At 37.0% G+C, this 72,089-nt stretch overlaps 5 protein-coding genes and 1 long non-coding RNA gene across 13 annotated transcripts in view; 4 read left to right on the top strand and 2 right to left on the bottom strand.

The window, feature by feature from the left end:
- Positions 1 to 2,382, top strand: part of LOC112769195 (probable hexosyltransferase MUCI70) — a 6,216-nt gene extending 3,834 nt beyond the window's left edge. For both annotated transcript variants that reach the window (XM_025813645.3, XM_025813646.3), the window contains 3 exons: positions 941 to 1,131; positions 1,264 to 1,463; positions 2,037 to 2,382. In XM_025813645.3, the coding sequence (XP_025669430.1) occupies positions 941 to 1,131; positions 1,264 to 1,463; positions 2,037 to 2,264 (619 nt within the window). In that variant the 3' untranslated portion in view covers positions 2,265 to 2,382. The remainder of the gene's footprint in view (positions 1 to 940; positions 1,132 to 1,263; positions 1,464 to 2,036) is intronic.
- Positions 2,383 to 4,345: 1,963 nt separating this feature from the next.
- On the top strand, positions 4,346 to 5,791 carry LOC112769197 (uncharacterized). Of its 5 annotated transcripts, none has more exons than XM_025813647.3 (3): positions 4,346 to 4,627; positions 4,958 to 5,017; positions 5,270 to 5,791. In XM_025813647.3, the coding sequence occupies exons 1-3, from the start codon at positions 4,615 to 4,617 to the stop codon at positions 5,653 to 5,655; spliced, it is 459 nt and encodes a 152-aa protein (XP_025669432.1). In that variant the 5' UTR covers positions 4,346 to 4,614; the 3' UTR covers positions 5,656 to 5,791. The 5 variants fall into 5 exon arrangements, with proteins under 5 accessions (XP_025669432.1, XP_025669433.1, XP_025669438.1 ...); XM_025813648.3 differs by having other exon boundaries at positions 4,352 to 4,627; positions 4,958 to 5,014; XM_025813649.3 differs by lacking the exon at positions 4,346 to 4,627 and adding an exon at positions 4,630 to 4,832.
- Positions 5,792 to 37,886: 32,095 nt separating this feature from the next.
- Positions 37,887 to 38,633, bottom strand: LOC112769790 (uncharacterized). The gene has a single exon (XM_025814257.1). The coding sequence runs from the start codon at positions 38,631 to 38,633 to the stop codon at positions 37,887 to 37,889; it is 747 nt and encodes a 248-aa protein (XP_025670042.1).
- A 10,711-nt stretch (positions 38,634 to 49,344) lies between these two features.
- On the top strand, positions 49,345 to 52,140 carry LOC112771536 (ABC transporter G family member 1). The gene is made up of 6 exons (XM_025816303.3): positions 49,345 to 49,413; positions 49,747 to 50,217; positions 50,298 to 50,384; positions 50,468 to 50,599; positions 50,682 to 50,966; positions 51,115 to 52,140. Exons 2-6 carry the CDS (start codon positions 49,837 to 49,839, stop codon positions 51,796 to 51,798), a joined length of 1,569 nt encoding a protein of 522 aa, XP_025672088.1. The 5' UTR covers positions 49,345 to 49,413; positions 49,747 to 49,836; the 3' UTR covers positions 51,799 to 52,140.
- Positions 52,044 to 58,553, bottom strand: LOC112771535 (pentatricopeptide repeat-containing protein At4g13650). 3 transcript variants are annotated; one of them, XR_011876327.1, is made up of 5 exons: positions 58,277 to 58,520; positions 54,347 to 56,607; positions 53,642 to 53,768; positions 53,363 to 53,560; positions 52,044 to 52,653 (listed from the first exon to the last, which is right to left on the bottom strand). XR_011876327.1 is itself a non-coding variant. In XM_072225438.1 (2 exons), the coding sequence occupies exon 2, from the start codon at positions 56,506 to 56,508 to the stop codon at positions 54,679 to 54,681; it is 1,830 nt and encodes a 609-aa protein (XP_072081539.1). In that variant the 5' UTR covers positions 56,509 to 56,607; positions 58,277 to 58,553; the 3' UTR covers positions 54,280 to 54,678. The 3 variants fall into 3 exon arrangements, 1 of the variants encoding a protein (XP_072081539.1); XR_011876326.1 differs by lacking the exon at positions 52,044 to 52,653 and having other exon boundaries at positions 53,209 to 53,768; XM_072225438.1 differs by lacking the exons at positions 52,044 to 52,653; positions 53,363 to 53,560; positions 53,642 to 53,768 and having other exon boundaries at positions 54,280 to 56,607; positions 58,277 to 58,553.
- An 854-nt stretch (positions 58,554 to 59,407) lies between these two features.
- LOC112771533 (uncharacterized) lies at positions 59,408 to 60,191 on the top strand. The gene is made up of 2 exons (XR_003187106.3): positions 59,408 to 59,649; positions 59,737 to 60,191. It is a non-coding gene; the product is annotated as an uncharacterized lncRNA (long non-coding RNA).
- Positions 60,192 to 72,089: the final 11,898 nt, after the last annotated feature.

Genomic DNA, 72,089 nt, shown 5'->3' with positions numbered 1-72,089 from the left:
TGATTTACTTGTTTTTTTATAGTTTCACTAAAAATTATGATGATCTAATGACACTTGCAAGTAGGGGTGGAAGTGGGCTGAGCTACCCGACCGGGGCTCATGGCTCGGTTTGTTTTAGACCCAGCTCGGCTCGGCTTGTTTTATTAAACAGGTCAGGCTTGGGCTTTTTCTAAAACTTATTAGTAAAAAAGGCCAGGCCATAGGCTTTTAGGAAAGCCTATAAAAATCGTTAAGCTGACTCGTCAAAATATTTTTAAAAAAATAAATGATTCTTAATTTGAACTTTCAACTATTCACTCGTAATAAATCTAAAGCAAAACTTAAAAAAAAAAGTAGTAGTCAAGACTAGCTAAGATTCTAGCTTGTTTTTGTTCAAAGAAAAAGTTTATGCTTATGGATTGTAAGTATGGTTATGATATGTTATTAACAATTGATATATAAACGAATTGTGACTTACAAATTATGAATTATAAATTATAGAATGCATTTAACGTTAATTTAGATTTTTTAAATTTTTTGTTTTGAGTTATAATTCACGAAATAGGCTTTTCAGATAGGTTCGTGGGCTTGTCAAGCTTTTAAGCAGGCCGGGCTCGATCTTGAAAAAAGCCTGGGAAAGATAACATGCTTAGGCTTGGGCTTTATATTTACAATATAGGACAGGATCAGCTCATTTCCACCCCTACTTGCAAGTTTACACTTGGTGCACTACATGTAAAAGTTGCTTACCTAACCGAGAAGACCTTGGAGTGCCATAGGGCACTTTTATATGATGGCTTTTGCACATTCTGCTTTCTAGAGAAATGTGAATTTATTTTGTTTCACGGGTAGTTTTTCTGTTGATTTTAACAATTTTCATGCATGTATAAAATATAATGTTTTAATCATTTGGCTTTATATCTGTAGTATATTCACTATGATTTCCTTTTGTACCATTCAGGTTCTTGTGGCGCCCAAACGCCACTTTCGCAATTTCAAGACACTATAGACGCTTTGATGTCTTTGTTGAAGCTGAGGCTAATAAAGCTGCTGGGAAATATGAAAATTCTTCCATTGATCATCAGGTTCAATTTTACAAATACCACGACGGACTAACCCATTATTCGAAGGATAAGCTTCCTATAACTAGTGGTAGGAACAATGTTGATATACCTTAGCCTACATGTGTAAATTCGACTATATGCGCACCTTTTTTTTTCTTGGTGTTTGCGTGTGATTCCTTGTTAACATTTGAAGTATTTCTTGTGGCTGAGTTTTCTGCAGATGTTCCAGAAGGTTGTGTTATCATAAGAGAACACATTCCAATTACAAATTTATTTACCTGCTTATGGTTCAATGAGGTTGATCGCTTTACTTCCAGGGACCAGATAAGCTTTTCTACTGTCAGAGACAAAATCATGGCAAAAGTTGACTGGAGTATTAATATGTTCTTGGATTGCGAAAGGCGCAACTTTGTGATACAGGTCAGTATTTTCACGTTTCCATGTTTGTGTCTAGATTTTAAAACCAATATGATCCTAGTGACTTAGAGCTACAAGTTTTTGAATTCAATATTTGCCTCCCAAAATCTCAGTTTAGTAATTTGCTCAAGACAAAAAAATAAAGAATAAAAACCAACTTGGGTTGGGTTAGTTGAGTGGTAGGTCATTCGTTTTGCTTAAGCAAGTGTTGGGGGATTTGGATCCTGTCTTGTACATGCAGCAATCTATTGTCAGCAACAAATCTTTAAACAAAACTCAAATCCGTGATGGATTAGTCGTTGGCCTATCGGATTGGGAGATAATGTGAGAATGAGAAAAAATACATGGACATTGGGAAACACAAATTTGTTTGGAGAAAAAATAGGAAAAATATGTGTCTAGTGACAATTTGCTCCATTTTCTGTTGACTCAAAAACCAGTGTGAACAACATAAACATTCTTTCTATCTTGATATATTGTTTGTGGAAAGTTGTTGAATTTGAGTAATTATGTGGAACTAACAATGATTCTGGTTCTTGTTCTTGTGTGACAAACAATGATGATGGTGATGATCAGGGTTACCACAGAGACATATTAGAGCACATGCCTCCACCAGTTGTAAGAAGAAATCCACCCGTTGTTGCCATTGCTAGAAATAGTAATAGTAATAACAATAATAATAATAACAATAATAATAATAACAACAACAACAATAATAGGCCTCAGATTAAGAAGAACCCTAGGCGTGGCAGAGATAGGAAATCAGGTTCAAGGCGTCATCATAAAGTAGGCACCGTAATTTGAGGTTTAATTTGAGGTTTTTCAGTTTTTCTTTTTTCTTTTTCTTAACCAAAGTTTTGTCAATTGTAAATGCATTCTTTCTTGCAAGGTAATATATATACATCACAAGAGCTTTGATGAACTGAATTATGCTTCCTTTTCTTATTTTAGTTATAAATTAGGATGGATATTTTTAATAAAAAGGATTTTAACTAGGCACCGTAATTTTGTTAAATTTTTAGTTAGGTTATTGCAATTTAAATATTTATAATTAGATAAAAAAAATGTAATTAGGTTTTTACTAATGATTATCTTTTACGTATATACAAAAAAAATTCATTTTAATACACTGATAGTATAAAGTAATTTTATATGTGCATTCAATTAAATAATGTCGTGTTAGCAAAAATATTTTTTTTTATATTGACGGTGTGAATAATCTTTTAAAAGAATGGATCTGATTGAACGATAATGTATATATTTATGTTAAAAAAATAGCTATTAAGTTAATAACTGTATATTTGTGTATTAACGTATTTTTATAATAAGTCGCTTGATTCCAAAGACAAATCTATGCCAAAAACAATTGATTATTATCAATTGAAATTAATAAACAACAACTTTAGTTTACCATAATGCCAAAATATAAATTCTTTTTTGTGAGGATTATATATAGCCCTATTATATGTTAATTTTTTTATAATAAATCAAAGAACAAACTGTTAAAAATGCTCTTGAATTATTAAATTGCTAATATAAACATTTTAAATTTATTAATGACTAAAATATTTTTATAACATTTTAAAATACTCTAAAATAACAAAAAATATATTTTTTATGCGGCAAATGGTTTTTATAGTGGGTAAATTGTTTATTTATTTGATCCGAAATTTTGTAGAAATAGTTGAATAATTATTTAAAAAGTGTATATTAAAAATGAAATTAAAATTCAATTTTTAAATTTTTTATTTTTAAAAATATTTTTGCTCATTTACTAATAACATCAGAAAAAATATGTAATTAATATAATATCACCAAATTTTAATAATAAAAATCTTATTCTTTTAATTATATTTAAAAAAATATTAAATTTTAATTTCTAAAGTCTTCTTGAAATATTTTTAATGATTGTGTACTTTTAACACGAATAAATTTTAAGCATATTTTTATGAACGACTCAATAATTTGGAGATATTTATAGTGATATACTCTAATAAATGTTTTTATTGGTCTTGATAGATAGTAAAAATCATGTGATATTTTGAATGAGACTGTATTCTCTTCATACACATGTCAACTTATGATACTCTGAAGCGCACCAATCTGCCAAAGGAATTTCTCAAAGTGGATGGTTAGCTATCTATGAATTCCTATACCGAAATTTGAAAAGAGAGTCAGATTTTGATTTTCTCAATAATGAATAAATACAAATATCCATGATATTAACAATTTGGGTGGTGGATAATGTCTTTTCTCCTATGCTTATCCAAACGTCAAATAAACACAAATTTATCATCTGATTGAGACACAAAAGGATCTTTTTAATCTTGCTAAAGAGCGTATAAAAAAAATGAAAAAAGAAAAAAAAATATCAATCAAGTGCAAGATGGAACTCCAAATTCCAAATCAGGCCCCACACGCTTCACACGACAAATGGGAAATATCAAATATGTGTTGATAAGTCTTTTTACTCAACCAAAAATTGTAGCTCTTAATTAAGAATAAATTCAGATTTAGTAAAAAAAGTTGAACCTATCATATGAAATAGAATATTAAATTCATCAAATTCTGAGAGAGAAACTGATTAAATCAAACGGAGCCAATAGAATATTTGTATAATGTGTACAATAGAAGTTTAGAAAAGTATTAGAGATTAACTATTAGTGTTATTTTTTTTATCAGGTGAAACTTTTGGGATGAGTGATATCATGATATGGTATTAGAACTCTAGATCCGAAAGATTAAGAGTTCGATCCTTAGTGAACTCCAAAATCAATTTAAGCTTCTCATATAACCCGTTATACACATTGTACAAATATTCTATTGATTTCCTAACAGGACTCTTAAATTTATATTGATAAGCTAATTTGAATTTTTTTTTAAGTCTCGTGCATTATTAATTACTAGACTATTTTTTAATCTATTTATATTTTGATAAAACCTTTTTTTTTCAAACTTGCTCAAACAAATTTTTGTAATTTTTGAACAATAAAGGTCCTCTAAGTTTTTCTATTCAATCTAGCCGACAATATGATTTCACAATTTTTTAAATAATTTTACATAAATCCATTTCCATGGCCCACAAATCCTTCAATTTCTTGCTTGAATAAGAAAGGAAGAAGCCAGAAAAGGCATGCCATCTTCTGCATAGGGTATGGATGCTACAGGTATGGAAGCAATTTATAAACTATTTATGGCATAACCACTATCCACCTTTGTTCAGTAAATTATATGCAATATTCAATAATTCAATATATAAGCAAGAGGTTCTTTTGAGGCAAAAATAGAACTACCCATTCTTTTTTTTATGTCACTATTTCAATTTGCTCAATCTTATTGGATAATCACATCTTCTGTGTATATATATGTCAAGTAATTATCTACTCATTTTCTTGTGTTGAACTATATAGTTTATCTTTTACTACTTACTTGAATTAGGAGATAGGATTTTACAGAGTTAATATCATTTGACCTCTTAGTTTTTGTGTGAGAATCAGGACACAAATTTGCTGTGACTTATCAGTGGTGGAAGATAGTTACCAGAATTTCTAAGGGTTGTAAGACTTTTATGATCAATTTCTGCTTCTAAACTCTAATTTGTAGATACTATAAAAAAGTTCAACTCTTAATCATGCTTCAAACTAGAATGAAGGTTGATCATGAGTTTTTCATCATTTTTCTACTACTACAAAGTAAAAGTTTCAAACTTTGAGTACAGTATCATTGGTAAAGAACCTTTGTTGTTTTTGAATCAATAATGGGCTGTTATTCTTGTTTTTTCTTGATCTGTGTTCTTCACTCTGCAATAGCACTTACCAGTGGGGCCTTAATGGTATTCTACACCAAAGAGATATTTATCATTGGGCATGGAATTGAAACAGCAAGCAAGCTTCAAGGGTCAACACCCCATGATCAGCTTCTGATTCAAACCTCAGATTCATTCTCAGGGTTGCTGCTGTTCACAATTGGGTTCCTTGTGTTCATGGTTTCTAGTGTGAAGGACAGTGAGTTCCAAAGCTTCTTTGCAAAAGGGTGTGTGCTCCTTCACATTTCAATGGCTATTTGGAGGTTCTGCTTTGAGAGGGAGGTTGAGGATCTTGCATATGATTGGCCAAGGCATGCTGTTGGAGACATTGCTTTGGCCATTTCATGGGTCTTCTTTCTTGTCTACTCATGGGGTGAAAAATATGATTAGTTGTTTTTGTTATTGTAAATATAATTATGTAGTTTGTCAATAATAGATAAGTATTTTGTAAATTAAGAAATGTGGTGTATAATTAAGAAATACTACTTGAATATGTGTTGTTAAGAAGGGTTTAGTTTTTGAAGAATTAAGTGCATCTTATCTTTTATCTTTGTTATTGCTGTGGTTGTTTTTGAGGTTGAGGAAGAAAATTGCTGTTTTGGTAGGTCGGGAAACACAGGTTACTTTTGGTAGTTGTGGTCATGTGTATCAGATTTTCACCTAGTAAATTCTTACATCTATTGGATCCTTAATATCTGTCGGGTTTTTTTTATTATTTCAATAAACAAGATATCCAAGCATTTTTTTTAAACCAAATTTTTAACAAGTCATGACACGATTTTTTTTTTGGTGAGTACGCAAATACAGCTACTTTTCTTTTTCTTTTTCCTTGTGTTCTTTCTCTTCTTTTATTATTGTCGTTATCGTCTTTTTCTTCTTATTTTTGCACACTTATTTCTTCAACGTGCTGTTGCAACTATTGTCGTTGTTGCTGCCATTACCACTGTGATCTTATTGTTGTTGTTTAATTTCTTTTCTTCTTTTTGTCTTTCTCATCTTCTTTTATTATTATCATTATCATTATTCTCATTGTCTTTATCTTCTACTCTTATATATGATCAGAAAATTAGAGCACACAAATCTTAATATACAACACAATTTTTAAAGTATTATATACTCAAAATATTGACAAATAATCAACAAAATACGTATAAATTTTGGTGTACAAATAGAAATCTTAGTACATAACATAAAAATTTTGATATGCAGCACATAAATTTTTGGAGAGCTATATGTTCAAAATATTGACTCACTCAACTAACAAAATACATTTGCAGTAAAACTTTGTTATGTGCAAAATTTTTTATACAATATCGATAAATTTGTGTTGTACAAAAATTTGTGTGTTATGACAAAAAAAATTTATGCTATATCAATAAATTTATGTGTTATCTGACAAAAAAATTATGTGCTGCAAAAGCACGAAAAAAAAGTAATGACGTATGAACGCATTTTTTTGTTAGATTTGTACTCATTTAATTAAATTTGGTTAAAAAAATACTTGGAAGTATAATATTATTATTTTTATTTTTATTCTATTAAAAATTTTAATTTTGATGATTTTTAAATAATATTTTAAAAACAAAAATTAAAAATTATTACAAAAAATACTAAATGACGAATACTATAGTTTTTTTTGGTGTCTAAACAAGGAAAGAAACAAAGCAAAAACTATCCTAAATCTGAACGGATGATTCGTTGGAGATCAACACCAGGCTCAGACCAAATAACATTATTAGAGTTACTCTTGGCACCATATTTAGCCAACCAATCCGCAGCTCTATTTGCTTCTCGAGACACCCATTCAACGTGAACAAGCCAAGGACGAGATAGAAGCTCCTGAATCTTGTGAACCAAATATGTTACTTCAGATGAATACCTACTTGTAAGCTCATGCATGATGGGCAGAATATCAAGGCAATCCGTTTCACATATAATATCCTCAAACCGCAATCCCAAGCTAAAACCAGCCCCCTCCAAGCAGCAAATAATTCACATCTGATTATAGACCAAGGGGGAATGCTTCCAGAGCAGCCCAAGATCCAATCTCCCTTAGAATCTCTAATAATACACCCAAATCCCGCTAAATTTGAATCCATATGCAAGCTTGCATCACAATTAACTTTAAAACTATTGCCTACCGGTGGTTCCCAACACAGAAAATTTCGGAGAGACCTAAAGGCATTGCTTCGATTCCTGTAAACCTGTAAGTCCTTGGCGGTAATTCTGGCCAAGGCAACAACCTTATGGTCTGTCCAAGGGTTGTCAGTGTTGAATATATCATTGCACCTATGTCTCCATACCCACCAAAGCCCTGCACCAAAGGACGCCTCATTGTTAGCCAAGGCCTTCCGAAACCACTCTTCAAGAGCAGTACCAGCTGTCGAGTCCAGGATACTAGGATCCAACATATACCAGATTGCCTTTGATCGTTCACAGTCTCTAAGGCAATGCTCTATAGTCTCCTGCGCCTTGTTACATCTCTTACACATATCTGAAGAAGCTAAATACCGCTTGAATCGAAAGGTCTCAGTTGGTAGAGCATCATGTAAGCTAAGCCACATAGTAAATTTGAACTTCTCTGGAATGTTTGTATTCCACAACCAGTTCCAATTACTGTTGGCATTCCAATTTAATGTTTTCTTTAATAACCATCTGTAACTCTCCCTTGCACTATACTTTTTTGTTGCTGCAGGCCACCACTCCCACTGTGGCTCCAACTCAGTCTAATACAAGAGAAAAATATTATCTAATAATTTCTATTGTTAAATTTGATAATGATCTATACGAGTAGATAAAATTATATATAAATAAACAAATAATGACTACTTGGTTATTATAATTAAATTAAAGTATTATTAAAGATAAATAATTCTTTTAAAATAATATCTTTGTCTAATAAAACGATATAAATAAATATAATATATCATATTTTATTTGTCAGACTTAATAATTAAAATTGTCCTTGAAAGATCATCTGATCTTTATTTTAGTCCCCAAAAAATAAAATTAATCAAAGTAGTCCTAAAAGATAACTGTGTTAATCGAGTTCGTCCTTCCATCATTTCAGTAGTAGCTAACAGCGTGGCACACTCCCAAACTTTAGCCACGTTGGTACTGAACAGATAAGTTTGTTAAATTAACTCAAATCAATTCTAATGTTAGAATCCTAATCTCAAATTCATCATCATCTTCTACAATCATCCCTCATTCAATTTTTTTCTTTTGCGCTAGGATTTTTTACTTTTTCACCTTCTATATGATAACGTTTCAAATTTCAACCAACTTTTGTTATTGTTGTTCTTTTTTATTGGTGAAACAAAGAAGAGAAAATGTGTGTGAATGACTACAGCACCATTGAAGTCTTAGCCTCTTCACAACTTCACTTTATCGTTTTAGAAATAAGGAGGTACCAGCACTGCCAAGAGCCACCATGCAACGACCTCCAACAACGACCACCACCACAGCTTTCGCCGCCCTGTCTTCAATCACGAGCATGGCTCTGACTCCGATAACTGCCTATCACGTGTCAGATTGTGACCACCGAGAACCAACTGCTATGTCGTTTCCCCTTCCAACCACCACAGCAACAGCCGAAACCAAAACAAAAGCCACACTCCTCCACTTCATGACGACATCAGCAACACCAATGACGAGCATGAGGCCAAAGAGGAGGAGGAGAAGCGAAATGACGCCGAGGTAGCTGAAGCGGCCGGGGTAGAGGAGGCAATGTAGAAGCCATGGAACCTGAGGCTGAGGAAGCAGACGGTGTCGGCGATTACGGGTGGAACGTCAACAAGCGAGAATGGAGAAGGAGTGAAAGCGGCGAACGGCAAGGGAGGAACAGTTCTAGTCGGAGAAGAGGAAGTTCTGAATCGCGCTTTCAAGGGAAGAAATCGAGAAGTAGTGATGGAGAGAAACGTTTGAATATCCATTCTGAAGATCAAACGACGTCGGGGGCAAAAAAACAAAGCTAGGTTGTTTTTGGAAATGCGCTGTGAGTTAATGTTCCAAGTCAGCAAACGTTAGCCACTCAGATGACGGAAGGATGAGCTTGGCCAACGCAGTTAACTTTTGGGAATTACTTTGATTGATTTTATCTTTTGGGGACCAAAATAAAGATCAGGTGATCTTTCAAAGACGATTTTGACTATTAATTCTCATTTATCATGAGTTAACCCATTAAACTTTGTGATAGGAAGATGCTATATTTTTAGGGGTAATTCACACAAATAAATTAAATGGAGAGTAATATTACACAAATATCCTAAAACAAAAAATCTTACATACATTTCCGTTTTTCACACTAACTCTATGTAAATCGAATAAACTTGATTCAATTTACTACTTTTGCATCATATATATGTAAATCGAACCTAGTTGATTCGATTTACTTCAGCATATTACTACTATTGTAGATTATTATTTTTAAGTTAATATTAACTTTAAAACATAAATGTTAATTGTAACACCCTGACTTTTAGCACGTCATGATCGTACCAAAAGTAAGGCGTTACGGACTTGATTTCCTTTATTATAAATTTACTATTGAGCCTTTACGTCGATATCGCGTTTCAGTTTTTAGGAAAAAGCCAAAAACTTTTGTTTCTATTAATTAAAATCATGTATCAAAGATTTCCAAGAAATACTAGTCACATAGTTATTAATAATAATAAATATCATGCAGAAGAATTCAAATAAAATTCAGTTATAACTCCTATCCCTCTGCATAAAATAAAATCTTAAATAACAAGGGCGAGAGAATTCTATGAAAGCAACTCAACACATAAATTTAACTTAAATAAAACTCTTAATCGTCCGCGGCTTCTCAAACTGAGTCTCCGAACCTGTGTCACTAAAAGGGTGGAAGATTTTGGGGTGAGAACAAACCACTAGTTCTCAGTAGGGAATAGGAATGCCGTAAAAGTAATGAAATAAAATACAAATAACTAACTTTACTCAATAAAACCATTTTGTTAAACCGTTGAAAATACTTTTTATTTTTACCTTATTACCTTCTTTAAATTTCCGAACATAAGCTAATCTCAATCACAACTTCAGTTTCCAATCACAGAGAAACAATAACACAAGAAACAGATCAACCCACAAACAAATTGCAGTAAGACAAACAAGTCAAGCAGCACAATCACAGAGAAAATATAACAAGAAAAACAAGACTGAATGCAAATGCGCAGTCAATATGATGCATGTCTCTCCTAAGCAGGACATGAGCTCATGTGTCGGTTGCCTACCCGCTCCCGACATTACCCGGGCACAAGTCCCAGATATGGCTTTCCAGATGCATACAGTGTGCTTATAAGTTGTACGGATAGGCCGCATACAGTGTGACTCTCCAAATCAATAAGCGTACATCTGGAAAACAGTTCTCAGTGTGTGGGCGTCCCCACTTTACATTTGGCACTAAGGTCCAAATAATATCACATCTACTCTCCTGTGGCAGACAATCTCTTTAAGTTAATATATTCTTTAAATCCTTGTTCTCTACTCTCCTGTGGCAGAGATTTCTTTTCTTAAAACATCAAGCTCAAAATAACACTTAAAACAAAATCTCTCCTTACAAAATTGGATTTGAAACATTATGTTTTTCTTAATAAATCGAGTTTAAAAAAAAATAGAATACACCTTTTCTCAACTAAATAAATATCAAATAATTTAATTTTCTAAAACCAAATCTTTTAAAATAACTTTTCAAATAAAACCTCAGATTTTATAAAATTTTGGCAACACTTCCTCTAAAACTCGGACTTAGCCACCCTTTTCGGGTCCCAACTGAACCATTTTCAACCTCTTTTCAATCATTTCTAATAACTCAAATTAATTCCAATATCCACAACATTTATAAATCTGAAAATCCAACTAGTTCCAATGTCAAAATCTTTTCTAACTCTCAATTTATTACTAATAAAACAAACTTTCAATACAAAACCCATTTCTCAATATAAGTAAATATGTAAATAAAATGTTTTCTACTATAAAGTCATATTTCAAAATAAATTTATAAATCAGATTTTCGAAATAAAACCACTTTTTTGGTTACTTTTACATAAAATTGGGCAGAATCTTCTCTTAAAAATTGAACTTCACCACCCATGCGGGCTCCCTCAGATTCATAACTTCCAAACCAAACCCAAATTCAACTCCATTCAACAATTATCAGTACGACAATTTCTTCAATAATTAACTCATAATATTACAGTTTAACAAGTAACACTAATTTAATCACCTTTCACAGCCACAACTCAACCAATTCATCATAATCACACAAAATCAGAATTTTAACAACTTCATCAAAATCAGAAAATCAATCAGTCATTCCAAGCAATCATAAATTATTTGCAAATATCCACTAGACTTCCGTGGCATTCATAATTTAAAACAGTTAATTTTAAAATAAAACCCCCTACCTCCTTATGAAATCAAGATCAACGAAAGCTCCGGAGAACCTTTCTGACCGAGCTGCTGAAAAGGAAAGTGCCAGAAATCATCTGTGCCTCCTAAAATTCTAATTGGTCGGATTCAAGGAGAAGGAAAACTACGTCACCATCAACTTCTACCGAACAAAAATAACATCAACGTGTAGAGAAGAAAGATATGAACACTTTTACCAGATTAAATTTTTTTATTAGAGTTACAGATTTAAAGAAATCGAAACTAGAAGTTTTACGGTGCCATGGTTTCTCTCATTCTCTCTCACGGTTTTCTTTGTCTCTCAGTGCTTTCTTTTCTTTCTTAACGCTAAAAGGGAGAAATGAGATGCTGAAGATGATGATTAATGAAGATTAGGAAGCTTAGGTGTCGTTAGTTTATATACATATAAACAAATGTGTCATGGAAGGAATATCATTGGTTTTATAATATACATGCATGCATAAGCCATGTGTTGGCTTTTCTTAACTTTACTTTCTTAATGGCTTCGGCCATTAATAATAATAATAATAATAATAATAATAATAATAATAATTCTTTTATATATATATATTTGTTTGAAATATCTCATTATAATAAAAAATAATTTAAAAATTCTAATAGATTTTAAACTCAAAATATCATAAAATTTAATTTAATTATTATTAGGAGAATAATTTTTTTTAAATAAAATAATAAATCATGAATAATTCATTATTCAATTTTTCAGAAACTCGGAGTGTTATATTAATAAAAAATACTTTTCATTTGAATTCAAATAAAATATCAAAAAATCAAAACGAATAAGAATAAAAATCCAATTTTTGTATTTTATTTCAAATTCCAAAAAATTTACATTTTTATAGACTTATAAATTTAAAAATAGAACAATAAACAATTTCTAAAAATTATTAAAAATCATCTTTTGACTCATTAGAATCTAAAAAATTATTATCAGGACTTTTGATGTTGAAAAAATTAATATAAAGTATAGCTCTCCAAAGTGGCATAGGAGTTAAAACTTAAACTTTTCCAAAATCAGAAATAACATATAGTTATACAATATAAAATGACAAACTATATTTATACGATATGTAATTTAAAAAATAATTAAAATACTATATTAAATAAATTATCATTTAATTTGTGAAATTAAGTATAAAACTTATGCTTTGATGACGTTATACTCTGAAAAATTCAAGTTTGAGTTATAAGTAACGTCATCAAAACAATAAGTTCTATACTTAATTTCATAAATTAAATGATAATTTAATTGATATAGTATTTTAATTATGTTAATTATTTTTTAAATTACATATTGTATAAATATAGTTTGTTATTTTATATTGTATAACTATCTGTTACTTCTGACTCTGAACAAATTTAAGTTTTAACTACCTTGGAGGATTATACTTTTTGAATTTAATTTTGATGCATAGTCAGTGTAAAGTAATTTTACACATGCATCCAATTACATAACACTACATCAGTAAAAATAAATACCTTTTACATTGACCGCGTGAATAGTCATCCAAAAGAATATATGTGATTGCATGTCTGTGTAAAACGCTTTAAGTTGTCATTGCATCAAAATTAAACTCATACTTTATATCAATTTTTTCAACATCAAAAGTTCCGGTAATAATTTTTTAGATGCTAATGAATCAAATGATGATTTTTAATTAACTTTTAGAAATTGTTTATTGTTTTGTTTTAAATTCATAAGTTTATAAAAATGTAGATTTTCTGAAATTTAAACTAAAACACAAAAGTTAGATTTCTATTTTTATTCGGTTTTTTTTATATTTTATTTAAATTCAAAAATTAATTCGATTTATATTAAAAATAAATAAATTAAATTTAATTGTTTCAATTTATATAAATTTATTTTAGAATATACTGTTGGAATAAATTAATTTCAATATCCCAGATCATTCATATTGAATCACCAAAAATATATATATCATAATGCGGAAGCGTACCTGAATTCATAAACATGAATCATACGATTGGAAGAGTTTGGATCTTGTGGTTCTTTCGATCTTCCTCAACCAAAGCCTTCTATATTCCTAGGAAGCTGAACTGCAACTCTTTTGATGGGGAAAGAGTAACAAAGGCGGCTTTGGTATATTGGGGACCGAAACCCTGAAGGTCTATTTATATTTGAGCATGGCACCCATTAAACCCTTAAGCCCAAATAAAATAGTATCTAAAGTCCAAAAGATAATATATCTAAAATCCAAAAAAGATAATTATCTAAGGAACAAAAGATAATATCCGGTTTTATTCTCATTTAATTCCAAATCAAAAGTAATAATGACTTATTCAATTTAGCATTTATAACAATAAATGAGATCACCATTATATAAGTCATTTAATTTGAAATAGCATAATTTGTGATTATAATTAATATATGTATTGCCCACAAATAAGTTAGGAAATCAAATAATTTCCTAACAATCTCCCACTTGGGCTATGCATATACTATTTCTTGACATAATCACATCTTTATAAACTTTATGCGCGCATCTGAATGCTATTTCTCTCATTACTTTAACAATCTGGTCCGTCTCATACATTAGATATGGAACTACCGCAGCTTTTATCACATTAAATGCCGTGACTAAACCACGCCAATCACCATCCTAATATACTCAACGACATAGATCAAATTTGGATGAGTAATATGGAAATTACATGCCAAGTGATCTCATGCATGTCTATTTCCAGCTGGTCCAACTTTATTGAGATCAAACACAATACAAAATATTGCAAAATGAACATTTCACATAATATGAAATAAACCATCAACTTAATTCTGCAGAAAAATAATTCAATTATCTGTCATAGGACATATAGCATAAACTCCCACTAAACCAAGGCATCACAAATATTGACACCCATCCGAGCAGTGTGCTCATGAAAAACTTTAGAGGTCAATCCTTGGTAATGAGTCTGCTAGCATATACTCTGTTCCTATATGTCCTATGGAAATCTGTTTTTCTTAAACTTTCTCCTTGACAACTAAGAACTTGATGTCTGTATGCTTCGATTTTGTCAAGCTCTTATTGTTATTGGAGTATAGTACTGCTGACTTATTGTCACAAAATATCTTTAATGGCCTTTCAATGTCATCTACTATATGAAGCTTAGTGACAAAGTTTCGCAACCATATGCCATGAAATCGGAAACAGAGTACCCAATGATCTCCAAATTTTTCTGATCTCCGATAAATAAGCATGTAATCCTTTGTTCTCTTTAAACAACGCATTACGCGTTTAACAGCTATCCAATGATCCATATCCGGATTGCTCAAGTATCTACCCAACACTCCCACTATAAATGATATATCGGGATGTATGTAGACTTGAGCATACATTAAATTCCCTAGTGCTTATGCATAAGGCTTATCATGCATTGATGTCCTCTCAAGATCATTTTTAGGGCATTGCTTGAGACTGAACTTGTCTCCTTTAACTACGGGTGTGTCCATTGGTCTACAACCTTCTATGACATATCTACTTAAAATCTTTTTGATATAGTTCTTTTGTGACAATCCAAGAATACCTTGAGAGTAATCTCTTAGTATCTCAATTCCTAATACAAAAGAGGCATCACCAAGATCTTTCATTTCGAATTTGTCCGATAGAAATTTCTTAGTTTCATGCAACAAGCCTATATTGTTGCTGGCAAATAGAATGTCATCAACATACAAGACCAAAAAAAGTATTTACTCCCACTGAACTTACGGTATACACATTCATCTATAATATTTACCTCAAAACTGTATGAGGTAATGACTTGATGAAACTTGTGATACCATTGACGAGAAGCTTGTTTGAGACCATAGATGGATTTTCTCCTTTTTCTATTGGATCTCCTTAATGACACTTCTTGAGGTTGTTGAGCTTGCTGTATGGGTTGGGTTTGAGGAGGATTCTCATTATTTTCCTGTACTGTAGCAGTATCTTGAGCAACAACAATATTCTCATTGTTCTCTTGTACTGTAGCTGGATTTACAACAGGATTCTCATTGTGCTTTTGTACTATAACTGTATCTTGAACAATAATAGGCACAAGGTCCTGATCATTGTCAGTTATAGAATCCTTATCAAAAGCAACATTCCTAATATTTCCTTTCCCCCCAAACTCAACATCCTCAAGAAATCTCGCATTTCCCGTCTCAAAAAATAGACCTTGATGCAGGATTGTAAAACTTGTACCCCCGTGAACGCTCAGCGTAACCAACAAAGTAGCAACTAATTGTCCTTGAGTCCAATTTTTCTTTCATGCGGCCTATAAGGTCGCGCCTCAGCTGAACATCCCCAAATATGCATATGCTTTATACTAGGCATTTTCCCAGTCCAAATTTCATATGGGGTTTTGTTAACTGCTTTGCTTGGCACCCTATTAAGGATGTACACTGCGGTCTTTAAGGCTTCTCCCCAGAGTGATTCAGGCAAGGAAGAATGACTAATCATACTTCTCACCATGTCCTTAAGAGTTCGGTTCCTTCGCTCTGCAACACCATTCATGCTAGGTTTGCCTGGCATAGTGTATTGCGGAACAATACCACACTCCTCTAGGAAAAGAGCAAAAGGCCCAGGACGTTGCTCTCCTGAACCGTCATATCTTCCGTAGTATTCACCACCATGATCAGATTTGACAACTTTAATTTTCTTCCCAAGTTGAAGTTCAACTTCAGCTTTGAAAGACTTGAAAACATCCAAGGCTTGGGACTTTTCATGAATTAAATATAGATACCCGTAACGAGAGTAATCATCTATGAACGTAATAAAGTACCGTTGTCCATTCCAAGAGACAGTAGGGAATGGGCCACATATATCGGTATGTATCAGTTCTAAGACATCTTTAGCTCTCTCGGCACCTAATTTCCTTTCGTTTGTTCTTTTCCCCTTTATGCACTCAATGCAGACTTCAAAGTCTGCCAAATTTAGGGGTCCGAGAATTCCATCCGACACGAGCCTCTGAATTCTCTGTTTAGAGATGTGACCTAGGCGTTTGTGCCATAATGATGCCGAATTCTCATTTAGTTTTCGTTTTGTACCTATTTGCAGTATTTTATTATTATAGGAATTTAAGTCAAGCCTATATAGATTATCCACCAAATGACCAGAGCAAATATTATTCGAATTATAGAAGAGATTGACTTTATTTTCTCCGAACGAACAAAAATAACCTGATTTGTCCAAACGAGAAACAAAAACCAAATTCCGTCTAAATGACGGTACATAAAATGTCTCTAATAAATCCAAGTAAAATCCACTCGTGGAACATAATCTAAAGATTCCTATAGCTTCGACTGCAACTATATTGCCGTCTGCCACATAGATGTATCTTTCAGCATCACTTGGCGGTCGGCTCCACAGGCAATCCCTTCTTTTCACGCCATGTGGCATATTTGGTACAATCTTTCTTCATGTGTCCCACCTTCTTACAAAAGAAACAAGTTGAAACTTGATCTTGTTTCTTAGCCTTTTTCTGCTGAGAAGGCACATCCGCAGTAGTATCACGCTTTCTTTTACACTGAGAAGATGAAGCCATGTGAGCACTTTCAATCTTATCTTGCTGCAGCCTCTCTTCTTCTTGCACACAGTGAGATATAAGCTCCTTTAAGGACCAAGTGTCCTTCAGAGTGTTATAACTCACTTTGAATTGCCCAAAGTGTGCAGGAAGGGAAATCAAAATGAAATGCACGAGTAAATCTTCAGACAACTCTAACTTTAGTGCTTTCAATTTTGAAGCAAGATGAGACATTTCCATAATGTACTCCCTTATGTTCCCTTTACCTTTATACCTCGTGGAGACAAGTTTGCTCAAAAGGCTACTTGCCTCCGCCTTTTCATTCTTAGTAAAGAATTTTTCAACATCCTTTAGGAACTGTTTGGCATCTTTATCCTCAGTAATTGAGCCCCGAAACGCCTCAGGAATTGAGCGTTTCATGATCATAATGCTCATTCGATTGGATCTCTCCCACTTCTCTATTTTAACCTCATTGAGGTTTTCCGGAGTGGAAGTGGGTTTTTCCTCTCGAAGAGCTATATCTAGGTCCATACAATCGAGGACAATCTCCATGGTATCCTTCCAAACTTTAAAGTTTGAACCATTCAGCATAGGAATACTGCTAATTTGCGCAGAAACATTGGTAGCTAAAGCCATAGTTTCTGGATCAGAATAAAAAGAACGTGCAGTAAATATTAGTTATTAATGGGTAAAAAATCCATATTGAGATATCTAGCACAACATTAATTTTCAATCTTTGGATAGAAAAATTAACTGTAAGTGATACTCTCATTGCAGTAATCAAATATTGTCAAAATTCCTGTCACACATTAAGCCTTTCTTTGGACCGACTTAATGCGCACATGGAAACTTAAACTTCGCAACCTATTTATTACCGCATATATTTTCTATTAATTGGCCAAACAATAACCTTCCTTTGGGCCGACTATTGACCGCATAATTAATAGAAAATAAACAGAGGTGTGCGATGCTTATTATTTGGCCAAACAATAAACTTCCTTTGGGCCGATTATTGTTCGCATAAATAATAAGTATTACTTTATTCTTAATTAGTTATACCCAAACATGTATTTACTATCAATATGCGTATGTAATTCGGCCAAATATAGACCTTCCTTTGGGCCGACCAATATTCGCATGAATTACATATCACCATATTCTTAATGTTTTAAATAAATCAATTTTCACAAAAGAGGCTACTTTGGCAGCATAATGTTCAATCAATTTATTTCAAAACCAAATCTTTATAAAATAGATGGGTATACTGATCCAAATTGTTACTAGTTCACTTATGTAACAATAAAAAAAAATATTTAAATCGCAAAATGATTTAAATCTTAATGGTGTCCTTTTAGACCTTAAAAAAAAATATGATTATAACTCATATGCCAAAAATTCTCGATCCATTAAGATTAAAATTAATCTTTATAAAATTAGTGGGTATAATTAATCAAAAATATAAAAGTTTAACAATACTTTATTTTTTTTTATTAAAAAAAAAAATCAATTTACTGTTTATTATATAAAAAAAAAAAATCTGCCAAGCTAAATAAAAGGCAGACCTTCTCATAAAATATATATACGTAACCATATATATCCTCAAAGTATAACCAAATAATGATATATATATAAATGATGGATAGTATATATACACATATACATTCAAAAGCAACCAAAACGGCGATATGTTACGTTGTATATGTGGAACAATACTAAATACATATACACTAACCCACACAGTCGCACAAATATAATATATATACATATATTCTTATATATGTAACATCGTAACGTAATGAGAAACATATATACATCGATCCATATATCAATTCAGTAATAAAAAAAATAAAACTGAATATTTTCGATGATTAAATTATGGATGGCTCTGATACCATTTGTTGGAATAAATTAATTTCAATATCCCAGATCATTCATATTGAATCACCAAAAATATATATATCATAATGCGGAAGCGTACCTGAATTCATAAACATGAATCATACGATTGGAAGAGTTTGGATCTTGTGGTTCTTTCGATCTTCCTCAACCAAAGCCTTCTATATTCCTAGGAAGCTGAACTGCAACTCTTTTGATGGGGAAAGAGTAACAAAGGCGGCTTTGGTATATTGGGGACCGAAACCCTGAAGGTCTATTTATATTTGAGCATGGCACCCATTAAACCTTTAAGCCCAAATAAAATAGTATCTAAAGTCCAAAAGATAATATATCTAAAATCCAAAAAGATAATTATCTAAGGAACAAAAGATAATATCCGGTTTTATTCTCATTTAATTCTAAATCAAAAGTAATAATGACTTATTCAATTTAGCATTTATAACAATAAATGAGATCACCATTATATAAGTCATTTAATTTGAAATAGCATAATTTGTGATTATAATTAATATATGTATTGCCCACAAATAAGTTAGGAAATCAAATAATTTCCTAACATATACATGTAAGCTAATTTATTTTAAAATATTATTATAATTTTGGTTCTCAAATGATTTGCATGTTCATGAGAATTACTCATTTTTTAGAGCTTTGTTTGTCTTTTTTCTTTTTAAACACATTTGAAATAATATTGTGAGTTAAAATAATATCGTCGGGAAAGTAAATAATAAGTAGTATAATATAATATAATATTTTTATTTATAAATATTTTTTTTTATTAAAGATAGAGAGATTCGAACCCGCGACCTCTTAAATGAGTATAGAGAGATTATGTGATTAAGTTATAATTCATTGGCATTTATAAGTATTTATAAGTATATTTATTTTTAATCATTGTAAAGGTTATCAATTTTATTTTGATATGTGTTAACATTTCATTTTAATGTAGATTTAAATATATTTATAATATATTAAAAAATTAAGATAAATTTACGATAATTTTTTAAATTAAACATTATTCTATTTTGTCAACTATTTTTTTTGAAAATGATATAATTTTTTCTTTTGTGATTCTTTTGTCATTTTTATTTTTTTGTTGATATTCATTTATCTTTAGATTACTCTAAATATTTAATGTTAATATTATTTTTTTAACCGATACAGATGAGCTAAAAAGATATTTATACTTATATTATATGTAATGACTTTTTTCTCCTCTTGTATATAGGATTTAAATATAATATAAATATACTATTTTATAATTATCTTTATAAATCACTATAAAAATTTTCCTTTCACAATATTTTAGATGAGAAAAGGCAAAGAGAATGAATAGGAGAATGTTAGGAATTAACATTTTTATTGAAAAAATAAAAACTAACTTCTGTTGATTCAAATATAATATAAATTAAAAATATTAATTTCTTAACAATTTTCTAATTAATATATACAAGTAACTTTAATTAAATACATTTCTTTTTCAAATAAAATAACAAAAATAAATTTAATATTAATTTTAAAATTTATTTATTATTGCTTTTTATATACAAAAATTAATCCATTTAAATATGGACAATGCTCGGATTTAAGCGTTTTTATAATTAAGAGTTAAAATGTTTTATCTCAGTGAAATCTTAATCTAGTATGTCTTTTCCATCCTCTATTATTATCTTGGGTTTGAAAAAAAAATCCATTTTACCGTAGAATCCCATAATAAAAAACCGATAGGGGATAAATAGATCTTTTAAATATTTTGCCAAAAAACAATATTTGTATTATTTTATATGTATATTTAAAGGGAGCCACTCATAAAAGTCGCTTAAAACGTCTTTTTATAAAGATGTTTTTTAATAATTAAAAATTAACACATATAATCGATTAAATCGTGCTATTTTTGTCAAAATTAGGCTAGACAAATTGATCTGACTGAAAAATGGTGAATCAAAACTGATCTAAATTAATATTATTTTTTTATGAAAAATGACTACAATACCTTATTATAAAAAAGACTAAAATACTTCTATTATATATATTAATTTTAAGAATCCTAAATTTTAGTCTTTTATTTTTCTATCGTAGGTTTAGGATTTAGAATTTTTAAAAAAAAAAATATATATATATATATATATATATATATATATATATATATATATAAAATAAGAGTATTTTAATCATTTTCTATAATAAGGATATTGTAGTTATTTTTTATAAAAAAAATAATATTAATTTAGACCAATTCAAGATTTGATTTACCATTTTTTCAGTTAAATCAATTTGTCTAGTCTATAAAAAAGTATTTTTATAACTAAGTTGACACAAATCTAACAATTAAAAATACGTACATGCGTTCTTACTTCTCTTTCTCTACATTTTTTTAGCACATAAATTTTTATTAGCCAACACAAAAAATTATTGACATAGTATAAAAATTTTTGCATAAAATACAAACTTATGGATATAGCATAAATTTTTTTAACGTAGCACAGAAATTTGGTGAATTTTATCATATCCTTTATAAAGTAACATGTAATTTATCTTGCGTCATATGTCACTTTTTAATTGGTTATTAAATTAACCATGGTTAAACTATTTTATAATTAAATTAGTTTTTAAAATGGATAATTATGCAATTTTTTAAAGTATTAAAAATTGAAACATGGCTTTTTTCCCAAATCATTTCCAGAAGATGTATCCTAACCCTCTGTAATGACTTTTGGCCTTTCGCTTCTCCCTCATTCCTTCACCCTCGTCGCGCCTCCCAAACAGCACCGCCTCGTTGATTGTAATCAAATTATAAGTCAATTGAATAACTAAAAAAAAAAAAAACAGATAGGGAGTTTCAAGAACGCAGAGAAGAGAGAAAACTAACCTGTCCAAGCACGGTGAAGCAGACTCTGGCCAGGGATCACAGCTGCGACGGACGAAGACGCGACGACGAGAGACGCATCGGAACAAGGAGACGCGACGACGCAGAGCAGGGAGCCACAGATGCGACCGCGCAGGGTTGGAGACGCATCGGAGACGGCAAGAAGAATCGGAGGAGCCGGCGATTGTGACTTTTGAACTCTGGAGTTCGGCCATTCGAGACTTCAGGAGAGGCTGACTGGTGAGGAAGAATTGTTGAGTGACACTGAGAGAGAACGAGAAAGAAGAATTTAGGATTAGGACCGTTGTTAACGTGATTTAGGGCCAGTTTGGCTAAACTTCTTAAATAAGTTCTTTTGAAAAAAGAGTTTAAAATATAAGGACTTTTATTAATAACAACTTTTAAATAAGTTATTTTGTATTTGGAAAGTTATTATAGAAGTCTTTATTTTAAAGTTGTGTATTAAATAGGAGTGATAAAATAACTTTTGAAAATAGGAGAAGTCACATTTTTTAACTTCTTTAAAAGCTCTTAAATAACTTTTTAAAAAGTTAAAAGTTTATCTAAAAAATTATACCAAACACTATTAATGTAATTTTTTATAAATCAAAAACTAAAAAAAAAAAAGGTAATTTTTGGAGTTTTTTAAATGGACCCTTAGAAAATAAAAAAAATTAATTTTTAATCTTTTAATAAATTATACATTTATCTCTTTTAAAAATTTAATTACAATATAATTTAACTATAGTTAAGATAATAATTTAAATTAAAAATAAATATTCAATTAAGATGTGATTTAAGAACGTATAATAATAAATAGCGTGAAGATTAATAATTTATCTTCTGCTAAATTTATTATTCAAACTTGCTACATATTTACTTAGCGGAGATTATTTTTAACTTCATTTTAACTATTTATCTCATCAAGACCGTCAAAAAAGCGAAGAAAAATTCTTTAAATTAATTACACCATTAACAAATATTCAATCTTCTAGTTAGTTCAATAAGATTATATTAGGTTTGATTTTCTGTTTGGTCATTGTGTTATTTGCCGACTTAACAAAGCAAACAGATTCTAACCATTTAGAGTAAAGGGTAGGGAAAAGGAAGGGAAGAAGCATATCTTATAGTCATACCATAAACTAATAATAAATAAATAAAAATAAAAAATCATTTATAAACATTTCCAATTTCTTCAATGCATGCTTCTCCAAGAGTCAAATATCTTGATAAACAGTAAGCAAATGAAATTAATGTTGACAAAGATCTCACAAAATTCAGCAGTCGCTGCTTCACAGCCTGGCTAGCCTCAGATGGTAGGATCAAAGTTTTTAACAATTGGGCCTACTCAAATAGTTAACAATATTCTGGATAAACATAAAAAAATGTTGTGACCCAATTCATGATATTTCTCATTCTAATGATATATTTTTTTATTTTTCTCAAATAAATAAAATAAAGATAAGTAATACCAATATATACAAAATTATTGACTAATAAAATAGTAATTGCTCATTGAAATTTTATTAGTAAAAAATAGATATATCATTATATAAAAATATGAAATTTTAAACTTTTTAGTATTAAATTATTAATTTTGAATTTTTAAACATTTTTATATAGATAATTTGAATAATTTATTATTTATTTATTTATTTAAACTGGTTTGACTACAATTAAACCACAAATAAATTATTAAATCTTTGAATTAATTTCTTGACCGATTTACTAACCGGTCCAGTTCTCATAACTTTGATCATTTCTCTATTAATAATTAACATGATTTATTTTCTATTTATCAAATGTTCATAACGTATAAAACTATGGGATGTTGATTTTCGATCCAGTGAACAATCTTTCGATTCTACGTTAGTTTGGATTTGGGTATCCGGCCTCCCAATCTGGTGTTATCAGGAGCAGGCAATACTACGTATTGCAGTTGCAATAGGAGTCCCGATAAAAGTCGATTTGGCCACCAAACTGGCAGAGAGGAGGAGATATGCCGGTGCTTGTGTTCAAATAAATTTAGAGTTGTCGGTGATCAAGAATATCATAGTTGAGGGTGTCTTTTATAATGTGGAGTATGAAAGTCTAACTCTGCTTTGTGAATTTTGTGCAAGATATGGCCATGATAAATCTCAATGCTTAGGTAGGGTTCTCAGGGAAGAGAAGAGGGTTGATCTGTTCAAGGGGAAGTGCAGAGCGGTGACAAGTCAGATCCGAAAATTCAAAATTCAAGTAGAAGGACTGTTGATCCGGCCGATAATTTAGGCAATGATAATGACACTAATTTGCGTGCAAAATATAGAGATGATTCTGTGCAGGCCAATGACAAGGAGGCATGTGGAGAGGGAAAAGTGGGCTGGCATAAGGTGCTAAAGAAAGAAAAATTTAAACTGGGCCACAATTTAACAATGAAGGCCCAAGGTTTCAATCAAACCTGTTCTGGGTCGGATGGCTACCAGAGGCCCAAACCTCAGCTTTCATGAGGATCCAGGGAGCAGGGAGTCCGAGTCAGGCATGAGGCTACCCAGCAGCGCGCACCATCGTCTACCCATACGCCAGCAACGAGAAGGCCCTCCATTAGGAAACGTTCATGTCTGGCATTCTTGTAGAACTTGTTGGTTGGAGCCATAAAAAACAATATTGAGGTGGTGAAAAGGCTTGACTGGACTTGTATTAATAGTGGATGGTTATCTCTTTTTTCTGAGGCCTATATAGAAATATTGAATAGACTGATGTTTGATCACTGTCCTATCTTAGTGTGCGGTAAAGGGTGTCCGCAGCTGAAAAGGAATAAATCCTTCCGTTTTATGGTGGCTTGGGATACTCACCCTGGTTACAGAAATATTGTGAAACAATCTTGGTGGTCTGACTTTAGAGGGGTGCAAGCCAAGCTTTCGGAGGTGAAGAAGAACTCTCTTGAGTTTAATTCTATAGTGTTTGGTAACATCTTTGTTAGGAAATATAATTTATGGCGTCAAATTAATTATCTTCAGAAGCGTTTGGAAAAGAAGGAAGATTCTTTCATGCGTCAAAAGAAACAACAGTTGATTGAGGATTATAATAACACTCTTGTGCAAGAGAAACTTCTTTGGTTTCAAAAATCCAGAGAACTGTGGGTGAAGTTCGGGGACAGAAACACCAACTTCTTTCATCTTCAGACACTTGTACAGCGGAAGATAAATAAGATTCAAGGTCTCTTTCTCAAGGATGGTGTGTGGCAGACCGATCCAGAGGCTCTTAGCTGAAAAGCTAAATCTTTCTTCAAGAGCTTATTCTATCAGCTAGAGGATGTTGATTTAGGGTGTTTGGATGAAGTCCCACTTCCTTCTCTAAATGAGGAAGCTTGTTGTAATCTTACTGCGCCTGTTACTATGGAGGAAGTTAAGTCAACTGCTTTTAGCATGAATTCCTTTAAGGCTTCGGATTTAGATGGTTTCCAAGCTTACTTCTTCAAAAATTACTGGGAGATTATTGGTTCGGATGTTTGGAATATGGTTAGGGAAGCTTTTTCTTGGGGTACTATTGATTCAAGGATGATGGAGACTCTTCTGGTTCTAATTTTTCAGGTGGATTCACCAGTATTGATGAAGGAATTTAGACCCATTAGTCTCTATAATATGGTCTACAAGGTCATCATTAAAGTCCTGGTTAACAGACTCCACCCTCATCTCACGGATATTGTTGGCCCTCTCCAAGGAGTTTATTCCTGGAAGGGGAGTGCCAGACAACATTATTATAACACAAGAGGTTTTTCATTTCATGAAAAGGACTAAGTCAAAGAAAGAAACTCTAGCGTTTAAGATTGATTTAGAAAAAGCATAAAACAGAGTTAATTGGAGGACTCTAAAGCAGACCCTCATGAAATTCGATTTTCCTATTCCTACAGTCAACCTGATTATGAGCTGTGTCACTTCATCTTCTTTGTCTATTCTCTGTAATGGCGATAGATTGGACAGTTTTACTCCTAGACGGGGTCTTCGACAAGGAGATCTTATGTCACCATATTTTTTTGTGTTGTGTATAGAGAAACTGTCCTATTTGATTAACCATCAAGTTGTTATAAGGAGGTGGAAGCCGGTTGCTATTTCTAGAGGGGTCTGAGAATTTTCCATTTAGTGTTCGCTGATGATTTGCTTCTCTTCTGTAAATTGGAGAGACGACAAGTTCAAAATATAATGGCAGCATTGGAGAGTTTTTGTAAAGCTTTTGGGATGAAAATTAATGTGGAGAAGTCTAAAGCGTTGCGTTCCCGTAATGTTTCAGCGACTAGAAAAGAAATCTTTACTGGGGTGTCCTCCATTCCTTTTGTCCAGAATGTGGGCAAATACATCGGAATTACTCTTAGTCATTCTCGGGTGATCCGGACATCTTTTAATGAGGTTCTGGATAAGATCCGAGAATAGCTAGCCAGCTGGAAAGGTTGTTTACTCAACAGGGCAGGAAGGCTCTATTTGATTAATTCAGTTGTGACGGCTATTCCTATTTACCACATGCAAGTCTCTCTCTTTTTTAAAGGGATAACAAATTTTATAGCATCTATGATGAGAAATTTTCTCTGAAAAGGTCAAGCCAATGGTCGGGGGCTAAATCTTGTTAGTTGGAAGGTGTTGGTCATTCCAAATAAGTTTGGTGGTCTGGGAATATGGGATCCGTTTTGTGCCAATGTTACTCTTTTTGGGAAGCTAATTTGACAACTCTTTCATCATTCCCACAAGTTTTGGGTTCAATTGTTGGCAGTTAAATATCGTTTTTCTCTGAGTGAAGCTTTTAGCTATTCTATGGATAACGGATCTTATGTTTGGAGGAGTCTATGTAAAATTTGGGATATTTTGAAGGATGATTTTGATTGGTGCATTGGGAATTTGGCCCAGAAATTTTGGTTCTCTAAATGGAGGAAAGAGAGGTAGCTATGTAATGAGATGGATTATGTTCACATTTCTTATTCGGATATTCAGATTTTAGATCTATAGTCGGTTGGGAAGTTGTACCTTGAGAAGGTCTATTCTCCTCTTCACCAGGTTTTGCATGAAAGCATTCTCTCCTACAATCCGAATGTGCAAGCAGCGGTAGGTTGGATTTGGTCCGGTGGGACGGCTAAGGTTTATGATGCCCGTAATGGCTACTTATAGTTCTGCAAGAAGATGTTTGGATGGAAGGAGAGAGGGAACTGACTTCGGCTTTGACGTGAGCTTGTTCCAGAAAAGATTAAATTTTTGGCATGGCTTTGTCTACGAGAGGTAGGGCTGGAAGTGAGTCAAGCCAGCTCATGAGCCAACTCGAGCTCGACTCATTAACAGCTCGATAAGCTAAACTCGTGAGCTGGTGAGCCAAGCTTGAGCCTAGAATTGAGCTCATAAATTAAATGAGCCGAGCTTGAGCTTGGATAAGCTCAGCTCATTAGCTCGTGAACTGGCTCGATTATATATATATATATATATATATATATATATATATATTTTAATATTTAATATTTATATTTATTTTTTACATATAATTTTAATATAGGACATAAATAAAAAATTTAGAATTTATTGATAGATAAACAATATATAAAATTGATCTTTTCAAATATTTTTTAAAATATAGAGTGTTTGATTTACATAATTAAACAAATAAAAAAATGAAAAAAAAAGAACAAGTTTCCTTTTTTCTTTAATTTTTCGGTCTTTGGTCCAACCTAAATGGCCTCACCCGCCCTAAACTCATAAGTCATATCCCTTTCTGAGCTTAATCTTAGCTATAGATCCGCCTGGAGAAAGTTGTTGCTCTAATCAGTAGTCATAGCCACCTAATCGGAACTTGATTGCCTGAGTTATCTTCGTCTGGTTCTGTTCTCTCCCAGTGAATGCCTCAGCATCACTCGCATCAAACCTCCTATTAATATTTAAATTGGTCTGTGAAATTTGACCTGCGATTTAATTTAACTCTCGAATTTTCAATTGATCCAAATTTTACCTTAAAATTTTAACACATGCTTTAAATTGGCCCTTCTGTCCATTTTCATTACCGAAAAAGTGACGCGACAAATTTAGTTGACACCTGGCAGTGGCACAAGAAAAAACGATGTCATTTTACAAAAATCTAATTCTCTATTCCTTCATCACTGAAAGGGGAGTCAAATTTTTATGGTGTCAAATCCAAACAAACCAACAAGAAGCTCCTGCAACATCCTTCCATCACCGCCGTATTCGTGATCGTTGCCACCTCTTCTTTGATCGTGCACCCTTGGCCACTGTACCGACATGCACCATTCGTCGCCCCCTCTTTCTCCTCATCCTCCTTATACTGTATCTTCTTGTTCTTTTTCTTATCCATTTTGTCTTGGCTGGAATAATCAGCCACTTCAATCACATGAAAATCTTTCTTATTTTCTATTTGTAGATGTAATGCAGAGAAAGTGAAGAAAAGTAGAGCAGCACTCACGACGGTAACAGCAGAATCGTATGTGCCGAGGTCCGAGGTGGGGGCGGCGATGTGGTCAATGGGGTAGAGGTAGTGTTCTGGCATCAACGGCTTTGAAAACGTGGATGGGACTCTCGATGAAGGAAGAGGGTGAGTTGAGGTTGTAGTGTTGCACTGAACCCTATCTCCCACTCTGTATTTTCTTTTTCAATAATAATAATAATAATAATAATAATAATAATAATAATAATAATAATAATAATAATAATGATAATTAAGAATCAATTTGAAGTGAAATGGAGAAAGTAGAAGAGGCCATGGTTGTGGTTGTTGTTGTGAATGAAGCAGTTGCTCATGCGTGTGTAAATGAAGGGGATGATGATTACTTGATCACTGAAAATGGGTTAGAGAGAAGCTATGGAGAAAAGGAGAGAGTGCGAGTGATGGATTTAATGGCTATACCGAAAGGAGAATGAAAAAAGAAGAAGAGATGAATCTAAAGTTGAAGATGAGACCATACCTGAGATTTTTGAAGCTCGAAGTAGTACCCAAGCCATGGCTGCTTATGGAGGAGGAAGAAGAAGAGGAAAAGAAAAATGACGTCGTTTTGGAACAAATAGCAAAATGACGTCATTTAATTGTGCCAGGTTAGCTTTTCGGTGACAAAAATGGATGGAAGGGCCAACTCGAGGCATGAGTTAAAATTTCAGAGTACAATTTAGGTCAATTGAAAATTCGAGGGTTAAATTGAATCGAAGGTCAAATTTTAGAGGTCATTTTTTACTATTAACTCAGGAAAGAACCGAACAGGTTCTCTTAGGTCTTTACCGTGAACAACGTCCCCAAGGGAGGCTCAAATGCTGGAAGGATGACCCTCTAACAAGGCGGACAAAGAAGAGGCGTGGAAGTGCTCAAAGTTGTGGATGACAGAAGACGGCAGAGAATGTATCGGGACTGAAGACCAGAAGCGGAAGGTGGGAAGTGGCATGCGATGTAATATTGGAAGAACTCAGGAACTGACAGATCCTTCTCCTCATTAGCGATGATGGCGATACACATTGAAGGAAGATTTGAAGTTGGCAAGTTCTAGTCCTTGGAGGAGACATCCTAGAAGCCAATTTGCAGCATTATCCTTGTTGGGTACTCATCCAATAAATGGTAAAGATACAACCTGAGTTGACAACTCTTTACAAGGGAGGACTTACTTTTGCATGTAAGAACCTAAAATTTAATTAACCGTTTAAATAAGAATAAAATAATAATTTAATTGTTTGGAATATATAGGTTCAAAAATTTAGAAATATTAATTAGAAAAATTAAAGGTAAAATTCAGATTTAGTAAATTTTTCTGAGTGAGAAAATATAGTTTTCAATGGAAAAATACATTAGTTTTCAATGGAAAAATACATAAAAATGTGTACTGGATTAAATTAGGCCGGCATTGTGAGTAAGGAAAAAAAATTAAATTATGAGTGAATAAATTTAGGAAATTGAATTTATTAACTTGGAAAGATAAAAATAATTTAAAATTGAAAATCAGACGTTAATTTTAAAGGTTTTGGCCTGAAATTGGACTAAACGAACCTAAAACACTAACGAATTGGGCCCAAGGTCTAACATATATATACCCTTTTAATGAGTTTCAAGCTCATTTCCACCAAAAAACAAGAAGGGGCGCTGGGATAAGAAGTGAGGAGAAGAGGGATTGTTACTATTCATTTCCACCTTTTTTCATTCATAACTTGAGATACGGTGCTCCGATTTGTGTGCCGTTTACGGCTACGGGAAACTCTTGTTGATCTCTTTGATTCTATCTAAACTAAGTGATAAGAATCTTGAAAATCCATGCTCCAGTTTTCTGCCCTAAGAGTTTTGCATTTTTAGGTTTGATTTTTGAATAGATTTTGTGATTTTTGTTGTTTAGGGATGATCTAACATTGTAATATTATTGGGTTTTGCCCCTAATACCATTGGGTAAGGTAAGTCTCTTCGAAATCCTTGCGGTTTGATGTTTTGATTAGCCATAATGTTGATTTTGGTATACTATATGATGTTGTTAGATTGAGGTTTGGTGATTTTTGGAGTTGTTTTGGCTACTTGGAGTATTGAGATTGAGTTTGAAGTTTTTGGATTAAGCTTGGTGGCATTGTTTCGGTGTTTTGAATGTGTTGGGAATCAGCCAAGGTATGGTTTTGGTTTTCTTTAGGTAATATGTAATGTTTCGTGAAACTTAGGCTAATGGACCTTAGGATAGGATTGAATTGATTGTTGATAATTATTAAATTGATGATGTATATTGTTGATCATTAATGTGGTGATGAATTTGGATGAAAATGGATGTTAAAGAGGATTGGTGATGATAGATGATGAATGATGTTTATGAAGAGTTGAAATGAGCAAAATTGTTGATATTGTAATCTTGATTTGGAAATTGTTGATTTTGTTGAACTATGAAGAGAAGAGGTGGAAAGTTGAGTGAAATAGGTGTGAAAATGATTGAGATGTACTGAAATAGTAAATTGTAGTGTGTGATAGTGATTTGATGATGATTTTGAGTATGTTTAAGTTTGGTTTACATTGAAGTTTTGGAAAATTAGAGAACTTTGTTAAATTTTGTAAAACCTTATTTTTGATGAATTTTGACGAGGTATAACTTGGCTTCTGGACCTTTATTTTTGATAAAATTTCATTTAAATGAAAGTTGGGTCAGAAAGCTTTAAGACGTTCAAAGAACGAGCGAAAAATATTTTAGAACGAAAAAGTTATGCGCGTTTGAAGTTTGACACTAAAATCTGAATTCTGCAGCTATTTAAAGTTTCTAAGTTTTTCAACCATGCGTGCACGCGACACGGGGATTGGCTGTCGCCAAGTACCCATGCGTACGCGGCACAAGCATGCGTACGCGAAAATGTCTTTTTTACTGGCATGCGTATGCGGCATATTGCACGCGACGCGAGCCTCGCTTGCTGTTTTGAGGATTCACATACGCAAGTGTAACATGCGTATGCGACATGGAAATTTTGATACTATGCGTACGCAGATAGGGGCGTGCGTATGCATGATCCCTGTTTTGCTGAAAACTTGCTTTTCTTCATTTCAATGGTTCTTCTAGCTTTCTAAACTTCCTTAAATACTATTTAAGACTTATAACTAGTGATTAGGTCTTAAGACTAATGAGGGTGAGTTAGGTAGTTTAAATTAGATATTCTCTGTTAATAAGATTAGAAGACGGTGACTTAGCTTTGGAAAGTTCTATGAATGGTATGACCTGAGTAAATTGATGGGGTGTTAAGTTATTGATGAATTGAGGAAACGGGAGAAACTGAAGTTGCTGAGATTGAATACTATGTTAATGATAAAAACAGATATTTGATTAACTAACAGTACAGTAAATCCTTAAAAATAGCTAACACCAATTACAAACCTAATAAGCTAGGCCTTTAAATTATGTTCTTAGTACAACAATAATAATCCTAACTTTACATACTAAAATAATATCAATAAAAGATACTTTAAAATTTGTATTTAAATAAAATAAAATAAAATTAACAACACTAACCTATAAGTCAAGGGCCTAACAACATGTCACGTGTCATTTATTTTTTGATACATATTTTGTTTTTTAAATAACTTTGTCTATGTTATAATACAATATTGCAGTACATCAATAATTAAAATTAATATTTATCAAAATTTGATATAATTAATAGCATTATATGAAATAAAATTAAAACCATTCAAAAATTTATGTAATATTTTTGTAGTATCCCTTTCTCGGGTTTAGAGTATTTCTTGCATTCGCACATATAGCTTATTTGACACAAACTCTTTTGCAAATAATCCAAATATTATTTAAGGAAAAAAAAATTCAACAGTCAAAATTTTAATTATATTGACTAATATTTTTAATAGTTTATATTTTTAGTTTAATAACCTAATTTTATATTTTTATTTTATACTTTTAAATATTAATAATTAATAATTAATTAAAATAATAAATTATACTGAAATTATACCCACGATTCATTATTTAAACAAGTTGCATCTGCAGAACCCACCGTTTTGTATGATAAGGCATTAAGGCCGCGGGGCGATATTAAATTTATATTTAAAAAATTTGGATTCATATAACGTGGACTACGGCGGCTTTTGAGCCTCTTGTTCCTTTTTTAATAAAAATTATAATGTTCAAAGAAAAAGTAAACGATATATGAATAATGAATAAAATATATTTATTACTTTAATAATGATAGGGTAAAATTAAAAGAAAATTTGATTCCAGAAAATAAAATAAATGAAAGTGGGTAAGAATTAGTTATAGTTGTCTATTAAAACACGTTGAAATTTATTATGGCGATTGAAGTTAGACCTTGAACAACTAATTAAGAAGTGGAAGTCTTAATTAAAGACATTCAAGAAAAACGACACATTGCGTGTATAAATAAGGAACGAAGTAGAAGCTGAAATTGGCGCGTATAAGAATAATGGCATGTTATCCTGCACGATCTGAAGCCATGGTGGTAGAGATTGAGCATGATAATGATGATGAGAAGGGGAATAAGAGAAACGAAGAGGGTATGTGTATGTATATGACATGGAAGGATGTGTGGGTGACTGCATCAATGGGAAACAAAGGAAGCAAACCAATTCTTGCCGGTCTAACCGGTTATGCCAAACCGGGCCAGCTATTGGCCATAATGGGTCCTTCTGGTTCTGGCAAGTCTACCCTTCTTGATGCCTTAGCATGTATTTCATATTTTTCATTTCATTCAAAGGATCGGAATACTTTTTTTTTTTTTGGTGAACAACCAAGAGAAAAAACAAAAGAGCAGAAAAGAAAAAAAAAAAAGAAATCAGGTTCTTAACAGCAAGAGAGGACAAACCACCTCTGGCGGCTGGTGCCAAAGGTGAACCTCATCAGCTCCGCTACCTCCAGATCCCATCTTTGCCAACCGATCTGCCACGACATTAGCTTCTCTTGGGATAAGCTCAAAACGAATATCCCAATCCCTTCTTAACTTCAAGTCAAAGATCCGTTGTATCACTTCTTTTTCAAGATGCCAGAATGGAACTTGCCAACTAGTCACTAGCTCAAAAGCTGATGCGCAATCTGTCTCACAGACAACAAGCTTAAGACCCGCCTCCCAAGCCCAAGCCAAACCTTTCCATATACTCCACAACTCCATCTTGATGACACTAGATCCAAAGGAATTTCCTGAGCATCCCATTACCCATTGACTGGAGCTATCGCGAATTACCCATCCAAAACCAGCACAATCATCTCCCAAGTTCACACTCCCATCACAATTTAACTTCCAAGCACCAGGTTCTGGCGGAGACCAAGACAGAGATTTTAATCCCTGGATGCAACACACTCGATTCTGAGTTGTATATTCAAAATCCACCATGCACCTGCGAGCCTTGTATGCAACTGACCCAGCAAATCCAAAAATTCCCTGAAAATTACCCATATTTCTGTCTTGCCAAATTGACCATATTATAGCTGCAAATTTGGAACAACCTTCATTGAGGAGGCCATGCTTGAACCAATCATGCACCTCGTGAGAGCCAAAGAAACACACATCAGAAAAACCTAGAGAAACCCAAACTGATCGCACCACTTCACAATCCCGAAAACAATGAAGAATTGTCTCCGGAAGTTGATTGCAACGTGTACATAAGGATGAGGAGGAGAGATGTCGCCAAAAACGCAGATATTGAGTTGGTACAGCATCATGAAGGCAAAGCCACATTAGGAGCCTCAACTTTTCAGGGACCCGCGCCTTCCAAAGCCAAAGCCAATTGATATTCCTATCCCAATTCAACTTATTCTGAATTAACCATAAATATTCTTGTTTAGCAGAGTAAAGAGTGTGCTCCCAACTCCAACTCAAATCACGACCAGAAGCCGAAATATGTACTAAACTAAGAATGTCTTCCCTTAAGTCCATAGGAATAAAAGAGTAAATCCTCTCCAAATGCCAAACTCCATCATGGTAAACATCTTCAATGGTCAAAGCAGCCTCACAAATATCAAGAAATTCAACCCTCGCTCCTACTGGCCCAGAGTGCAACCAAGAGTCAAACCAGAAATTCTTAGAAAGAGCTCCCACTTCCCAAACAAACCCTTCCTTTAATACGGAAGCTGTGTGCACAATAGACTTCCATATATACGATGAAGAACCCATTGCTTTAATTGCAAATAGGTTTCTATTCTGGAGGTATTTTTGAAGCATAATCTTGACCCACAGTTTCTCTTGATTCATCAAAATTTGCCAAACTAGCTTTCCTAATAAAGAAAAATTGACCAACCGCGACTCCCGCAAAGCAAGACCTCCAAACTTTTTCGGAGTCGTCAAAACTCTCCAAGATGCTAAATGAAGACCACGGTGATTATGACTACCACACCAAATGAAACTTCTAGTAAACTTATCAATGTTAGAGCACACACCTGATGGAAAAAGGCTTACTTGCATCCTATAAATAGGTATAGAAGATAAAACTGATTTAGCAAGGCAAATCCGACCAGCTTTATTAAGGAAGCGACCTTTCCAAGATGCTAGCCTATTAGTAAGCTTATTAACCACATCATTAAAATCAGCTTTAGTAACTCTGCCATGCTTAAGGGGGACACCAAGGTATTTTCCCAGAGAATTAGCAAATCGGATAGAATAAATACCAGTGAAGAGATCCTTGCGTTGTCTAGAAACATTCATAGAACAGATAGCACGAGATTTGTCAAAATTCACCTTCATACCAGATGCTCTGCAAAAGGTGGCCATAGTGTCCAAAACATGAAGCACTTGAGATTTCTTCGCTTTGCAAAAAAGGATAAGGTCGTCTGCAAAAAGGAGATGGGAGATTACAGGACCTCCCCTAGACACAGTCACTGGTTTCCATCTACCAACCTCCACTTGCCTAGCAATGAGGCAACTCAACCTCTCCATACAAATAACAAATAAATAAGGAGACATCGGGTCTCCTTGCCTTAAACCCCTCTTTGGCTGAAAACCATCCAACCGGTTACCATTCCACATTAGAGAAAGGGAGGAAGACTTTACACATTTCATAATAAGAGAAACAATAGTACCTGGAAAGCCAAACATTAGGAGAGATTGCTCCAAAAACTCCCAGCTCACCCTGTCATAAGCCTTTTCTAGGTCAATTTTAAAAGCAAGAACACCTTTCTTTGATTTGGTTTTCTTCATAAAATGGAGAACTTCCTGGGCTACAATGATATTGTCTGGGGCACCCCTTCCAGAAATAAACCCTCCCTGCAGAGGACCAATGATATCTTGTAGAAAAGGTCGTAACCTCTCCACAACCACCTTAGTTATAATCTTGTAGATGACATTACAGAGGCTGATAGGACGAAACTCTTTCATGCGAGACGGGTTATCAACTTTAGGAATCAGCACCACCAAAGTGTCAAATAGAGCACTATCCAGATCAAACCCAGCGAAAGCCTTCTTAACAAGTTCCCATACCTCTGTACCAACCACTTCCCAATATTCCTTGAAGAAAAAAGCCTGAAAACCATCGGCACCTGGGGCCTTAAAAGAGTTCATGCCCATAACCACCTTCCTAACCTTTTCTTTAGAAACATTTCTTGTGAGACTTTCAATAGCCTCACGAGATAAAGAAGGTAATTCCTGATCCCCCATCACATCAAGTTCTACCTGTTCCACATTACAAAAAAGATCTCTATAAAATCCAATTGCACATTCTTCGAGTTCTTGCGGATCAGTACTCCATCTTCCATCCTCCAAAAACAACCCCTGAACCTTGTTACGCTTCCTCCGCATAATGGTTTGCATATGAAAGAACTTAGTATTTCTATCTCCAAATCTGACCCAGTGCTCTCGGGATTTTTGATACCAAAACAACTCCTCTTGCATAAGCAGATTACTATATTCAGCCTGTAACTCCCTTTCTTCCTGTATAAGGGATAAAGCATCAACTCTCTCCATTCGCTGTTGGATACTGGTCACACGCCTCTCCAATTCCCTCTTTCTTTTAAAAATATTTTCAAAGACATCTCGGTTAAAGGCCAAAGCATCATCTCTGACCTGAGAAAGACAACGAATAGGATTGGGTCTACCCTTGTCCCAAGCACCCCTGACCACCGACAAAAAACTTGGGTGATAAGACCAAGCTACTTGAAAACGGAAAGGTTTTACCCCGACTCTTCTATCATTACCTTGACATTGTATCATAATGGGACAGTGGTCAGAATGCATTCTCGCCAAATTCTCCACATAGCTTTTCGGAAAACGAAAACACCAAGCATCAGTAGCCACAGCCCTATCCAGCCTCTTCGAGATGAACCGATTACCCTGCATATGTCTGAACCAAGTGTACAAAGATCCATGGGCTCCCAAATCAATCAAACCACACTCATCTAGGAGAGCTCCAAACCGCTCTGCCCTTCGAGAGACAAAGTTCCCACCTTTAACCTCAGATGAAAGAAGGATCTCATTAAAATCCCCAATAGCTAATAAAGGACCTGAATAATTTCTAGAAAAATCTGTCAAAACCCTCCAAGCTTCTTCCCTTTTGCTAGGAACGGGACTTGCATAAATTGCTGCACAGACCCAAGAAAAACCGCTATTCGAAAATTCAACACACACCACTTGCGAACTCGCTGCCACGACATTGCAAGATACTCCGGGCGATGCAGAAAGCACCCAAATACCTCCACTATGCCCCTGAGCTTCTTCAATATGAATAGGAGTATAACCTAATCTGTTCCAAAAGACAGCCATCTTTTGGAAAGCACAATGAGTCTCTAAAATGATAAAAACGTACGGATGAAAATTCTTTACCAATTGTTTCAGATGCACCCGAGCCAGCTTATTTCCAGCTCCTCTCACATTCCAAGCTATAATGTTTACACAATCCATATTAATATTACTTGGAGTGAGACCCACACCTCAGATTATTTGAGGGTAGTGAGTGGGGTCTCCACTGTAACCACACTGTGCCCATTCTCAACCGGAGAATTCTGAAAAGAATTAGGCCTTAATCTCTTTAAATTGCTTTTGAATGGCATTTTAGAAGTCCCCGCGCCTTGCGAATAAGCCCCTGCCCGTTCTGAACCAGGTCCTTGCTTGCCACCCGTCACACCTTGAGCAGAGGTAAAACCTGACGAAGCTAATTTAAAGTTCCTCGCTTGTTTTAACACTTGATTGCCCTTACTTATGTGTAAAGATGATTCAACCACATTGATGCCTTTCATAGCAGGTTCTCCTTTAGCAACATAATTAGAAGATTTATCCACATAAACTTTTTTGGACTTATCCTGGTCATGCATACCCAAAAAGACCTTCTTGCCCTTTGCCTTTCTTTCCACTTTGGTCCACGTTGTATCCCCTGCATGTGCCCCTTCCATTACATGCACTTCCTTATCCTTATTCTTATCTATCCCAATTGTAGTACTACCAAAAACAAAAGGCTTTTCAATATTAGAAGAAAATGGCACCTAATCTATCTTCTCATGATCTTGTTCCTTGTCTTCATTCACCCCTATTTTATCAATGTTCGCTGAAATTGAACTAATCAATTTACAGTCCACACCAACATGCCCATAACAACCACACGTATTGCAGACCAACTCAAGGCTTTCATATTCAACATCCAAAACCCTCCCATCCACCTCAACACTACGAGTAATGGGAACGCCTAAATCAATCTCCACACAAGCCCTCGCATACTTCCCTCTTGCTGCCATCTTAGTTGCTACATTGACTTTCACTGGCTTTCCCACCGCAGCGACGATCCTCAACATAGCCTTCTCATGGTAGTAACGAATCCCTAAGCCGTAAAAGCGTACCCATACCATGGTGGATCCAAAAACCTCCTCCTCTGAATAGAACTCAGGTGACCATGGTTTTACAGTAAGATAGAACCCAGATATCATCCAAGGACCACCAAGTAATACCCTCTCCCGATCTTCGAAAGCATCAAATTTCACCAGAAAATAACCATTTCCTACATCCAGAACTTGAAACCCACCCTTCAATCTCCACACCATACCCAACTTATGCACCATTGCCGTGTAACTCATATGCTTGCCCAAGACTTTGACGACGATCGCTTCCTTATATGGTACAGATAACGCCGCCAGCCCTTCTTCTGAGAAGATGACCCGAGGAGGATGCGAATCCCCGTGGTTCCCTTTGATCACCTTGGCTAGCCTCTCTCCATCTAAAGCCTCATTCCAAAGCATAGGAGACGGAGACTTCTATCCAGTCACCATGTCGCGGAAGGAAACCTTTTGAAAGCCATGTTCTTCCTTAGAAACCCTAGTATCCTCCTCCTTCTCACCAGATACAAACCCCCGACGCTCTCCCCTTAGTTCTACCGCCAGCATTACTGGTTACCTCACTGTGTGTCACCCTCTTCGTGAACCCCCCGCTCACTCCGTCACTCATACCTAAACCCTAGCAGAAAGAGTACAGAAAGAGTACATCGGAATACATTTTAATTTACACTTGTCTTCTTATAAAATTATTAATACTTAAAAATTGTTACATAATGATTTAATCGTTACGTGAGGTTTACTTTTTAATTTACCCATTAATATCACTACTTATGTTAAACTTGATTCCACGGCAGGGTAAATGTTACGGCCTGGCCCAAACTCACGCGGGTTAACCCGACCCGAGTTCCCGCTGGCCCAACAACGCGCCCTCCACCCGACCCGGACACGCGTCCCGTACGGCTTGCACACAGTCGTGGGATAGCGCCCTTGAGGGTATGGGCCTGACCACTTGAGGGGCCCACTACTGACATGTATATAAGGGGGAGACTGGCTCTCCCCCCGAGGTACGTCACATTCTTACACCACCTCCTTTCCGCCTGCACATATTCTGACAAGAGCGTCGGAGTGTCTTTGCAGGTGGCACCCCCCTCTCCATACGAAGTGCTCGGGACCTCGCACACCCGGGACCAGGAAACCACGACCAGACGAGCTTCTCCACCATCCCAAGCGTTGACCTCGGGGTCCTAACCCGAACCGTCCGGTACCCGACACACCGAACATTGGCGCCGTCTGTGGGGAAACTCGTCCATGGATTTCGTGCTGGTCCAGACTGGGACAGGTTCCGAGGTAGCGCCTCCCGTGCTCGGGGGAGGCGCCGTCGCGACGGAATCCCGGCAACAGCAGAGGTCGCCCCCGAGGGATGCGACGCAGACTCACGAGAGACGCCCCTTCGGGGGGACAGGTGATAACCACGCCAGGATAATGCAGGAACTACGCCACAGAATGCAGGACTTAGAGCGCAGGCTAGCAGAAAGAGAGCGCGACCAACGCTCCCCAGAGCGGAGCCCCACCCGTTCCCGTTCAAGGAGCCGCTCGAGGCGCACACCGAGTCCCCAATACGAGTCGGAGAGCACTGGGGGGCGGGTACGCCCCAGAAGAAGAAGTCGCGACCCCATTATCTACGCCCGACACGAAAGGCGGCGCGCGTCGAACAGGGGCGACGAGGAGGCTCACCGCGAGAACAACGAGTCGAGAAGAACTGCCCGAGGACCCGTCATAATAGGAGCGACTCCTTTCCACCGCTCCATACTCGAGGTCCGACTACCGAAACACTTCGACAAGCCGACAAACATGAAGTATGACGGAACGCAAGACCCCCTGGAACACTTGACGGCCTTTGAGGCCAGGATGAACCTAGAAGGGGTGGGAGATGAGGTCAGATGTCGCGCCTTCCCGGTCACCTTAGCGGGCCCGACAATACGGTGGTTTAACAACCTCCCGCAAGGCTCGGTGATCCAATTCTCCGACATCAGCCACGCCTTCTTGGCTCAATTCACAACTAGGATTGTCAAAGCCAAACACCCAATCAATTTGCTGGGGGTGACACAGAGACCCGGAGAGCCGACCAGGAAGTACCTGGACCGTTTTAATGACGAGTGCTTGGAAATTGACGGTCTGACGGACTCAGTGGCAAGTTTGTGCTTAACGAACGGGCTCTCGAATGAGGACTTCAGGAAACACCTCACCACAAAGCCCGTCTGGACAATGCAAGAGATCCAGTGCGTGGCCAAAGAATACATTAATGACGAGGAAGTCAGCCGAGTTGTGGCTGCCAATAAACGGCAGCCGGCCTATAACCAAGCCCGGCACTTCGAAGCCAGAGAAAGACCAAAGGAACACGCCAGGGACGGCGGTCCGAGTAAACCACCCAAACCGTTCCCCCGAGTTGGGAAGTTCACCAACTACACCCCCCTCACGGCATCGATCATAGAAGTTTACCAACAGATAGCAGAAAAGGGGATACTGGCGAAGCCCCGACCACTGAAGGACAGGACGGGAGGAAACAAGAACCTCTACTGTGATTATCACAAGGGTTACGGGCACAAGACCCAAGACTGCTTTGACCTAAAGGACGCCCTCGAGCAAGCTATTAGGGACGGCAAACTCGCCGATTTCTCCCACCTTATAAGGGAACCAAGGAGACGCAACCGGGACCACGACAGCGAAGATAGATCCCGACCAACGAGGCGACGACAAGAACCAGAGGGTGACGACCACGGCCTCACGGTGGTAAACGTGGTAACGGCCAGAAATACCGCCCCGAAGTCGAAATCGGCACAGAAAAAAGATGCCAAGGTCCTAGCGATCTCCACCTCACCCGTTAGAAGTCTTAAGGGTCTCCCAACTATCTCTTTCGGCCCGGAGGATCAATGGTTCGACGAGGCGCCGGAAAGTCCGCCCATGGTCATCACGGCTAGGGTCGGAACTGGCCTCATCAAACGAATCCTGGTAGACACGGGGGCAGACTCAAATATCATGTTCCGAAACGTTTTCGATGCCTTGGGATTGAGAGATTCCGACCTGACGACCCACCAGCACGGTGTGGTAGGGTTAGGTGACCACTTCATCAAGCCGGACGGAATTATCACACTCCCGACCTCTGTGGGACAAGGGCAAAGACGGAGAACAGTCATGGCAGACTTTGTGATATTACGAGATTCGACGGCTTATAACATCATCCTGGGGAGAAAGACCATTAACGACTTGGGGGCAGCTATGAGTACGAAACTACTGATGATGAAGTTCATCACCGATGATGGATCCGTGGGATCCCTCAGGGGCGACTTGGAAACGGCGGTCGCTTGCGACCACGCCAGCCTTTCTCTCAGGAAAAAATCCAAGGAAGCGTCAGGGGTCTTCCTGGCCGACCTGGATGCCAGGGTAGACGACAAACCCAGACCAGAGCCAGAAGGAGACTTGGAAAAGTTCAGAGTCGACGAGGAGGACGATAAATTCACATTCATAAACAGAAACCTCCCCCACGAGATAAAGGAGCCTTTGATGGAAATGATCAGGGCCAATGCCGACCTCTTTGCCTGGACACCTGCCGACATGCCCGGGATAGATCCCCAGCTCATGTCGCATCACCTGGCCGTAAAGGCAGGAGCCGAACCAGTGGCCCAGAGAAGGAGAAAAATGTCGCAGGAAAGGGAGGAAGAGGTGGCCAAGCAAACGGCCAGCCTCTTAGAAGCGGGATTCATCCGGGAACTGGACTACTCGACTTGGTTGTCGAATGTGGTTCTGGTTAAAAAACACAACGGGAGGTGGAGAATGTGCGTGGACTACTCTGACCTCAACAAGGCTTGTCCCAAGGACTGCTACCCCCTACCTAATATTGATGCACTCGTCGACGCAGCGGCAGGGTACAGATATCTGAGCTTCATGGACGCCTACTCAGGGTACAATCAGATACCGATGCACCGACCCGACGAGGAAAAAACGGCGTTCATAACGCCAGGGGGCATCTATTGTTACAAGGTAATGCCGTTTGGTCTAAAAAATGCCGGAGCCACATACCAAAGGTTGATGAATAAGATATTCAGCGAACTCATGGGCAAAACAGTAGAAGTCTATGTGGATGACATACTCGCAAAGACCGCACGACCTGACGATCTCCTGAGCGACCTTAACGGCGTTTTCTCGTCCCTACGACAACACAACATGAGGCTTAATCCGCCCAAATGCGCGTTCGCCATGGAGGCCGGAAAGTTCCTGGGCTTCATGATCACTCAAAGAAGAGTGGAAGCCAATCCCGAGAAATTCCAAGCGGTCCTTCAAATGAAGAGTCCGGGTTGCATCAAAGACGTCCAGAGACTTGCTGGGAGATTGACAGCTTTGTCCCGTTTCCTCGGTGCATCGGCAGCAAGGGCCCTACCTTTCTTCAATTTAATGAGAAAGGGAATGACGTTCGAATGGACCCCAGCGTGCGAAGAGGCATTCAACCACTTCAAGGAAATCTTGACGGCACCACCAGTCCTCGGGAAACCCAGAGCCGGAGAACCGCTCTACCTCTACCTGTCAGTAACCGAGGAAGCGCTTGCCGCGGTCCTCGTTACAGAAGAAGCAAAGACATAACAACCTGTTTACTTCGTGAGCAGGGCACTCCAGGGACCAGAGCTGAGGTATAGCAAACTGGAAAGACTGGCGCTGGCGCTCCTAGTGTCCTCCCGAAGGCTAAGACAATACTTCCAGAGTCACCGTATAGTTGTGAGGACAGATCAGGCGATTCGACAAATACTGCAAAAACCTGATTTGGCTGGTAGGATGATGACCTGGGCCATCGAGCTCTCACAATATGACCTACAGTATGAGCCCCGACATGCAATCAAGGCCCAGGCAATGGCAGACTTCTTGGTGGAGGTAACGGGCGACCCTCCCGAGGAAACGGGCACACGGTGGAGGCTTCATGTGGACGGAGCCTCCAACCAAACGTCCGGAGGAGCAGGGGTCATCTTGGAAAGCCCAGCAGGGGTCATCTATGAGCAATCGACCAAGTTCGAGTTTCCAGTGTCGAACAATCAAGCAGAATATGAGGCTCTCCTAGGCGGACTAATGCTGGCTCGGGAAGTCGGGGCGACGAGGGTCGAAGTATGCAGCGACTCCCAAGTCGTCACCTCACAGATAAACGGAAGCTACCAAGCCCGGGACCCCCTCCTCCAAAAATACTTGGAAAAGGTTAAGCAAATGACAAGCCAGTTCCAGGAGGTCATTGTCCAGCACGTTCCAAGAGAAAGGAACACACGAGCAGACCTCTTGTCGAAGCTTGCGAGCACAAAGCCAGGATCGGGCAACCGGTCGCTCATCCAAGGCATGGTGAAGGAACCAACGGTCACCCTCCACTTGACGGAGTCGAGCCCTTCATGGCTGGACCCCATCACCAACTTCCTGGAACTCGGCAAGTTGCCCGAAGATGAGAAAGCAGCCAAAGCTTTAAGAAGGGAGGCGGCCAGATATGCAATCATACAGGGACAACTATTCAAAAAGGGACTTAGCCAGCCCCTATTGAAGTGTTTGCACCCCGACCAAACGGACTACGTGCTCAGAGAAGTCCACGAGGGGTGTTGCAGACACCACATCGGGGGCAAAGCCCTAGCAAGGAAGCTCATCCGAGCAGGATACTACTGGCCGACAATGATGAAGGACTCAAAGAAATTCGTCAGAAAATGCACGAAGTGTCAACAAAACGCCAACTTCCACAAGGCACCGGCCTCCGAGCTAAGCTCGCTAACGACTACACGACCTTTTGCACAATGGGGAGTCGACCTCCTGGGACCTTTCCCGGTCGGCCCAGGACAAGTCAAATACCTCATCGTCGCCATTGACTACTATACCAAATGGGTGGAGGCTGAGCCACTAGCCACGATATCGTCCTCCAACTGCCGGAAGTTCATGTGGAGGCAGGTGATAACCCGTTTCGGTATCCCGGAGGTGGTTATCTCGGACAACGGGACCCAGTTCACCGACAAGAAGTTCATGGAATTCCTCCCTGGCCTGGGGATAAAGCAAAAGTTCTCCTCAATAGAACACCCCCAAACGAACGGGCAGGTAGAGGCCGCAAACAAAGTCGTCCTCCTTGGTCTAAAGAAGCGCCTAGACAATAAGAAAGGGAGCTGGGCTGACGAACTCCCCTCCGTCTTATGGTCTTACAGGACAACCGAGCAAAGCGCCACGGGGGAAACTCCCTTTCGCCTGACATACGGGGTCGACGCGGTGATACCAGTCGAAAACGGCGAACCGAGCCCCCGACTACTGCTCGCGGGCATGAGCGAAGCAGTCGAGAAAGACCTGATTGAGGAAACGAGGGAGATAGCTCACCTAACAGAAACCGCGCTGAAACAAAGAATAGCCCTGCGTTACAACGCAAAAGTCCTCAAACGAGATTTCGAGGAAAGGGACCTCGTCCTGCGACGCAACGACATCGGCGTCCCGACCCCAGGGGAAGACAAGCTAGCGGTAAACTGGGAAGGACCCTACAGGGTAAGGGAAGTACTCGGCAAAGGTGCTTACAAGCTCGAAAGACTCGACGGCAAGGAAGTACCCAGAACATGGAATGCGGGTAACCTGAGAAGGTTCTACCCATGACCAGACGATTCGCCGAACTAAGAACTTAAATAAATAAGTAAATACCCGCTTTGTCCACATGACAATTTACCTTTTTATCTTGTCAAATATTCGCCATATTGGTTAAATTGCTTGGCTAACGATTAACTCATACTTAGTTAATTTGCTTTTTACTCATGCTTGCCTACTTGTCTGCTTTTTTACTTCCTCCCTACGTGCGACGCACACGAGCGCACCTTAAAACGGAAGACCGGGACTGATCACCCCGGGGGCCATCTTAGTCACGGCCAAAGACCACTGCGACGACAACACGACCACGGCAATCCAAGCCATAACTATCACAAAACGGGAAAACCGGCGCGAGCCCCCCAAGAGAAATAACAACGAATACAATAAACGACAACCCGGCCAAACGACCAAACAAGTATAACTTATCAAGAGTCAAAACAAAGAACGAACAACAGGTTGTTCAGCAAATGCATTACAAAATATCCTAAGTTACAAGACTTCACTTCCTCGGCATATCAACGATTTTTCCGTCCTGGATAGTCTTGAAAACGCCAATTGACGACGTCTCGAAATCAGGAGCAGCGATCCTCAGCTGAGCCTTCAGGGCATCTTCGGTCATCAAGATAGCATTCTTCCCTTGCTCCTTGGCCACCTTAAGCTTCTTCTTAAGCTCAGCGGCCTCTGCTTTAGCGGCCTTCGCCTCCGAGACGGCCTGCTCCCGCTCCTTTTTCAAGGTGACAACCCGACCCTGAGCGGCGTTCAGTTGACCCTCCAATGTCATCTCGCGCTCAAGAAGCCGGGCCACGGTCTTATCGGATGCCTTCAACCTCTCCGCAACAAACGACGACTTCTCCTCAGCAGCACTAAGCTTTCCCCCCATCTCGGACAGCTGACCCTGGAGGAGTTCAACTTGAGCCTTAAGGTCATTGTTTGCCTTAGCAGAAGACTCAAGCTTCCTCCGAAGCGCCTCCATACCGGATAACTCGAATTCGGCCTTCCGAGCTATCACGGCCCCACGAAGCAAGGTGCGATACATCCACCTCGCCTGCCCGGACAGTTCGGTCTCATGAAAATGCTCTTCTGTCCCGGGTATCAGTTGGGAGTCAATGAATTTGGTAGCATCAAAGTTCCTCTCCATTATGGTAAGGGCCCCTTCCGGGCTGGAAGACATCTTTCGCTTCTTGGGAGTATGGATAAGCTCCACATCACTATCCGGATGAGGGGTGAGAGTCACATGCCCATCAGTGGGCCTTTCCTCGCGGGTAGGGGAAACCTGGCCCCCTACGCCCTGTTTTCCCGACGTTTCGGTATCCCGGGTAGGGGAAGCCTGGCTCTCCTTCTCCCCCGAAGGACCCTCCGACTTACTGACGTCCTTCTCTTCGGCATTCTCGTCATCACTTGCCTCAAAAAAGGTCTTCATCAGATTCTCAAGACCGGTCATGGTAGCAGACATTTCCACTGCGACAAACAACAGGCACGTTAGTCGTTAGATCGGAAAGAGAAAAACAACGACAAAGAAACATAGGCAAACAAAGAAGACAACTCACGAATATAGCTCCTGGCGGCCTCCCGCTCACCCATAAGAAGATGCGGGTTCACGGGGTTCTTTTCAAAGATAGCAAAAAGGACGTCGGCTATCTGCTTATCTACAGCCGACAACCTTTTGTACGTCACTTTGACGAAAGGATTCGACCCCGCGCCAAAACTCCAGTAAGTCTGGATAAGGCGCTCCCCCTCTAACGACAACCAGAAGGGGTGACGACCCTTGACGGGACGAACCTTGAAGTACTTATCTTTAAAACCGTGGTAGGAATCCTCAAAAAGGCTAAAAATCTTCCTACCCTGGGCAGAACGGAAAGAAAGAAACCCTTTTCTCGCCTTCCCCTGTTTGGAGGGGTTGGTAAGGTTGAAATAAAAGAGAAAAACGTCCACTGACGCCGGCAGCTCCAAGTACTCGCAGACCATTTCGAAGCAGCGGATCGAAGCCCAGCTGTTCGGATGAAGCTGAGACGGGGGGACGGATATCCGGTTCAGCAGCGCCATCTGAAACTCGGAGAACGGTATCCGAACACCGACTTGCGTGAACATGGACTTATAAAACCAGATCCAATCGGGGACACGAGGGGAGTGAAAATTGAGCTCATAAATACGCTCATGGGGAGCAGGGACAATGGCCTCGTAGTTGGCCTCTTCGTCAGTCCCCCCACACAAGTAGCCGGCTTGCCGGAACTCCGTCAATTCCTCCAAACCCATCTGGTTGGGTGAGCTCCTTATATCGTCGGTCACCCAAGCATACGGGTCGTAAGCCGCACCAGATCCGGAAGACCGGGAGACAACGCGAGGCATACCTACAGCGGGGTACCACTCCGTTAGTCTATGAGGTCGGGAGTCCGAAAAAACTCAGAAACTACGCCTTTTCAACCCAATCGTGACCAAACACGGCTAAAAACTACGCCTACCACATAAACCACCCAAAAAACCTATCCTGGAATGGTACCCCTCCCCTAACTCACCTACCCCAACATTGAAAAACCTTTCAACAAAAATAAACTAGCCATGCAACAAACGCAAGCTGCAATCGCACAGCAGCAGGACATAACACAGATACCAAAGGAAAGAGACCAAAAAATTACCTGGAATGATGAAGGAAACTTGGACTGAAAGTTGAAGCAGGAGGGAGTTCGCACTGGAAGCTTTGGATGTTAGGGAGAGAAGGAGTTGGAAATAGTAAGAGTGGGAGGTGGATAGGGAGAAAACTGTTTAAAAACCACTTCCAAAAGCGCGAAAGGAAGCAGGGGCAAGATAGTCTTTGCCCGCAGGTTTTTTCAAATCATTATGAGCATTAAATGCCCAGCGCGGAGAACGAAACGGCAAACAGATGGCACAGCAGATCAAGAGACACGCGCACAAGAGACGTGTCTCTCCCACGATCAGCCGACCCAACGACAACGTACGAACGTAGGCATGACGCGCCACCAATGGCCCTCACGGCCATCGCTGACACGTCGGGGGCACTGTTACGGCCTGGCCCAAACTCACGCGGGTTAACCCGACCCGAGTTCCCGCCGGCCCAACAACACGCCCTCCACCCGACCCGGACACGCGTCCCGTACGGCTTGCACACAGCCGTGGGACAGCGCCCTTGAGGGTATGGGCCTGACCACTTGAGGGGCCCACTACTGACATGTATATAAGGGGGAGACTGGCTCTCCCCCCGAGGTACGTCACATTCTTACACCACCTCCTTTCCGCCTGCACATATTCTGACAAGAGCGTCGGAGTGTCTTTGCAGGTGGCACCCCCCTCTCCATACGAAGTGCTCGGGACCTCGCACACCCGGGACCAGGAAACCACGACCAGACGAGCTTCTCCACCATCCCAAGCGTTGACATCGGGGTCCTAACCCGAACCGTCCGGTACCCGACACACCGAACAGTAAACATTATTATTATTATTATTATTATTATTATTATTATTATTATTATTATTATTATTATTATTATTATTATTATTTTGATAAAATCTTAATATTGTTATATTTATAAAAATAACTATTTTTTGATTCACTATTTAAATGATTAACAAAAATAATAAACTCAAATAAATTATTTTAATTGTCCGTATTTAAAAGATTTATTTTAAGAATTTAAATAAAAAATTAATTAATTTTGATATCTATTAGTATCCAAAAAAATTTACACAAATATAAAATAATTTAATATATATGAACAAAAATATTTAATTAATAACTCATATATGATTTTAAAAAATACTTAAAAATAGGCGTGCAGCATTTGTACTTAATTCCGTATTTTTAGGTACATGGATCTAAGATTGTATAAAATAAAGATGAAAATTTTATGTAATTATTTTTATGTAAAGTTAATAATTGATAATTATTAGATGATAATTTAAATAGTCAATGAGTAATAGCTCAAATGGCATAGTCTCTCCATACTCATCTAAGAGGTTGCGAGTTTGAGTCTCCTATTTTTAGAAAAAAAAAAGATGATAATTTAATCAAATTTTTCAAATTATCTGAATAATTTTTAACTATTAACTTCACACGAAGATAATTAGAAACAATTGAACTATAATGAACCCATCATTGAAACTCCTGATTTGATATTTCTATTGACATTAATTATTTTAAGATAAACTAAGAACAAATTTAACACCTTTCCATTTTTTTTTTAAATTATGTGCTATCCCTCGATCGAGTGACATTATTTAAAGAAGATTACATGATGGGATATCAAATATAAAATACAACACACACATAACCATAGAATACATTTAAATTTATCTTAGAAATGTTAATTAAGAATTAATAATACAAAGTTTTACATTGTGATCATTTAATAAAATGTCTGTACTTATTAAAAGAATGTAAGATTGTAAATAACCGAGTTATATACCTTTTCTAATGCAATCATATATACTTAATAATATATATTTGTCAAAAGAATTTTAATATTAAGATATATGTAAATGCATTATTAATAATGAGCTATATGTTTGAACTCATATTTCAGGTAGATTAGATTCAAACACAAGACAAACAGGAGAGATTCTCATCAACGGTCGCAGAGAAGCGCTGGCCTATGGAATCTCGGTACAAAACCACACACTATAATATTTATTATTTTTTATTAATATTTAGCCAGTAATAATTCGTATTCATATTTACATGAATTTTACATACAAGAAGCATATAATTTGTACTTATATTTATCAGAATTTATACACAAAAATCAATACTATTTGTAATCATAATTTTCAAAATTTGTACATATAAATTAGTAAAATTAATTTGTTAAAAACACTTTAGTATTGGTGCTGATTAAATGATGGTGAAAAATACTAAAAATTACCATGCCACAATAATGATTAAGTAGTAGTCTTAATTAATTTGAATAATTAGCAAGAGTTTAAATGTATGGCATAGGCATATGTGACACAAGATGATACCTTATTAACAACCTTAACGGTGAGGGAAGCAGTGCACTACTCAGCTCAACTCCAACTACCTGATTCCATGTCCAAGGCAGAGAAAAGAGAGAGAGCAGAAATTACAATAAGAGAAATGGGTCTGCAAGATGCCATTAACACAAGAATTGGAGGTTGGGGCATTAAAGGAATCAGTGGTGGTCAGAAGAGACGTGTGAGCATCTGCATTGAGATCCTAACACGCCCAAGGCTCTTGTTTCTTGATGAACCAACAAGTGGACTTGACAGTGCTGCTTCCTATTATGTCATGAAAAGAATTGCAAACCTTGTTCAGAAAGATGGCATTCAAAGAACCGTTATTGCTTCAATACATCAACCAAGCACTGAAGTCTTTCAACTTTTCCATAACCTTTGTCTTCTCTCTTCTGGTACAACTGTTTACTTTGGACCTGCCTCAACTGCTACTCAGGTTCGTATCTTTTTTTCTTCTTTTAATTCATTTAGTTTTAGTTATAATATTAAATTCTGGTTTTGTTTCAATGTATGTAGTTTTTTGCTTCCAATGGTTTTCCATGTCCTGCACTCCAAAACCCTTCTGATCATTTACTGAAAACTATAAACAAGGATTTTGATCAGGTAACTAAGATTAGCTTCACTTGAAGATACTTGAGAGCATTCAGAAATAATTTGATGGTATTTTGAATTAACTACTATTTCAGGATACTGACATGGGTTTATCTGGCACTAGAACAGTGCCTACAGAAGAAGCAATTAGAATCCTTATAAGCGCATATGAATCATCTGAAATTAACCAACAAGTTCAACAAGAAGTTGCAATGCTATCTAACCAGGTTTCTTTCATTTCATGTCTATTGCGTGTGCATTCATAAGCTATAATAAAAGCATTGATCCATAACTCAATTTATGTTTCAGGAGACTAGATCAGTAGATCATAAGAAGAGAAGGCGTGCTGGTTTCCTTAATCAGTGCATTGTTCTTACCAAAATATCATGCGTGAACATGTTTCGTGATCTAGGCTATTATTGGTTACGTCTTGGAATATACATTGCATTGGCCATAGCCACTGCCACAGTTTTCTATGATCTAGGTACAAGTTTCAGCACAATTCAGGACAGAGGAGCACTTCTTATGTTTGAATCTTCATTCATAACTTTCATGACCATTGGTGGATTCCCTTCCTTTGTGGAGGTCATGAAGGTAATTTAAAGAACTATTCATCACAATATAGAATTTAATTTTGATGCACTGTTGGTATAAAACTATTTTTCGTATGCATCCAATCAAATAATGTCATGTTAGTAAAAATAACTATTTTTAATTGAATTGTTGTTATATATATACGTAGGTATTTGAACGAGAAAGATTGAATGGGCATTATGGTGTTGTGGCATTTGTAATTGGGAACACAGTATCTAGTGTGCCGTACTTGGTTCTAGTATCAGTGATTCCAGGAGCCATAGCTTATTACCTTCCTCATCTTCAAAGAGGATTCGACCATTTTGTTTACTTCATATGTGTTCTGTTTTCTTGCCTCATGTTGGTTGAAAGCCTAATGATGATAGTTGCAAGCATAGTCCCAAACTATCTAATGGGAATCATAAGCGGCGCCGGAATCCAAGGAATCATGATGCTGGCCGGAGGGTTCTTCAGATTGCCCAATGATCTTCCCAAACCATTTTGGAGATACCCAATGTTCTATGTTGCATTTCATAGATTTGCATTCCAAGGATTGTACAAGAACGAATTTCAAGGGCTAAGCTTTGCAACAAATGATGGAAATGGCTCCTACATTAGTGGTGACCAGATTCTGAGGGACATGTGGCAAGTTGACATGAGTTACTCCAAGTGGGTCGATCTCGGAATCTTGCTTGGGATGATTTTGGTGTATCGAGTGTTGTTCTTCTTGATCATCAAGATTACGGAGAAGTTGAAGCCATTTTTTGTGTCATTCATTTCAGGGTCTCCCAAGCGAGAAACACTAGTGATGGAGAATAATGATGATAACTCTGCACTAAGTCATGAAGCATAAACCCAAACATAAATCTAACTGTATGCTTATAATTATTTTCAAATTAAATCTATAGTAGCTAGGTTTGTGATTTATTTTGGTGATTTTAATTTGTATATATATTATTGTTGATTGGTACATAAGTATTGTCTTGTAAACCAATTTAGGTTGGTCGAGTAATCAGTTCTCTCATCCAATTAGTTCAGGAATTATGCTTGAGTGTTGAAGGCAAGCTTCAGATTTATTCATCCATGGGCAATGCAATCTTGTAATCCATACGATAATCATAACCACTATTACTCAGTATCTGATCTCCTTAAAAAAGAAATAATTATATACAGTTCTTCTCAAGTATTATAATAACCTCAGTTCACACATACTAAGCAAATATATGATTATATTATATGTTATTATGGTTCTGCAAGGCAAGCAAGCAAATGAATCATGCCATTGCTCCTAGTCTAGTCACCTTAGTGAACCTGAACTTTGCTTGCGGGCAATTATTCATTGCTGTCACAACAATAGGCTTCACTTTCTCAAAGCTCTTGATGATCACCAAGAACAAAATTCTGTATGTCACTGCCATTCCTATCAATATAGCAACATCATTCCATTTTGAGTAACCAATTTCCACTTGCCACAAGTTTCTAAGTATCTCTTCCCCACTAATGTTTATCATAGCTCCTCCATCTTGATTATTGTCGGTGAATGTTAGGTCTTGAAACTCGTTCTTGAACAATCCTTGGTATGCATACTTGTGGAATGAAATATAATGCAAAGGGTATCTCCAAAACGGTTTAGGGATATCGCTTGGAAGCCTATAGAATCCACCATCCAACATCATCACTCCCAATATTCCGGTGCTGAAGATTATGCCTAGCAGGAAATTGGGGACAATGCTTGCAACAATCATCATGAGACCCTCAACCAAAAAGACAGAAACAAAAAGTATAGATGTAAAGTAGATGAATTCTTGGTGTCTTTGGTAAAGTCCAACTAGGTAATAAACCACTGCTCCAGGGATCAGTGACATCAATAGCAAGAATGGAACTGAAGATAATGTGTTGCTAATGGTGTATGCAGTTACCCCATAATGTCCATTGAGTCTTTCTCTTTCAAACACTTAATTATGGATCATTTCACCAACATATTCAGTAATTTGACATGATCATATTTAGAATGTTTCTTGAATACAATCATTATTGCGCTCTCTGCCTAAATATTGTTCATCCACGTTGGATGAGGAGTGAGTTCCAATCTAGGCAGAGCTCACGCCCCATTAAATAGTGGATGAATAGTACGTAAGTGCACATAACAGGGTGGTATAGGTATAATTATGTCACATAGTTTGTTCTTAACAGAAATAGTAGTTTACCCTCATATCTTCCACAAAAGAAGGAAATGCACCAACAGTAATGAAGGTAAGGAATGTAACAACAAATACAAGCAGTGAAGTTCTGGCTTGACATCAAATAAATCAAGATTTAAGCCTTTAACATTAGGTTTATTAAAATTTTTGCTACAAATAATGTAGCTATGATTGTTGAATTTTGTGCAATATGTGTCTCAAGGTTGATTTGTGTACCTGAATTGATTCACTGCTTCAGCCAATGTCAAAGAACATGGTACCAAAACTTAAAGCCAAAGCACCATAGATAAGTAGGCGCAACCAGTGATAGCCTACGTTACTTTACATGTGCACAAAAGATCCCCTGGTAAGGACCATGCACTGTTATAAAAAATCAGCATGACTTTTCTTCTCCATTGCATCTAAGTCTTGCATCTATTATTAAGACCTTCAGCAATTATACAATTTCTACTGCATATGGATATTAAATCAATTTTTTCAACAAGTAGTACTCACCTTTTTTTTATTTGAACTATTTCTTTATGAACTTGGTGACTAATTTCAGATGAATCATTTTATTCAACAAGTATATGAATGGATTCTTCTGTGGTTAGCCCTTTAGCCAATCCTTTCTCAGGTCCTCCTGAAACAAAGAGGTGAATCAGTTGAGTTTCTTTACAAATTTAGCATTGTAGCATTGAAAAATAAATTAAATTCATATAACTCAAAAGTAATAACGCTATCTTGCCAATGTTCTTACTTCAAAAAGTTCCATGTTAATCAAGCAAAACTGAGAAGTTAGTCTTTAAATTAAAATGTGAATATTTACAAATAATACATTTGCTGTAGATAAAGAAATATCAGATAGTATTCATAGAAGTTAAAAGGAAATCACAGGCCCCATGCCGAATTTTACCAATTGTTGTCTTTCAGATTGAAGTGTTAAAGAACCCTATGAGACAATGAGATTGGGCAGTAATATGTTTAATGGTAGCTGGTTAGTTCTCCGTCACTCACATCAGCTACTTCTGATGAAAGCATAAAATATGTTAAATGATTAACACAATCAAGTAATTTCATTATTGATTTAGAGGCAAACCATGATATATTATCCTACGCATAATCGATGCTAAAATAGTTAAAGCTCAATGGTCTCTCGAGAAATATTCAGTTCAGTGACCAAATCTGAAGTAACATAGGATTTGCAGTTTGCAACTTTACATTATCCATGATGTTTGCCATTGCTGCTATAGAGATAATTGAAGGGTATGCTAGAATTAATGGTAGCTGCTAAATGCTCTACAGTTGCATAAATAACATCAGAATAAGGATGTGTTTTATCCTCTACCGAGAAAAGATGAATATTGTTTAATTCAATCCAGCTGCACCCTGGATCTTTTCTCAATTTTACACTCTGCAATCTCTTCCTAAGAATTGACTTCTGCCCCCATCTACCTAGCACCGCATACATATTTGACAGAATTACCAAAGGCACGGTCGGGTTCGGATCCAAGCTGAACAACTTTTCAGCAACTTTCTCCCCTACTTCCATGTCATTCCAGAACCAACATGCATGTAGTAAAGCTCCCCAAATTAGGCATCTTTCTAATAAACTCTTTAGCTTCTCTTACATGGCCTGATCGACCAAGAAGATCCACCACACATGTGTAATGTTCTATGCTTGGGGTTACTTTGTAAAGTTCCTCCATCGAGTGAAAGATTTTCAAACCTTCATCAACTAGACCGGCATGGGAGCAGGCAGAAAGAATGCCAACAAAAGTAGCAGCATTTGGCACAACTCCTTGAACTAACATCGAGTGGAAGAGTAAAATTGCCTCGGATCCTAGTCCATGATATGCATACCCATTGATAAGAGCTGTCCATGCTGCTACATTGGGTGAAAAAATGCTGAAGAATGACCTTTGAGCATCAGCCAAGCGACCACATTTGGAGTAGAAGTCTATAAGGGCAGTCCCAACATAAACATTTGCTTGGAACGGTGTCTTGGTTAAGTGGCCATGAAGCAACCGTCCTTGCTGAAAAGAACCTAGAGATGAACATGCACGAAATAAAACAGAGAACGTCGATCTACTATAATCAACTGACAACCTACGCATCTTCACGTATAATTTTAATGCCTTCATGTACTGGCCATTTTGAATACAACCAGACATCATCGAATTCCATGTCACAGGATTTTTCTCATCTTTAGTTTTATCAAAAAGTTTCACAGCTTCATCAAGTTCACCGTTTTTGGAGTATACAGATATCATGGTATTTAAGGAAGTTAAATCCTTGAGACTCATTTGATTGAATAATTTCTTTGACTTCTCAAAATGACCAATCATAGCATAACCTTTAATCATCAAATTATATGATACGTGATTCGTCTCTCTCAACCTGTAAAATATCATCTCAGCTTCTTCAATTTTTCCCGCGGAGATAAGGCAACCAATCAACAAGTTAGTCACATTCAAATAAGTTTCTCCTCTCATGCTCTCATGAACTCTCTTGGCATCACCTATGGCTTCACAATCACAATAAAATTCAATCAACCCGCCACCAATCGCATTATCAAAAGCAAACCCTTCCTTGATGCAATGCCCATGAACAACCTTTCCCTGCCATAGAGCTCTCAGTCTAGTGCAAACTCTCACAATAGAGCACAACGTGACCTCATTAGGCAACACTCCAGAACTCCTCATACACCAAAACAAATCCAAAGCCCTCTCATGCCCATCTTCCCTCTTCGCATATCCAGAGATCAACATGGTCCAAGCCACAACATCACGATTAGGCATCTTTTCAAACATGTCTAGAGCCTCACCCATATTGTCACGCTGCACATAACCCGCAAGCATCAAGCTCCATAACACATCATTCCCGCCATGAAGCTCCTCAAAAACTACCTTAGCTTCTCCAATTCCACAACACTGAATGTAAAAATACAACAAAGCACTCCCCACAAGGCCAAATCTCTCGTATCCAGACCTCAAAAGTAATGAATGAACTTGCTTCCCATGAACAAGTGACCCATAACGTGAGCATGCGCTCAACACCGAAGAGAAAGAGACCTCGTCAAGCTTAACGCAAGAGTGGTGCATGAGGGAAGCAAGGGCCAGAGCTTCAATGTAGCATCCCCATTGCGAATATCCGGAAATCATAGTATTCCAAGTGGAAACAGTTCGAAGCGGCATATCATCGAACAGGTGGCGTGCTAATTCAGGTCCGCCGGATTTAACTCTCCTGCTAATGGAAATGTTGGTGGCAATCACGTGACGAAGACAAGGAGTATCCAAATCTTTCAAAAGGGTGGTGAAAAGTCGAAACCTTTGCTTCCAGCAGTTGCACTTCCAGGTGCCAAGGAGGAACAACTTCTTCATGGTGTGGAAAAGATGGTGGTGTCTGGGCTTTGGGACGTAAAACTTGTGTTATTGTTCTCTCATCAATCAGAATAGACATTAAAATAACTAGAATGAGACCTGCGTGATGCGCGGACGATAAATTAATGATAGTATATAATAAATATTAAAAATGGCTATGTTTTGTAAAATTAAATTAAATATGGATAAACTAAAGTTAAATTTAAAAGGTATTTTGTTTAAAATAATTTATAATACAAAAAATTTGGATATTAGAACAGTACCAAACAATCCAATTCAATTCTCAATTCCATGAATCATAAACAAAAGGGTGTCTAAAATATCCATAGAATCAATCAAATTCAGCATTAAAAAATATCAAAAACCAAATTTTGCAGTTAAACAGAATAAAGTAAAGATGGGATTTATACTCAAATTCTCCTTAATCTTAAACCATGTCTCAGCACATACTTTGTGAGCAGCAACAAAATCATCTTTACAAGCACAACCCAATTCAATTGGAACACCAGACTTAGAACTATCACTCTCCAAACCTATGTGACAAATTCTGCAATCCCTCTCCACTTTGTGATTAGTATTATTATTAATAATATTAACATTGCCAACTAATAAATGGATATTGAAGCTTTAAACTTTATTTAACAACAAGCTGTAACAAGGCTCAAATAACAAATTAACCAATTTAATTAATACACAACTCCAAACACAGCAAGTAATCTACTTCATACACTCTTCAAAAGCAGTCCCAAATCATTTGCAATAACAGTGAACTATGCTTCATAAACTACTCAAATTATCAAAATCAGAAACATGAAATGCACTATTTAGACGCATACCAATTTCAAGAAATGCATAATTGGCACAATTTATTAAGCATAGCAAAGCTAAGTTCTCAAAGAAAAATTTTAATTGAACACAAAAACACAGCACAACAGTCAACAGAGCACAGCAGCGAAGAAGACACAAAACAGGCATACCCCACGTGCAACACTTAGTTTCAAAGGATTCAAGCCTGAAGACCCCATCACCTTCTGCAGATGAATTATTAGAATCATTAACAATGGAGTAATTCACAGAAAAAAATACCGCCCACCTTCTAAAGAATTTCATCCTTAAGCTGGATAGCCTTTAGGCTAAGTTAGTTAAGAGTAATTCCCCCCCCCCCCCCCAAAGTCCCATTCAGCTACGCAACAAGCAAGGAATTGAACTCAATGCACGCCTAGCGCGCTCTGCAACCTCACCCTACAACTCTTATTTCATTTTCAGACTTTCACACATCTACACACTTTTTTAACCATCTAATAATCCCATCTAATCAAAATCAAAATCAAAATCAAAATCTTTAACAACTGGCACCCTAATTCTGAAGTATGCGAGTTTTCGGAATCATTCAATCGAATAATTGAAGTGACCCCCCTCTCTCCCCTTAAAATACGCCAGTTAAATCAGACAGTTCTCAACCTCCATCAAAGACCAACCACCAAACAATCAGAAGGAATCTACTAAATTAAAGGAGACATTAACATGAATTAATTATAAGGCGACTGCTTGAACAAAGAGCTAAAATCAAAGATCTCAAAAACCAAACTACACCGAGTTCACATAAATAAAAATAAGCTAAATCCAAATTGAAATTAAAATTATAAAAAAAAAAAAAGAAACGAAGAATAAATTTGGGGATGGTGGTGGCAGCTAGCGGAGGCACATTGAAACAGGTTACCAGGTTTTTCCTTTTTTTTCTTTTTTTTTTTTTTCTTTAACAGAGTACCTGAAAATGATGATGAGTAAGATGATGTAGTAGTAGGAGGGGATTTTGGTTTTCTGCAGAGGACCATGTGCATCGGTGAGAAAATCCCAGTGTCACCACCTCTGGTCAAATAGTCAGCGGTCTTGAATAGCATCTCGTGAACATCCACGGTACCCTTGGGAGCAATCCCCAGCGCCGCCAGAACAGTGACCACAATGTGGTTCCTCCAGTAAGCGATCCGACCCTAGGGTCTCCCAGCAAAACGATGGAGTTTTGCAGAATTTAAAAAAACGGCCGGGTCCGGTTCAACGGTCCAACATAGGTTTTTCAAATCTTCGGTTTCAACGTCTGTCTGAACCGCTATTCTCTTTGGTTTGCAGTTCGACAAGTTTGACCGATCAGTTCGAATCGGTTTTCAAAATCTTAGTACAAAGTGATATTTTTATTTAGTGGTTTGATTTTTTTATTTGTTTTAGTTGATAGACTTGGATTATATTGTGAGTCGATATTTACTAGACGGACATCTAGATACCGCTCTCGACAAAAAAAAATTGGTGTTGAGCCCATACATCACAAAAGTATTAACAAAATCATAACATTAATTTTTTTACAAAATTTTGACAGTATTTTTCTTTAATTAGAGGCGTTCACCAAACAATATTCTAATTTCTTAAAAAATTAAAGCTACATAACATCACTGACATTATAAATTCAAAAGTTTTTAGAGAAATTATGGCAGTTTTTTTTTTTAAATTAGAGGTCTCTCAACCAAACAACATTTTTAATTTTTAATTTTCAATTTTCAATTATTGAAGTAAATGAAAGGTAGAATTGGTAAAAAATGAATAAATTTTTTACCTAATTTTTCAAGAGTAATCAGCAACCATGAACGTGAAACGCGAAAGCTACAAATTTTTAGGTTTTCCTGAACGTGCGTTTAGAGACAGAATTATTTTTGGGTTCAGAAAGATAAAAATTGTCAAACATAAAAATAAAACTTTCAAAAAGTTCAAACGCACTTTTTTTTTTCTCAACGCATTTGCTAAACACATCCTTAATCTATGTGTTAATGATAAAAAAATATTGACAAAAAAAGCTAATCAATCTTATAAAAATAAAAATTAAATACCAAAAAAAATATTTTTTTTTATTGAGAGACTTGTTATTTTAGAGGTAATTTGTTAGAGGCGTTTAGGTCCAAAAAAGATTCATAGCGTGTTCTGGAAGCAGCTGCACTACCCATTGGAAGCTGCCACAAAACGTGAAAAGGGACACCGCAAATTTCTCAGCTTTGGAATCCAACTTTTGGAACGCATAAATTAGGGAACGCCTTGAACTCAAAAAGAACGCAACGCGAAGTTTCATACGATCCAATCTAACCATCTTTAAGACGAGTAAGTTTCTTACAAACTTTTCCTTTTTTTTTCCTCTTTAAATCTTCGAATATGTAGGATTAAACGCTGAATTCTGAATTTTTTCAGTTTTGGCTGAAGACTTTGATTCAATGGGTGAAGCAACGCCATGTTCTTCTTCTTCTGTTAATGGCAGCAGCAGCACCATAAGTTCTGAAGCCCCAAAACCGAGGAAGAAAATCTGCTGTGCTTGCCCTGAAACTAAGAGGCTCAGAGATGAATGCATAGTTCAGCATGGTGAAGACTCTTGTACAAAATGGATTGAAGCTCACCGTTTGTGTCTTCGTTCTGAGGGGTTCAATGTTTGATTGTGGTAATTTTTATCTTAATTTTCTTTAAAAAGGGGACATTTTGGAGGGATAATTGGTTTTGAAATTACATTATTGTGTTTTGAAATCTTAGTATAAGGAATAGAATTCATAGTTTCATAATTTATTGTAATGAATCAGGAGGTTTTGTCCTGGTTAATCTTCTTGCTGAGACTTTAAATTGAAATGACTAGTTGATATGTTCCACTTGTCAAATTCCAGTGGCTATGGTGTTTTGAATTGTAGAACCTGACTGGTAAATCAGGTAGGTGATGATGTTTTTCTCTTTTGACTCTCCAACTGAGGAGTAGCAAGCATACATAGATACACATATTTCTGAAATTTGAGTAGTAGAGAGGTTTAGCTTGGTTCTTCACTTTATGTTGTTTATGTGGTGAACGGTGATATTGTGTTTTTTCTTAGTTCATGGATAGAGATTAGCTCTGATTTGTTCTGCTGAACCTTAGTGCAGAACTGATTAAAAAGAAATAGGGTGAGATATAGATAAGCCTTATATAAATGCCTTTTGTGTTTTGATGTTGCATAGTTGCATGCACCTAATAATGAACTTGAATATACTAATAGTGAGTAGTTAATGCCTTAATCCAGCAGAATTCCTCATTCACTTTTGTCATAATGTGCATACATTAGAACACTTGATTCTGTGTAGCTTTAGGAAGCTCTTTTAGAAATTATTCTAGTAGGTAAGCCTTTCAAATTTGTGTTGGATAAACAATTTTTATTTCTTAAAATGTGATTCTAGAGTCAATTATGCTTAGATTTTTTTCCTGTGATTCTTTAGTTATGTATGATTCAATTATGTTCAATAAAATCGTGCACAAGTAAATTATTATCTGAAGGAATCCAAGTAATGGATAAAATCAAAGAGATTCTACCACTCTTCTTTTGCTCTGCCTCTGCTCCTTTGCTTTTGGTTTTATTTGTTCTTTTTTTTTTTTTTTTAATCTGGAACTGGTTCTTCTAGTTAGAGTTAAGGGGCGGCAGTGGCAGTGGTGTAGGGGTGATGGCTGTTGGGGTTGTGGGTGGCAGCTAAAATTGTGGTGATAAGGATGAGGGCTGAAGGGTTGTGACTGTTTGGGGTTGGGGATCGGATGGATTTGAGTTTAAGGTTGAGATTAGGGTTGAAGATGGATTTGGGGTAAAGGTTAAGGTTTGGGGTAATTTAGATTTAAGATGGAAAGGGGGTAAAATTGTAAAATTCGTTTGAGTAACTAATAATTGTAAAGAAATTAATAGTAGAGGCAGTATTGAAACTATAGTTTTTATACAAACTAATATATTTAAAGGGAAATTCTATGGTGTCTAACACATTTGTGTCTAATTTGCCTAAAAACATGAGAGTTGAAAGGTGAATCCCACTTTTTGTATTTGTGTTAATGTAGTTCAAGAAAATAGAGATGGTAGAAGAGACCTTATTTAAAACTAGTTTATGTTGTTTTGTTTAGTAAAACTGTTGAAGACTTTTAAATGACAGCCAAACCTAGATGTTCGCTGACCTATTCTGGGCGACTGTAGTTAGGGTGGCAACACTATCCGAATCCGTGGGTACCCACCCCGCTCCTACCTGCTTACTCGCCCCCACATCGGGCGGTTTTTTTAACGGGGCGGATTTTTTAACGAGGTTGGTTTTTTTCGGGCAGGGCGAGATGGAGTCGAGTTTAGGTTAAATCCATCCCGGTATATATAATATATATACTTTTAATATATAATATATGTAATATATATAAAATAATTAGTAAAATAATTAATAATATTATATCATATTTAAACTTTTTTACTTTAATTTATGTTATGTATGTAACGATGGTTATATAAATTTTAAAATTTAATTTTACTTGTTGGATTTTAATAATTATAGGGACAGGTAGGGGCGAGACGGGTACTCGCAGAAGCGGATTAGCGTTTAACTTTTTATTATCCTAAAAACGGAATGGGTTCGATGCGGGTTATTGTAGAGCGGGGCAAGGTCTGATAGGGCAGAAATCCACCTCTACCCGCTCCATTGCCACCTCCAAGTGTAGTTAATTGCTAGCCGATTGATCCCAAGTCGGTTGCCACTTGCCAGTCGTCCCCTGGCCGGCCTGGGCTGTTGTCGATCAATTCTTAGCCAACCTCAGGTCAACACCATAGCCTACCCTAGGCTAATATAGTCAGCTAACCAATGGCAGACCACCGGTTAACTTTGGCTGACCGCCAGGTAACGTCAACCAAATTAGTTCAAATTAATTACATATATAAATTGGTTGAAAACCACTTTTTATATAAACAAATTTAAATGGCTTTTTTTATATTTAAATAAAAAATTCATTATTTACCCAAATAGATCAGACTTAAAGAATTTATTAAAATGCACATTTAGTTATTTTTTAGCTGGCTGAAATTGCAAAAATTAAAATTACATAATTTTTGTTAGTACTAACAGCGAAAATAAGACATAACAAATTGCTTATTTTTTTCATATACTGCTAGTGAAAATGAAACAAATTTTTTTTCCCCATGTTTTCGGACTCATTGACAGTGGAAGGCGGGCTCTCCACATAATATACAAGCACATATCTCATGGATAATATTAATGGAATTAATAATATTATAATTATTGAATTTGGATCGAGGAGTGATGACTACAAGGTAAATGGTTTGATTGTTTCATTGATAAATGAGCTAATTTTAATCTTGAGGAATGCATTTTTTTTTTCTTTTGTGATAATTCAATTGAGTTAAAAAAATATCCATGGAAGATACAAATATTTAACATATCAATTAGAAGTCCAAATATCTCAACGGGACTTCCAAACACGTTTGTGCGGGGTGTAATTTTTTGTTAAAATATTAATAACATAAATGAGAATAAAAGATGAGGTAGTTATGAAAAATACAATTACGGCAAAGTATTTGATGAAACTCATGTAAAGAGCTCCATTCAATGGAACTGCCAAGAATATTTATAAATTTGTCCTAATTTATTAATTTTTATTATACATTTTCAACAAAAATTTTTATATTTTTAAAATAAGTCTAACCCACAACCTCCCATATGTAATGATTTATAATAAGTAAATAACTATTAAATTAGTTAATTAATTTAATAATTTAGAGTATTAATTTTTTATTTTTTATGTTATTAATATGTATAAAATTTGAAATAATTAAATTTTATATTTACTTTAAAAAAATTGATATTTCTGCAGATAGAATAGAATAGGGTAGGATTTAAAACTTTAGGATGCGGATAGAATTAAGATTGGGAGATTCTCAACCTGCAGGTAAGGTAGGGTTAAGATAAGGTCCAAACCTTATCCTACCCTGACCATTGCCAACCCTAGTTATCAGCCCCACAGAATAATATCCAGATCTAAACAGTATCAAAATCTGCTTCTAAATTGCAAGTTTCAAGTACAAAATGCACACATTTCAACTTAATTAACCCTTCCTAAGTCCCTATATAGATCTCAGCTCTGCCAAGCCTCTCTCTCACGTTCCAACTTTCAAGTCGCAAACTCGTATAGTAACAACAAAGAAGAAGAAAGGCTCCAAGCCCGTGAATTGAAATTCCCACTTGGTTTCAGGTTCCACCCCACTGTCGACAAGCTCGTCATTTACTAGTAGGGCAAGAAATGTGTTTCACTCCATTGTTGTTCCCATCATTAAGGAGATCGATTTATACAAATTTGATCTATGATACCTTCTAATTATACTACTTAATTTCTCAAGAAAAAAGAGAAAAGAAAACACAAACCAAAACAAGTACTGATATTCCTTTTTTGTATATGTATATAGAAATGGCTCTATACGGTGAGAAAAAGTGATATTTTTTATGAGTTAATAGTCAATTTCGTCCCCGAAAGTGTCCTCGATCTCCATTTTCGTCCTCGAAAGTCAAAATTAATAAAAAACGTCCTCGAAAGATACCCGTGTTGATCACGTTCGTTCTTCCGTCTTCTCGGTTGATGAGATGGCAAACGGCCGCTTACATGGCACGTTAACTGCCAAGCTGGCCAACGCCAGGGTGTAAGATGTTGTTGCTGACAAGATAAGTTATGTTTAAGCCATCAAATTAGTCCTTCGAGTTTATAAACCCTAATCCCAATTCGAACGATAAATACTTCGAGGTGATCACTTTCGGTGGCAGTAGAGGTAACTAGGAGGCGTAATCCCTGGCTGGCTGTGTGGATGGAGAGAGGAGATGGTGGTTGTGGTGGCGGTTTGTCACATGCATCGCACGACAGTCATGGATCCAGTGTTTCGATGCGAAGGAGGAGGGTGAATGCTCATGATGGATCATGTTTCTGTGGGCTGAAAACTGTGATTAAGAAATCTGGGACAGCGGAGAATCCGAATAGATTGTTCCATGCATGTCCAAGGTACCGGGTGAGTGATGGTAAAGGAAGTTAAAGCTTTTTCATGTTCTTATCCTCTGTTGGGTGTTCTCTGATTTTTTTGTTTACTCCCATCTGAAATTGCAGAAGGGCAGTCACTGCAATTATTTTAAGTGGGTTGATGATGATGAATTTGAAGCAGTGGGTGTGTGTGGTACAAAGAAAGATGCAGGAGCAGATATGGAGGTTGAAGGTGAGTATGATGAATGGAGGGTGAAGGTGGCATGGAAGTTGGGCACTATGGAAGCTGAAGTTAGAGCTTTGAAACTGCTAATGATTTTGCTGTTTGTAGTAGTTGTGATAATTTGTTGTTTCTTATGTACTTCTAAATGAACCCAGTTATCCTGTATGAACATGTAATGATGTCTTGAAATTGTTGATTTGAATGGGAGTAGTTATTCGAAGATGGAAGCAATTTTCTGTCAAATGTGGATAATTTTATAAAGTTTGGCAACTAATTCTATGTTTGCATGAATTATGTTGAGGCATAAACAAAATGAAGATAATAAGTAAGGTTAATAGTAACTTGTCATTGACGGCTAATTGTCACATTGTCTTAATAGAGAAATAGCATAACAAAGTCATAAGGTTCTTAACTGACAAATACATTGTCCATAAACTAAATTACCACACACAAAAGTAACAAACAGAATGTTGTTTCATACACAAAATGAGTCAACAACTAGACATTCCTAACAAATCAAACTTTATCATCAGTCTTCCTTGGAGCCTTGAAGCCTGGAGTAGGCACAAAGGTCATGCATTTTTCCAGCCGCTTAGCAGTTTCAGAACTTGTCCCTTTAGTGGTCTCAGCAGAAACAGCCACAGATCCAGTTGCAATATGCTTAGGGGAGGAAATTAACCTTGCTTTTCTTTTGATCACTTGCAACTTAGGTGGCCTACCAATCAATTGATCCTGTATGATTCAGTAGCAAATGAGTTTGTTACATGATTAGGCTACATCCAAATTTTTTTAGGAGTGATGATAGATGATACTACCTTTAAGGGCTCCTGGGTTGGTGGGATGCATTTCGAGTCACTGCTGTCACTCTCTGAGTCAGCCTGAGTGGGTGATGGAAGTGAAGGCATAGGTGCCTCAGCTTCTGTACCAATGTCAGTATCAGTAGGGGCAGCATTTACTTGGGTTCAGCAGCTTGTGGAGCAGGGGTAACAACTGCCAATTGTAGCTGCATCTGCTTGGCATGTTCCTCAGCATCCACAGCCTTTTTCTTTGCGCACCCTCTTTTGTTGTGTCCAACCTCACCGCAGTACATGCACCGGATTGGGTTGTATTTTATTTTCATTTTTGTCTTTGACCCACTAGGTTGTTCTTCTTTGTCCCTTCTTCGCTTCTTTGTTGGCCTCCCAGGTTTAGGCTTCACTGGGGGTGGGACTGGTGATGGATGTGGCGTTTTTTCCCATAGATCTTGCCCCTTAACTGGATTGACATTAAAACAGTAGGTACGCTTATACGCTTCCATCTTTAACCACTCATGGCAATATTCTTCAGGTCTCTTGTCATTCTTATCTTGTATTGCCGATATTGCATGCATACACGGCATTCTTATCAAGCCAAACAAATTGATACAGTAAATATAATATCATGAATGAAGACATTGTTAATTAAGTAAGGGAAGAAAGTTGTTACCTGTAAGTTGCCAAAACCTGCAGGTGCATGTGTGCTTGCCCAAGTCAACTACCATATTCGTCGGCCAGCCATTCACTTCGTACAACTCCTCTTTTTCATCACCAGACCACTGAGGAGCCCAATGGCGGGACAGCACTGTCATAGCTTCCAACCTACTTTGCTGAACAGGAGGGAGAATTCCTTGGTAATTCTGCAACTTCTTTCTGTTATCAACCATACTCTTCATGATGATTCTCCTAACTTCCTCAGCCAGGGTCAGGATAGGCTTACTCCTTTCGTGTTTGATCTTTGCATTGAATGACTCACAGGCATTGTTGCATATGTTATCCACTTTCAGAACCTCACTGAAATGCGCCTTCGTCCATGCCTCTTTTGGCCATTTATCAAGATACTGCCAAGCTTTCTCGTTGATCAACTTAACTCTCTTCATGTTTCTGTCAAATTCAGCTGTTGTCCTTGACCTTGCACATTCCCACACAATGTCTTTTAACTCACAACTACCCCACTGTTTCGAGAAATTGCACCACAAATGCCACACGCAGAAGCGGTGGTGAACTCTTGGAAAAACTTCCTGAACAGCAGGGATTAAACCCTGCACGAAAAGACCAAACACGAAAAGATATTAAATCAGTTCCGTCCTCAACATTGAATTCATTAAATCAAAATAGTCCTTCAAAGAATATTCAGTAAATCAAATTAGTCCTTACAGAAATCATTACCTTCTGTATATCTGAGATGAAGCACCATTTGTGCTCTCTGTAGTCACCTAGATCACTGTGAAGTAGTTCAAGAAACCATTGCCAGTTATCCTTGTTTTCCACGCTGACAATTGCATAGACAATCACAAAGATGTGATTGTTAGCATCTTGTCCGTAAGCAGTAAGAATTTGTCCTCCGTGTAGTGTCTTCAGAAACGCGCCATCTAGTCCAATTAGAGGTCTACAACCTGCCTTAAACCCCCGCTTGCAGGCATCAAGACACACATAGAATCGATCAAATAGTGGAGGACTCTCAGGCATTGGGATCACTCTAACTTGCACTCTGGATCCTGGATTGCTAGTAAGTAACTCGTTTGCATAATCCCACACCAAACCATACTGGGCTATCTCATCACCCTCTACAATTTTCCTAGCAGCTTTTAGTGCCCTGGTGATGCATGTGCTATTGAGGTACACATTACACTTTCGGACAAACCAATCATACACCTCTCGATGCTTCATAGTTGGGTGCTTTCTAAGCTTAGGTACTAGCTTGCTAAGTGTCCAGGTTTGGGTTGCAGCCCCATTTTTCCTCTTTCTAGGACAGGTGTGATTATCAACTAGCGTTTTAATTTGCCAAGACAAGTCTTTACTGTTACAAGCACAATAAAACCACCCATGGACAATCATTTGACTTACAAACAGCTCTAACCCTTACTCTATCATTCTTGGTAAATAATATATTTCTGCCCCACTGGATAGTGTAATCCCTAGTGGCTTCTATAAATTCAGCTTTTGATTTGAAAGTCATACTAACCTCAAACTTCAGGTTTCCAAATTTGATTTTTTCATTATACTGGGGATAAACAGTAGGTGTCTCCTCATCAGAGTCTAACTCCTTCCCCGAATCCTCTGAATGCCATGAGTCAGGATTTGAGAAACTTCCAAGATCATCATCATCTTCGTCTACATCTACCAAATCATAACATGAAAGACATTAAAATTTGGCCAAATGAAATATTAAAACAATAGCAATCCAGATTGAGAGCTTACCAGATTCAGAGCTTTCTTCATCTTTGAAACCCTCATAACTTGAGTCATCAGTGTCAATTTCTTTATCTGCTAGTCTAGACTTAGGAGGCCTATGCTTCTCCTTTGCTTCAGCTTGCTTTTGCTTTCTTTGTGAGCCTTTTCCACTGTCACTATCACTTTCACTGCTGTATAAACTGTCTCCTAGAACTTTTGGAGGCTTGTACAACTCATCTTCAGTACTCTCATACAAGTCATGAGAGTCAGAATCTTCATCCTGGATAGGACCTTCCCTTACAGTTCTTCCGGATCTTGTTACTCTACATGCACTGGTATTTCCTTTCTTCTTATTACTTTCTGGGTTTTTGGCTGGTTGAGAGGATATTTTGGAATGATGTGGGACTGTCTTCCCCTGATTGTTGGTTTTGGTTTGTTGAGGGTGGAGTTTTGTTGACTGCAAGGGAGTCTTTATGGGCTGAGAGGTGGTCTTTAAGGCCTGATGTGTTGGTTTGGTGGGCTGAGAATAAGGCTTCTTGGGCTTATTGGGCTGTGAGGCTGGCTTCGTGGGCTGAGAATTGGGCTTACTGGGCTGAGCTTTGGGCCTACTGGGCTGTGAGGCTGCCTTAGTGGGCTCATAGGTTGGTTTCTTTGGCTGAGGGTGGTTCATTGTGGGAGTTTTCACAGGTTGGGAGTGGTGCATCTTGGCCTGGGAACTGAACTTCTTCTTCTTACTAGTTCCTGCTTCCAGAAGAGCTACACCTTCCCCTATGTTGTCCACTACACAGGGCTGTGAGATGCAGTCCTCAAAGTATAGGTTGATCAAATTGTGGTTCCTCCTACAATCCTTGTACATTGCAATCAAGTCAGCATCTATCACCAACTTCTTCAACCCAGATGGAATTGGAACTCCAGGAACTTTCCACCAACAATTGCCAGCCTCAATGTATCCCAGCTCCTTATAGTAACCCCTAACAAAAAACACATCAAGTGTGTCTCCCTCAACACCCATCAATACCTCTGTGTTATCAGGTTCATAAACCATGTCTCCATCCTCACCCGTCCTAAACAACCCACCATGGTGAAAAACAAACGTCATGGGAGGACCCTCCATCTACAATAACAAACACCAAAACAGCATAAACAAACATGACCAGCAACAACTGCTCTGTATCAATCACCACCTAGTACACCCAGTTGGGACCAATCAACCTTTATCCCCAAAAAAAAAAACATGCAACAGAACCATCACTAAATTCAAACATCACTGACTACTGTCACAGAGCCATACAAACTAACACAATCTCATACACGAAAATGCTAAAACAACACTAATAAACCCTAAATCAGACGAACACTAACACCACCATAGTAACAATACACCACATCACAGAATAAGTAAGAAATGATATTATGAGTTCAATCCTTACCTCTCAATGTCTCAATGCCTTCTTTTACTAGCAACGCTGCTCCAGTATAACATCTACTCTGCATTCAACGGCCAAAGCCTTTCCACTGTAATCGTCTAGCAGCACTAACGATCCTTGTCAGGGTGGTACAGAGCTTCGGTTCCACACTTAGGGTATACCTTGTGGGAGATGACACCTTTTGGAGCGAAAGACAGAGCGATGGTTGATATGAGACAAGGGTAAGGCATCGCAACGTTTCAAAACCTCTTCAGAACACAATACGGCGACGTTTCAACGCTTCTGCCTCACTCAACCAAAATGACGTCGTCCTGCTTTACTGCCAACTTGGCAGTTAACGTGCCACGTAAGCGGCCGTTTGCCATCTCATCAACCGAGAAGACGGAAGGACGAACGTGATCAACGCCGGTATCTTTCGAGGACGTTTTTGATTAATTTTGACTTTCGGGGACGAAAATGGAGATCGAGGACACTTTCGGGGATGAAATTGACTATTAACTCTATTTTTTATTGTATAGGGATTGCAATTCTGCAAATATTCCAACGATTCACACTCAAATTGAGCCGTAGGTTATCTTGCCGAGTTATATTCGCCGGTATGATCTTGCTTCCAACAATTGCTGTATAGAGTGAAAGCTTTTACGCTGAAGACTAGGGTAGTGATGATTGGTACTGAAAAGCTGTTACAATGAGTAAATATAAAATAATAGGTTGAGACAAATCTATAAATTGTTTTGTAATTCCCTTAAATGAAGCTCTCTGTGAGAGTTCCATAGAATACTTTACTCTATCTATACATAGATGTTTGTATTTTAAAATTTAAGGAGTTTCGTTTTTGCTGACAATGAATCTGAAAATGTAGGGGTGTACATGACTCGAAGGACCGGGCCGGGTCTAAACGTTTTAGCAATTAATTTGGTGTGTGGATAAGAGTCTTAAAAATAAATCATGTCATTATTTAAGATTGACTCTGGATCAAGGCGAATCCGACTTTACTCTACCTATATACATCTTAAGGGGATTAAAAAAATATATACGTTTTTAATTAATTTTAATATTATGTTATATTAATTATAAGTTTATTGTTTTGTTTTTAATCATACTTGTTGAATTAGAAAATAGATCAAAGAAGCATGAAATTAGAATTTATGGACAAATTTAAATTCAAATATGGATATCAACTTCTCGTAACAAGTATGTTTTCTTCTCCTTTATAACTAAGTGCATCATAATTTTTTTGACATAAAGTTTATCAAGACGTGGACTTCACCGGTTTACACCCAATTTTAGTGTGACCCGAAAATAGTATGATTTTACCATATTTAGAACTGGATAAGAGTTTCAAAAATAGACCCGACCATTATTTAAGATCGAATCTGGATCAAAATAAATTCGACTTTACCCGACCCATGTATATTCCTAGTAGGGGAAAGTTATTTCATTTCGCTGTTAGTACGTGTAAAAATGTACCATTTGTTCTATCTTGTTTTCGTTGTTAGTACTAACGAAAATCATGTCATTTTAATTTGAATAAAACCCAAATCAGCCCCTGACAATTACCTCGAAAGACAACGAGGCCCCTGACAAAAAAAAAACCTCAACCCGGCCCCTGACAAAAAAAAAAAACTCCAACCCGGCCCCTGACAATTACTTCGAAAGGACAACGAGGCCCCTGTGCCAAAAAAAAATTAATGTTATTTTTTTTGGCACAGGGGCTAATCAGTCCTTAAAAAAAATTATCAGGGGCCGGATTGGGTGTTTTTTTTTTCTTGGGGGCCTCGTTGTCCTTTCGAGATAATTGTCAGGGGCCGGATGGGGTATTCACTCTTTTAATTTTTACATTTTCAGCCTGCGAAAATGCATCAGAATGTATATATTGATAAAATTTTAATAATTTGATTTATTTGGGTAAATAATATATTTTTATTTAAATAAAAAATAGCCTAATTTAAATTGGTTTTACTTTTGTAACTTAATGTCTGGTTTGAGTGGTTTGCTACGTGAGGAAATGATTTGGTGTAGTTTCTAAATTATTTATAATTATTTAAAACAGTTTCAGTTTAATTTGTGAAAAATTATATTATAAACCATGGTTTTAAAAATCCAACTTGACCGATAGATTTGATTGGATTAATTGGGAGCTAGTCTTGTAGCCGATTTGGATAATTTCAAGAATCGCCTGACAAAAAATCAATTTAGAGAATCAACGATTAACTGGTGAATTGGTCTAATTTTTAGAGTGATCAGTTCTGGATCTCACACATAAAAACGATATCATTTAATTTTTTCAAGATTTTCTCTCACTCTGAGTGGACTAAACAACCCTAAACCGATACATGATTCATAGATTCAGTTCACTCTCATGGCAGGCTAGCAGCCGTAGCAGGCACTTTTTTCATGGCAGAACTCCTCTCCTCGGCCAGAGTGTGTCTAGAAGCGTAAAATCACATTGAACTAATCAAGGAAGGAGTAAATGTCTAAAGTTAAAGGAACAGAACCAAATAACATAAACTATAGGAAGGTGTTCAGGTGTGACAGTGTACTTTCACAGAACAGCAGTGTTATAAGCTTTATGGCCTTACAGATTTAATTTAAAATATTCGATTGGCGTTGATTGAAGGGTTGCTTTCTTTTGTGGAAAACATAGGAAGAAAGTGCAGGATGGACTAGTAACAGGTGCAAAAGTTCTGCTGTACATATTGATAGAGAATGTCAAATTTGTCCAATATTATTGAAAATTGCATTGGTGGAGGGGGAGTATCCTGAAGCTGTAGTCGAGGGTAAGCCGAGCCAAATGGTAGTGTGCCGGTTATTTTACTTGTTAGGTTAATTGAATATATGATTTGGTAAAAAATATAACAAATAATTTTTTAAAATTTTAAAATTAACAATTTAAAATTTTAAAATTATTGAAGATA

This window comes from Arachis hypogaea, chromosome 18 (genome assembly GCF_003086295.3).
Source record: "Arachis hypogaea cultivar Tifrunner chromosome 18, arahy.Tifrunner.gnm2.J5K5, whole genome shotgun sequence".
Lineage (NCBI taxonomy): Eukaryota > Viridiplantae > Streptophyta > Magnoliopsida > Fabales > Fabaceae > Arachis > Arachis hypogaea.
Note: the sequence above shows the minus strand (reverse complement) of the source record. Positions and strands in the feature narration are given on the sequence as shown.

What these genes read in the sequence shown, in the direction of transcription:
- LOC112769197 (XM_025813647.3), top strand. An exon ending in TACCAGAATTTCTAAGGGTT is followed by an intron (nt 5,018 to 5,269) that starts GTAAGACTTTTA and finishes ACTCTGCAATAG; the next exon opens with CACTTACCAGTGGGGCCTTA.
- LOC112769790 (XM_025814257.1), bottom strand. Translation starts at nt 38,633, where the DNA reads ATGCTTTGGAATGAGGCTTTAGATGGAGAGAGGCTAGCCAAGGTGATC.
- LOC112771536 (XM_025816303.3), top strand. Translation starts at nt 49,837, where the DNA reads ATGTCCAAGGCAGAGAAAAGAGAGAGAGCAGAAATTACAATAAGAGAA. An exon ending in CTGCCTCAACTGCTACTCAG is followed by an intron (nt 50,218 to 50,297) that starts GTTCGTATCTTT and finishes CAATGTATGTAG; the next exon opens with TTTTTTGCTTCCAATGGTTT. An exon ending in TAAACAAGGATTTTGATCAG is followed by an intron (nt 50,385 to 50,467) that starts GTAACTAAGATT and finishes CTACTATTTCAG; the next exon opens with GATACTGACATGGGTTTATC.
- LOC112771535 (XM_072225438.1), bottom strand. Translation starts at nt 56,508, where the DNA reads ATGAAGAAGTTGTTCCTCCTTGGCACCTGGAAGTGCAACTGCTGGAAG.